Raw genomic sequence first — 70,365 nt, 5'->3', positions numbered from 1 at the left:
CGAACTGAAGTCTTTGTTTGTTTTGTTTTGTAGTTAATGTTTTAGTTCGAAATACAAAATTATTATTTGAGTTTGCTGGTTCGTCTGTTTAGTTTACTATAAAATTTCAAGTAAGGGGTAGTAGTGGGAGAAAAAAAATAGTCACCTAGTAATCTTTTTTTTTTTTCAATTTTTTCAATTTTAAAATGATAATCTGCTTAATTATTGGGGCTTCAAATGCTGGTAAGTACGTTATTTGCTGGGAGTGCTACTTTATTATGGAATTGCCTAACTTGTTAGTAAATGATTGTACTTTCACTTTCGATGACCTTGGGGATTTTTATTTTTTAGCTGAATTGTTGCTGTCTGTTCCTGACATGCATCGACATAGGTCTTCCCAAACCATGCCGTATCCAACGACGTTAGTACAGTATGTTCCAAAAAAATCCGACTACCCCTTTAAAAAAATGCCCCCTATCAGCGTATAGCTAAGTAACTTAATAGTTTAGGGGAGTTATGTTAGGATATGGGAAAACGCGGAAAAAAATGCAGTAGACGTTACCATAGAAACGAGACATGAATGAGCTGGTGTCTCGAATCGCTAAGGGGTGAGACAAATAGCCGGCAGGCAAAGTCAAAAATTTTTACAAATCTACTACAAATTGAATTTGCAATAGGCTACGAGAGACAGACTTTGGGATGGGAAGTCTCGTCTCCATGGTAACTAGTTTAATGAATCAGGGCATACGCGCCTTTTTCAAAATCTTTGTTGTTATGCGTTAAATTAGTATAAAACGGGTTTTGGATTATAAATCTGATACAGTTCATGTTTCGCGAAAATCATGCAAAACAATCAATTTTCATGAAATTTGATTTAATGAGTACCCGGTTAGACCTAACGATACCACGGACGTTCTTTCCGCAACAGTTAATTGTTTTGCGCTATTTGTTGCTGACTCCGTGCCGAGTAGCAACAGAGAGAGGATGATGATGAGTGGTGATGGATGAATTGAAAAATGATGATGAATTAAAACAAAGGAAACGCTGTATTTCTGGAGTCGCTTGATTTGGAGAGAGAACAAAGGGGAGGCGAACAAACTGAGTTGGGACTTAGACTGGTTTTAAGAAAACTGGACGAAAAACTGTCTGGCAAAACGAAACATGGAACTTAGACTACTACCTGGGTGGACAAAAAATACAATACTACCCCTTTCTCATATAAAGGGGTAAAAAGAAAACAGAAAATGGGCACGCAATACTAGGCAGGCCCGTGCCCCCTACAGCCCTGCCCGCGAGGGCAGCACCGTAGGTGACAGCGGGACCCACCGTGACAACAGGTGCACAACACAAATAACAACGATGCAACTTCGAAACGTTACAACACACAGAACAAAAAAAGAGGGGGGAAACAAAGGGAATGTGAATTTCCAGCAGCTGCCTTCTCGAAGACTGGATGAGATGATGGGCTATCCTTACTGTGTGGGTAAGTTGTTGTACGCTTTCTTCGGTGCACACAGGACCTGATGGTGGTCTTGTGCATTGCACAGCGTACAACGTTTGGGATGATTACAATCAGCCGTTTTTGTGTTCCCGGCGACGGCGGTTGGAACAAAGCTACCAAAACACCGTCGCTGGGCAAAGAGAAGTTCGAGTCGATCCTGGTTTGTGAGGAGCATAAACTCCTCACACTCCGTGGTCTTCTTCCTGCAAGGGGTCGGTCCCAACACGTGGGACTTCAAAAAGCAAAGGATCACCGGCGTGTGGAGAGGAACGACGTACGTTGGACGTGCTGGGTTGGCGGCCGGGGTGGGTAACTGAGCACCGGCCGCCCTTTCCCGTTCCTGGCGCAAGAGAGACCCGACGTACCCACTCATCAGGGTCTCTCTTTCGCTCCTGAAGTGTAAGTGTACTTTCACGAGATCTTCTTGATGTTTTTTTTATTTCCTTTTCGAGGTTCAGTATGGCCAGCTGGTATCCGTACACTTGATCGACGGCCTTTTTTTGGCACCTTCGAGTTTTTCAATTGTTTCTAGGAGATTGGCCGCACACTCTTGTTCCATCTCCCGGCTCACCTTTAGTTTTTCTTTTACGGATGCCGGCGATGGAGGCGGATATTCTGCCATTTTCACTTCAGACGTAGGGTTCGCACACGTTGTACTTGAATGAAGTTGGGTCGACTGAATGCCGTCTGCTAACGTAATAGGTTAAACAGTTTCCAATTTTTGAGTGCTGCTAAACAACAAGCGACCCTACTTTTGCCCTTTGCCCTATATTTGAACTTGAATATAGGTGGCGCTGAGTTTCGTGAATCCCCCACCAGGTTTTTAAATTTGCGCTTTCCTACGTTGTTTACATTTGAGTTTTACATTACGATTTTACTTGTTACATTTACAATTTTGATTTTACAAGGGGAGCTACTAATTTTAGCTCCAGTACAATCAGTATTTACACTTTACGATACTGAAATTGAGGTTTTACGCTGTTGAAAGTTCCATTTTTTCTTCTTTTGCGTAAACTTCTTGTTCGTTGGCTGGGACCATGATACATAATTTGGCCACCGGCCGAATACATGGTTTTGGATGATTGGTAAGTTGTACTTTTACCACTCGAACAACATTATCCGTTGCACTGGGAATAACTTCCAACACTTTACCCAACGGCCACTGCCCACGCAAAGTATTGGGTTCGATTACAAGTACTAGATCCCCTACGGTGACGTTAGGCCTATTTTCTTGCCACTTTCTTCTCTCAGTTAAGTGGGGAACGTATTCACATAGCCATCTATTCCAAAAATGTTGGAGTATGGCTTGGCTTTGCAGATACTGTTTGTTTGTTACGTTCATGTCTTCCACGTCGGCCAGTTGTAGAGGTAAATATGGCCGAGCTCCACCGTACAAAAAGTGCTTTGGCGTTAACGGGTCCGGGTCTTCTGGGTCCACGCTCAGATGGGTTAACGGACGGGCGTTCAACAAAGCTGCCACTTCAGCGATTACGGTTCGTAAGACTTGGTCCGTAACTAGGCAGTTCCCGATACTGGTCTTCATTGCCCGCTTGCAGGATTGTACGATCCTTTCCCAAACACCGCCGAAGTGGGGTCCATGGGGTGGAGAGAAGTGCCACTCAATCTGTTGGCAAGCCATCACGGTGTGAAGCTCTTGGTGCTTAGCAACAAGTTCTTCTAAGGCTTGTCTCAACTCTTGCTCGGCGGCAACAAAGTTTGTCCCATTGTCGCTGTAAACGACCTTCGGTTTTCCACGTAGGCTAACAAAACGGGAGAAGCAGAGTAAAAACTCCTCCATACTGAGCCCGTTGGCCACTTCCAGGTGTACTGCTCGTGTAGTGAAGCACGCAAATAGGCTGATCCAACGTTTTTCATGTCTTCGTCCCCGTCCACCAACTCGTACCGTCAAGGGTCCAAAGTAATCAATCCCTGTGTACGTGAACGCGGGCAGGTGAGGCGTTAGACGATGTACTGGAAGGGAAGCCATTAACGGCGGGCTGGGCTTCGCCGACGTGCGCTTGCAAGACCAGCAGTTGTTGAGCACAGATTTTGCCACTTTGCGTCCAGAAAGTACCCAGTAGCGAGAACGTAGGTCTATCAGCCATCTCTCTGTCTTGACGTGCATGTTTCTAACGTGGTGATCCCAAATTATCCTTTTCGTTAACGGCTGAGATGCTGGTAGAATAATGGGGTGTTTGGCTGCATAATCGATTGGCGCTTGAAGTATACGTCCGCCAATTCGCATCTGTCCGACTTCATCCAGGAAGGGCTGGAAGGTGCAAAGTTTTGATCTGAGTGGTAATTCCAGATTCTTGCGAAGGGCGTAGATTTCTTCAGCAAAGGCCAATTCTTGCGCTCGTACGATACATTTTGTAAGCGATGTTACCATTTCTTCTACTTTCAGCTCTCCGACCATCGGTTTTTCATCACGAAGTTTTGCTCTGGCGTTGTTGGCAAATCTTGTACTCCAGGCCAGCACCCGTTGAATTTTCACCAAGCTGGAAAAACGTGCAACGCATCGGTCGATGGCATGGTTCTCATTTTCAGTTTTTACTGCTAGGATGCGGATCACGTTTACATCCCGTTCTTCCGGCTCCGTAATTTCTTCCCAGGTGTACCATTGCGAGGGGTCTAGGTTCAGAAAGGAAGGTCCTCGATGAAAGTAGACAATTCGTTGACGTCCTTTGGGTCGATACCCCTGCTGCAGAGATCCGCTGGGTTTAAGTCTCCCGCAACGTGACGCCATTGTCGACGACCCGTGTTTCGGAGTATTTTTCCGATACGGTTGTTGACGAAGACTTCAAATGGGCATGTCTTCGAGTGGATCCACCGAAGCACTGTTTGCGAGTCTGTGTGGAAGGTTACTTGCCTCAAATCAATTTCTAGTTCACGACAAATCGCGAGAGCAATGTTGAGGCCTTCTACTGCCGCCTGTAACTCCAAATGGGGAATCGTGAGACCTTTTACCGGTGTGACGTGCGTTTTCGACATGACGAATGACACGTTGACGGAATGGTCTTCAAATACAGTGCGGAAGTAGGCTACTGCTCCAAATCCCTTGGAGCTTGCATCCGTGAAGACGTGGAGGCACTGTTGAGTCCATCGTCCTCGTTTGAAACGGAAGCATCTCGGTACTGAGAGCGACTCCAAATTTTCCAGATGATCGTACCAGTAATAGAAACGTTGACTCAATGTTTCCGGTACGACGTCATCCCAACCGATCCGTTCTTCGTTGGTCCAGATGTCTTGGAGTAAAGACTTCATCACGAAGATAACTGGTGCAACCAGCCCCAACGGGTCGTAGACGCTAGAGATGATGCTTAGGAAGGCTCGCTTCGTGAGTGTCACGTTGTTTGGCGGCTTCCGAATCTTGAAAGTCAGCATATCTCGTTCGCTGTCCCACATTACTCCCAGCGTTCTTTTGACGGGAAGTTTCTCCAAGTCCAGATCTAGAGTTGGTGATGCGAGGCCAAACTCTCGTAACGCAGCTATCACCGTTCTTGATGACGACGTCCATTTGGTCAAATTGAAGCCGCCTTACTGGAGAAGGGACTTCATTTCGCGGGACCGTTTGATGACCTCGTCTTCGGACTCGAAGGAGTTTAGATAATTGTTGACGTAGAAATTACGTCGAACGCTATCGGCTACGTCTAGAAACTGGCTGCGGTAGTCATCGGCCGTCTTGTTGAGGACAAAGATGCAGCTCGTCGGGGATGATATAGCTCCAAATACGTGTACCGTCATCTGGTACGTTAACGGAGCTGAATTGCTGCCAGGCGTCCGGTAGAGAAATCGGAAGGCTGCCTGGTCTTCTTCCGGGACTTTCACTTGGTGGAACATTTTTTCAATGTCCGCTCCGACTGGTACAAGGTTACGGCGGAAGCGGATGAGTACACCAAGCAAGCTAACGAGTAGGTTGGGTCCCCGAAGCAAATTTTGGTTTATCGATGTGCCACCAAACTCAGCAGCTCCATCGAATACTACACGAACTTTGGTCGATGAGCTGGAAGGGCTCACGACCCCGTGATGTGGTAGGTACCACGTCTTGTTTGTCTCCGTCTGGGCCTCTTGGGTCGTTAGGAGCCGGGCGTGTTTTAACCCGATGTACTCCTTGACTACTGCATCGTACTTGTGAGCAAACTCCTTGTCCCGATGAAAACGTCGTTCGAGAGCGTAGAGCCTTTTCAATGCAGCTGCCCGACTGTTGGGGAGATTTACTTCGTCGGCTTTCCACATTTGGCCAACTTGATACTGGTTACCAATACGTTTTACTGACGATTCGAGGATGCATTTTCCACTTAGATCATCCTCGGATAGAACGGGTGGTTCTATTTCTACTTCACTGGCCTCAAGTTGCCAGAATTTCTTCACCAGCTCGTTTAGGTCTTCGGAACGTTCCTCGATGGCCAGATGAGCGATGAACGGGCGTCCGTCGTGTGGTGGACCTGTTTGTCCACCCAGACACCAACCAAACGGCGTCTTGAAGGCGATGGGCCCAGTCGTTCCAGCCGGCGGCTTGATGGAAGCTACATGATCGTGGGCCTCTGCGACGTCGATTCCTATCAGCACGGTCACGCCCTCTTGTTGCACGGTCGGGACGTCAATACCACGTAGGTGTTTCCATGACTCCAACTGTCGAGGGTTGATCGGAGAATTCGGCGTCACCTTCAAATTGTCGACGGCGTAAGCGTGCTTGACTTCAAACTGGCTGTTACCATCACGAGACGTTAGGGTGAAGTTTACTACGGAGGCCGTAACGTTAGACATGGCTCCGTCATACGAGACGACGTTGATGCCTTTTGATGGCCCAACGAGTCCCAATTTTCTTACTAATTCGCTCCTAATCAGCGTGGTGTCGCTTCCGGTATCAAGGAAACCGAAAGTGTCGACCCACGTTTTGCCAACTCCAACACGAACCGGTGCGATCTTGAAACGTACACGTCGTTTTACTGTTTCCACATGGGTCAAGGTCCCAAGGAAAGCTGTCGAAAGTGGCGCTGATGGAGCAGTTGAATCCGCTAGCCTCTTCAATGGGACGAATTCGGATCCGTAAAGCAAGGTGTGGTGTCGGTTTCCAGTACAATCAGCGATAGTACAGCTGACGTCCCTGGGACATGCCTTGCCTTCCTTGCGTTCGTGTTTTCCCGTAAGACATAACAGACATCTTCCGGACTTGAATACTTTCTCAGCCCTTTTCGTGGGCATGAGAGACATGAAGACGGTGCAGGTTGAGAGATGATGGCTTCTGCCATTGCATACAAAACATTTCCACCGTTCCGTCTTCTCGGCTGGCATCTTCCCTGATGTTGATCGGCTCCTTGGAGGCTTGCTTGCTGAAGATGTTAACACCGCTACTTTCGAACCTTCCATCGTCGTTACGTGTCCAACGGTCGACGTGTGTGGGAAGCTGGATCTCTTGACGTGCTTCCTTTCGTCGAACTTTACGCCTTTGGACGTCGACGTGGGTAAAGACTCGAATATATTTTTTCCATGTTGCTTGCTAATGGATTTTAACGTCACCCAGTCGTCTAGGTCTAGAATATTCAGTTCTACTCCTGTCATTTTTGTTTTTTCGTTCCACTTATCCTTGAGGTAGGGCGTAAGTTTTGCTTCAAGGGCCATCAACGTTGTACGGCTGTGTAGCTCATGGGCCTACCTCGACTTGGAGAGCGTGGCTACTGCACCATGAAGACGGTTTGCGAAAGTCTTGAGGCTGGCAGCATCTAAGCTCTTCAATGGCGGGACCTGTAGAAGGTCGTCGAGGTACGTCTGATTCAAAATTTCCGTACGACCGTACACCGCGTCCAAACGTTCCCACACCTCGGAGTACATCGTTCCATCGGTGACACATTCGCCGATTTCGTTTCGTACCTTTTCGGCGAGCAGCTCCTCCAACATGAAAAGAAGTACCGGAGAGTCTTCGTACTCTTCATACAAGGCCTGGAATTTTGCTTTGAATCGCGCGTAGTTCTTCGGATTGCCGTCAAATGGCTGGATCTTGAAGTTCGGAGGTTGTAGTCGACTGCAACAGCTGCTGTGAGGACGATTTACTTGACTGTGGGGGTGAGAACGTTCGGAGTGTTCATCTTCGTCATGATCCGTAGGGTTGCAACGGGACGTCATCGTGGCCATCGCACCTCGCCGCGGGTCTCGTGGAGATGCATCGGCGGCGACCAATCTTCTGCGATGACGGACAGCATCCTCCATCGTGCGTATGGGTGACAGGGCTGGAACATCTTGACGTACTTGTAAGACTGGTGATCGCTCAGGAAGTCGTTGATCTTGAATCGTTCGGGGTTGAACTTTCATCTCGTCTACTTCCGTTCGAAGGTCTTCGATTTTAGCTGACAACTCCACCTTAACCGCGTCAATTTTCTGATCCAAACCGTCCAACGAGTGCTTCCCGTACTAACGTGTTGTTGGCCGCGATATCTTTGGACGTGACTCTTGAACTATCAATGAGCTTACTAAGTTGTTCGCTCATGCTCCTTAATGCTTTGTTGAGGGTTTCTGTGATGGAAGTTGTATTTGCCTCCATCTGGGCCCTTGCCGTTTCCAACTTCAATTCCAGCTTTAGTATCTGTGCTTCTTTCTCCAACTCCCCTTGGGTTGATTGTTGGAGAAGGCTGGCTGGTTTAGTGTTGGTACGCCCTTTTTCAGATAGCGTGGTACTACATGTGATGTCCGAAGCTGATGTCCCGATCGAGCTAACGGACTGATTTGAGGAAGTGGCGTAGCGACTTGCGAACTTGATAACTTCAACGTGATCGGTTTCGAAGTCTACTTCCCACTTGTCACATGCTTGACGTTGCTGCTCAGTGAGGTCGGATATACTTTCTGTATATTGGTGGTGAATTGATTTGACTTCGTCGTAAATACGAATCAATTCGTCACGCCATGCTGCTACTTGCAATTTCTTCAATCTGATGGCTCCCATCTTATGGTCTTCCACAGTCTTTCTGAGTTGCGTCGTTAACTTCGTGTGGGCCGCCTTTCTCTTCCCACGTTTCTTCTTGAGATCGTTTTCGGGAAGTAATGGCCGTTCACTCTTCTGCCGTTCAGGTTTCGATGCGTCTACCATTGGGTTCGGACCGTGTTCCCAAATGTGGCAGATTTCCATATTTTCGGTTTGGGGTGCGGCTTCACTAATGACGTAGAAACGTTGTTTTAGGCTGATAGAGTCACACGTTAACGGATGTCGATGATTCACGTAGATACACCGATCTTCTTGTCAGATGGCAAACGCGTGGTGGACAGGTGGGTGCCTTCAGGCTGGCGTGGACGTCTGCCAAAGGTTTACAGGGAGAATTCCCGACAATTTTACAATCAAGCGAGGGTTTTTACGAACGAGGACGGGAAATGCACGTTTTCGTCAAATCCCGGGTTTCGGCACCCTTTGTTGCTGACTCCGTGCCGAGTAGCAACAGAGAGAGGATGATGATGAGTGGTGATGGATGAATTGAAAAATGATGATGAATTAAAACAAAGGAAACGCTGTATTTCTGGAGTCGCTTGATTTGGAGAGAGAACAAAGGGGAGGCGAACAAACTGAGTTGTGACTTAGACTGGTTTTAAGAAAACTGGACGAAAAACTGTCTGGCAAAACGAGACATGGAACTTAGACTACTACCTGGGTGGACAAAAAATACAATACTACCCCTTTCCCATATAAAGGGGTAAAAAGAAAACAGAAAATGGGCACGCAATACTAGGCAGGCCCGTGCCCCCTACAGCCCTGCCCGCGAGGGCATCACCGTAGGTGACACTATTTCGTGAAACATTTTTATAAACTGTGTCAGTTTTATAACCCAACCCCCGTTTTATACTAATTTAACGCATAAAAACAACCATTTTGAAAAAGGCGCGTATGCCACGATTCATTAAATTAGTTACTATGGAGACGAGACTTCTCAGACTTCTCATGTAGCCTGGTGCAAAAACAATTTGTAGTAGATTTCTTAAAATTTTTTGCGGCAATTTGTCTAACGGCTTAGCGATGTAAGGACACGAGCTTATTCATGTCTCGTATCCATGGTAACGTCTACCGCATGTTTTTCCGCATTTTCCCATATTCTAACATAACCCACCACTACTAAGTAACTTAGCTATGCGTTGATAGGGGGCATTTTTTTTAAAGAGGGTAGTCAGATTTTTTTGGAACATACTGTACATGTTGTGTGTTTTCCTGTTCACCTTTTGGGTGTGTTGGCTTCTTCGATAGATAGGTAGATTAATGAATTTGGTGCGCTTGGTCGTGGAGGGCGCACTTGACCTTGTCTTTCCATTGTCAGTTGTGTAGGGGCGGGTGTTCTTATGAACGGTTGTTCTATGGCTATTTCTGAATTATAATTTGTTCCTCGTGCCGGTATCATTGATGCGAGTTCGTGGTCTTCTTCTATGCCATCATCGTATCTGCTTGTAAACTTCCGTTTCCGGCGAATATGTTCCTTAATTTTCGAGATGGGGTTGCAAATGATGAAGATCCTTAAACATACGAGGAATAGCACAAATCCAATCGCCGATAGGCCTATTATTTTCAATTTGTCGAACCAAGAAAACATGTTACCTATTTGATTATCTTGTTGTTCTGACATCACGATATCTCCAACAGAATTGGAATTTCCTTCCTGCATTCTGCCTACCAAGTCATTTAATATATTCAATCGTTCCATCTCCATCGTGTGCTGGATGACTTTTCAGCGCGAAATCGAAATCATTTAGGTGTAGTTCTTCGAATTCCGTAATGAGGTCTAAATTTGGCATGGGAATGCTTGATTTCTGGCGTATCCAATCTCCTGTAGTAGAATTGTGTTCCCAGGTATGTGGATTTCCATTCAGATTCACTAACGGTGTTTTCCAAAACAATCGGAAAATGGATGAACTGACCATCCATCTGTTCCGATCGTACAGTTCTTTCCTTCGTAAGTAAAGAACGGTTGAAATCCACATTTTGTTTCATTGGCTGATATAAAAATTCTTTTGGCTTCGCATTGTTGAAGTGTCATTGCTTGACCAAAGCCTTGTAATCTCGTACAGATAGGTAAACCTATTACGAGCTAACATAACGGCCTGTGTTCTTTTGATTGCCGATAGTTGACAATAAACATCTCGAATTTCTTTTGCGAGTTTGTTCTCGTGTTCTGTTTCAATACTGATTTTGTATTGGTCGTGCATTTTATTAATTTCGTATTTTATTTTGTCGTTGAATTCTTCAATGTTTTTCGGCAGACCGCTTTCTAAGTTTTCATTAACTGATGAATCTTCATTTTGCTGATCCGGTGATATCACTAGGGATTCTACTCACGGTAAATTTATAATTTTGTCTTGCTCAATGGCCTGTATTTGTTCTTCTTCTGTTGTAGGCGTTGATTCTGTTATAGCCAACGGGGTCATTTTGGCTGTCTGTGTTGCTGACTGTGGGGTTGATAAACTTTCTTTTATTGTTGTCGTACTCGGCGTAGTTGAGCTTGGCTGACTCTTTGTTGTTGTTACCGTTGTTGTGGAACTTGTCATCGTGGGCGTTGTTGTTGTTGCTGTTGTTGTGGAACTTATTGTCGTGGGTGTTGTTGTTGTTGTGGACGTAAGCTTTGTAGTAGTACTGGATGTTGAAGTTGAAGTCACTTTAGCAGTTTTCGTCGATCTAATAGTAGTAGTGGTGGGCTTAGTGCTGGTTGACGTGATTATTGGTTTTTTAATTATGGAAGGTTTTGTTGATGTTGATGTCACCATGGGTTTGGTCGTCGCTTTTTGTGTTACTATCGGTTTATTGGCTATTGTATTGGTAGCTGGCTTTATTGTTGTCGTGGTTTTTACCGTTGTTTTAGCCGTCGTTCCCAATGTTGTTTTTATTGTGGGCTTTGTAGTCGTCGTAGCGCTTGTAGTTGTTGTGTATTTTTCTGTTGTGGGTGTGGCAGGGGGAGTGGCCAATGTTTTGCTGTTTTCTGATTGGTTGTTGTCCTCTCTTTTCATTAGTGGTGGTATGGATGGCAGTGTTTTCCCATCCAATGGGTGGTTAGTGTGCAGTGCTATGATGGCTGCCGCTGAGAGAGTCCGTATCTGGTGTGGATTGCGATATTCAAAGCTTAAGTGCTGTTTTTGGCTGGAGCCGTGACAATGCCCTAGGCTAACACGTCCTACTCTCTGTATTAGACATTTTCTGTCTGATGAAGGTGAATGTAACCCAGTTCTATCTGTTGCCATGAGCTGTCCTGTGTGCTCAAATGTGCCCCAGATTGAGCTGGTGTTAGCGCAGTCTTGAAGTATTAGCATTGTTGTATTGGCTTTGATACAGGTGTTTGTGTTGAAAGGTCTGATGGTAAAGTCAGACGTATATTCGAAAGCTTGTCCTCTTTCTGTTGCTTTGCTACAGTTGGCTACCGTTGTTTGTGATTGCACTAATGGATCGTTGCCGCTTACTATTTTTTTTAGTTCTTCTTGACATCGCGGCCATTCTTTGTCACATTCTTCTAATGTCATTGCTTGTTTACTCCGTGGTGTGTTAGACATTTTTCATTTGGTGTTTTTCCATTTTTCAATAGGCCCCAGGCAATCATGTCCCAGATTATATTTCCGCTACCGTGATTAGTTTTTAAAATTCCTCCAAATAGTGGCGAATTAATCGTGGTTGTGATTGCGTTTTGTTGTTCTTGCTGAATTTCTTGCATTTCTGCTAAAGTTGTGTCCGGGAAATTTTCTATGATATCAGGATTTGTGTTTACAGTTTCGAAGATCCACTTTTGTGTTGCGCTGTTTTTGTCATCTCTGCATTCTGTTAGTATTTTAGCCTGGTATGACCCTAGTGTGATACAGAGATACGATTCTTGTGAAATTAATTGATAATTTTCTTGATCTAGGATCCACCGTGTTGAAAATTCTGAACACTTGGCAACAATCAGTCGGCCTGCTTCTCCTTCCGTGATACAGACATCGCTGTTCTGGACTCGTATTGTTTGGTCAACGATGTATTCGAATTTTGATCCTTGTGGAAGTGGATCATTGTTTTTGAGACGAAAGTGGGCAGTTAACTGATTGCTTTCGTCGTGTTTGTATACTATGTGTATCGTGGCGTTGTAATTAACACTTCGGTCCTTTTCTTCGATTTTGATTGACTGTTGATATCCCATTTGTATTGATCCCCAGGCGTACGAAATGCTGTAAAGACGTTTGCCGGAGTCTTCAAGAGGATTGTTGAGCAAGAATGTAACTTCCTGCTGAATGGATCGTTTCCGTTTGGTTAACTGGAGTTCCCTGTAGTCCTTGCACACCGATGTATCTAGGTGAGTATTTTGTAGGCATGTATTGTATTTATAGTTGTTTTAAACATCTCGTACAGTTTTCTCGTTGTTTCCGTGGGGAAAATTAGGTATGTTAGTGGTATACCGACAACTTTGTAACCTTGTGGTGTTATGTCCCGATCTGGTTTGTTGAGGAATCTGTCGGTTCGTGTCGTAGAGGCGACTGGTGTTTTCGTGTTCCGGCATTCTTGGAAGTTCCAGATAACCTTTTCCTTTGATCAAGGTTTGAGAATATGAGTTATTTGTTGTCCTATCTCCCCATACTATTGTGTTTTGATTTTGAATGAAGTGTCCTTACTGCTGGGTAGTGTTTAATGGTCCAAATGGGCTTTCAATTGGGTCGTCCAGTTTTTCCTGCCGTAGGGTGATTTGTTCTGCTACACAGTTGAAGGTGTGATATGTTTTTATGGCATACCATTGCCCTTCTCCTGTCGGAGTGGCTGTGAAACTTAGTCCTGCTGGTCCGGTTTGCATGTTGTTATCGCCACACTTCTTGTCGTTCACCATTCTCCAGCATTCCAGTGGGGAAATTAGTTTAGTTTCTTGTGAATATGTTGTGTCGAAAGATCCGATCCAAAATGATCCAGTTATTTTCTTCGTTCTTATCCATTGCTTGCAGGTCCAGCCTTTCCAAGAAGCTGCTGGTTTCTGTGTCGTTTTTAAAGTGTACAACGTGGGTATTCTAGGTAAGTGAGCTGTATCTGCTTCTTTGTTAGTACAGTAATATGGTGCCTCTATATCTAAAATTCCTCTGGTCTTTACGTTCCTGCAGTCGCATACGGTTGAATAGATGGGGTATGTGGATGGAATGATGGTGAGTAATTGGATGGGTAATAGTATCAGTACCATATGCGAAAAGAAAATTTGGACGTTTAGAATCTCGATACTTCGTGGCGTTGCCGTAAGTTGTATCGTGGATTCGTCTTTCTAGTGCATGCAGGATTATCTGGTATGGGACCGGGGGTATTTTGTGTGATGATAATACAATTCTCCGCCTCTGTTGTTTGGCGTATACGCGTTCTAGGGACGGGTCTTCTTACGTTGTTACTGGAGTTTTTTCTTGGTCTTCCTGGTCCTCGTCGTACTGTTTCATGCCTCGGTTGGTGTGGTGCACAATATGTTATTTCTGATCCTTGGTTTCCTGGGACGTAAAGTTTAAGGCGGTTGACGTGTGCTATCGATTTTAGTTTTACATTGTCTGCGTTCTCAATCTCGTAAGTGAGATCTGAGTAATTTCTGATGATTTTGAATGGTCCATTCCACCTATTGATGAATTTTCCGGCAGTTGGTGGGGCTTTCAGTAGTACTAAGTCACCGATGTTGTATTTGATTGCTTTCGTTCCTTTGTCGTAATATCTCTTCTGTTTTGTCTGCGCCCGAAATAAGTGTTCCTTCGCTAGTTGCTGAGCCTTCTTCCATTGATATGAGTACATTACACTGGTGTCTTCGTATGTTTTTCCATGAGTGAAATCCACAAGGGAACTACTTAGGGTGTATTTGGAACTCTTTGCCTTTTTCTTGTTGCTATCTAGATGTCTTCGTAAGCTCTGTAACTCGAAATTGAGTTCAGACGAATATTTTTTCTCTGTTGTCTGCACAAGTACTACTACTTTTTGTAAAATACGGCTGATACCTAATAAGAATTCTTTTTCTTTACCATGTACAATGCTAATTTGCTGCAACAAACTGTCAAGGTTTTCGGTGTTGCCACCGAGGGATTCTACGGAATCTTTAAGTGTCTTTGTGGTGTCTGTAATAGTTTCTGCTGTTATACCACTTGGTACTTGCAATGTTTGTTCTAACAACGAATATGAATTTGGATTTTTGCCTTTGTCGTGGTGGTCTGATAGGTTTTGTTTTGTTCTAACTCTTGTTCAAATTCTAAGTCCACAAGAATTTTCCAGTGGTCTAAAAATTTTCCACGTTGATAGTTGGGGTTTTGGTTGGTCGTGTCTGATTTGGGAAGTACAGGGTACAATGGTGGAGATAATTTGTCGACAATGTTTGGATACAAGGTATTCTCTTTACGAGTAGTCTCTGGTAAAATAGGATCAAGTGGCATTCGCTTACCTTTGATGGTGTTCCTGGGTCTGGTAGTGTTTCTGTAGACTTGTCGGGGAAGTGTAGAGTACAATCACTGAAATGAGGTACGGGTAAGAAACTTTGTACTGGACAACAAGTGCAAGTCTCGTTGGGACCTCCTATTGTAAAGTTTCGAACCTCGTGTATTACAGTGGATTTGCCGAAACAATTCCGAATTACAAGGTACAAACATGCTGTATTATACTACTAAAGAACATGCATATTGAAGGTAAAATGGGAGGGAACACGTTCACTTTCACTTGTGAAACGCTTGAGGGATGTAGAGGGTGTGGCTGTCTTTGGATAGCCTTTGAGCTCGTTACATAGCCGACGCTTTACCCTTATCAACAGTGGATTCCTATTTTTTTTTTAAAAAGTTGCAAGCCTTAAATTCAGAAACTATTTTGTTCTCGTCCAAAACTCTTTGCTCTTTGATGGCTAAAGATTTCGCAAAATTTCATAGCAATTTAAAGGCTAGATTTAGCAAAGTAGCTGTTGTTTCTTTGACTACCGATATTAGCAGTTCGAGGCGCAGAAGTTGTCTGCTTGACTGCCCATTGGCTAGATGGAATTACATTAAAGCGCCACTCAGCACCAATCGGTTTAAAGAGATTCATAGGTATTACTTTATACCTATGTCATGATTTTTTTCCATAACTTACTTTTACTTATAGGAAGTCATACGTATGACAAAATCGCAAATTTCATTCATTCCATCATTCTCGACTACGAACTTACAGGAAAAGTCCAACATATTGTAACAGACAATGGGTCTAATTTCGTCAAAGCTATGCGGGTTTATTTTGCCACTCCCTCCATGGCTTCTGCTGATGAAAACAGTAGCCAAAAAATCAGTTCTAATGTTTGCGTTGAAACTATAGAAACAGACAATGACATGGAAGAAATTCCAGAAGAAATTCTATGCCAATTAGCTGGAGAGGAAGTCGATGGCGTGTCAGTGAATGACAAAATATTGAAGAAATTGATTCTTACGAGCTTTTAAGTTCTACTGCTTTTGACGACAATGAAGACAGAAACATTTGGCTACCGACTCATATTCGTTGCGCAACTCATACTTTAAACTTATTGGCAACAACCGATATGGAAGCTATCTTAAAATCTTACTCGTCTTTTAAGGTTTTTTTCTATCGAGCTTTGAAAAGAGTAACAGATCTATGGAACAAGTGTGGCAGAAGTACCAAAACTAGTGATCTGGCAAAAAAAATACTAGGTACAACTATTGTGTCACAATCATATAGCAGTATAATTTTCATCTCTTGAAATCGTTCGGTTTGCCACCATATAGGTCGTTATCTCCCAACTCCTTGCCCAACGAAATGGAATTCTTTGTTTGATTCGTTGGCTTTGGTACTAAATCTAGTAAAGTAAAGTCCAGTAGGAACGATGAGCTTCCAATCCGGTAGGCTGTTCTAATGCAACCATGATGCATAATTTGGCCACCGGTCGAATACATGGTCTTGGATGGTTGCTGAGATTCACTTTTACTACTCGAACAACATTATCCGTAGTACTGTGAATAACTTCGAGTACTTTTCCCGTCGGCCACTGCCCACGCAAGTTATTCGGTTCGATTACAAGCACCAGATCTCCCACGGTGACGTTAGGCCTGTTTTCTTGCCATTTTCTTCTTTCTGTCAGGTGTGGAACGTATTCACGTAGCCATCTATTCCAAAAGTGTTGGAGTATGGCTTGGCCTTGCAGAAACTGCTTGTTGGTTACGTTCATATCTTCCACGTCGGCCAACTGCAGGGGCAAGTACGGCCGAGCTCCGCCGTGTAGAAAGTGATTTGGCGTTAAGGGATCCGGGTCTTCTGGATCCATACTCAGATTTGTTAACGGCCGGGCGTTTAACAGAGCTGCCACTTCAACCGTGACCGACAATTACTTATGCTAGTTTTAATGGCCCGCTTGCAAGACTTTACGATCCTTTCCCAAACCCCACCGAAGTAGGGCCCATGGGGTGGAGAGAAGTGCCACTCTATTTGTTGACAAGCCATTAACGTCTGAAGTTCTTCGTGTTTATTGGCGAGTTCTTCCAAGGCTTGCCGTAACTCTTGCTCGGCGTCGACAAAGTTTGTCCCATTGTCGCTGTAAACGACCTTCGGTTTTCCGCGCAGTCTAGCAAAACGAGAAAAGCAGAGTAGGAACTCCTCCATACTGAGCCCGTTGGCCACTTCCAGGTGAACTGCTCGTGTCGTTAAGCACGTGAATAGGCCAACTCAACGTTTTTCATGTCGTCTTCCTCTTCCACCGACTCGTACAGTTAAAGGTCCAAAGTAATCGATCCCTATGTACGTGAACGCGGGCAGATGAGGCGTTAAACGATGTACTGGTAGGGAAGCCATCAAAGGAGAGCTAGGCTTCGCCGACGTGCGCTTGCAAGGCTAGCAGTTGTTCATCACAGATTTTACCACTTAGCGTCCGGAAAGTGTCCAAAAGTGTGAACGTAAGTCTGTCAACAATCTCACGGTCTTCACGTGCATATGTCTAACGTGATGATCGCAGATTATCCTTTTTGTTAAAAGTTGAGACGCTGGTAGGAGCATAGGGTGCTTAGCTGCATTGTCTATTGGCGCGTGAAGGATACGTCCGCCAATTGGCAGCGGTCCGACTTCATCCAAGAAGGGCTTGAAAGTGCGCAGCTTTGGCCTGAGTGGCAATTCCAGATTCTTGCGAAGGGCGTAGAATTCCTCAGCAAAGGCCAGTTCCTGCGCGCGTAGGATGCAATTTGTCATCGACGTCGACCATTTCTTCTAGCGTTAACTCTCCAACCGTGGGTTTTACTTCACGAAGTGTTGCTCTAGCGTTGTTGACAAATCTTACACTCCAGGACGGCTCTCGTTGAAGTTTCAACAGGCTGGAAAAACGTGCGACACATCGATCGACGACATGGGTTTCATCTTCCGTTTTGACTGCCAAGACACGGCTCGCGTTTACGTCCCGTTCTTCAGGCTCTGCAATTTCTTCCCAAATGTACCATTCTGAGAGGCCTAGGTTCATGAACGAAGGCCCTCAATGGAAGTAGACCAATTTGTTGACATCCTTTGGATCGATACCCCTACTGCAGAGGTCCACTGGGTTTAAGTCTCCAGCAACATGACGCCATTGTCGATGACCTGTGTTCCGGAGTATTTTTCCAATGCGGTTGTTGACGAAGACTTCAAATACGCAGGTTTTGGAACGGATCCACCGCAACACCGTTTGTGAGTCCCAGTGGAAGGTTATTTGCCGCAAATCGATTTCCAGCTCATGACAAATCGTTTGGGCGATGTTGAGACCTTCTACTGCCGCTTGGAGCTCTAAAAGTGGAATCGTGAGGCCTTTCACCGGCGTGACGTGTGTTTTCGACATAACGTAAGACACTTTGATGGACTGATCTTCTAATACAGTGCGGAAATAGGCCACTGCTCCGTAACCTTTGAAGCTTGCATCCGTGAAGACGTGGAGGTGCTGTTGAGTCCAACGTCCTCGTTTAAAACGGAAGCATCTCAGAACTGACAGAGACTCCATATTTTCCAGATGGTCATACCAGCAATAGAAACGTTGGCTCAGTGTTTCAGGTAAAACGTCATCCCAACCAATCCGTTCTTCGTTTGTCCAGATGTCTTGGAGTAGGGACTTCATTATGAAGATAACAGGTGCGACTAGTCCCAGCAGGTCATAGACACTAGAAATGATGCTTAGGAAGGCTCGCTTTGTGAGTGTCTCGTGGTTCGACGGCTTCCAAATCTTGAATGTCAGCATATCTCTCTCGCTGTCCCACATTACTCCCAGCGTTCTTTCCACAGGGAGTTTCTCCAAGTCCAGATCTAGGGTTGGCGACGCGGAGCCGAATTCTCGTAAAGCTGTTATCACAGCTCTCGATAATGACGTCCATTTTGTCAAGTTGAAACCACCTAACTGAAGAAGGGACTTCATCTAGCGGTACCGTTTGATGACCTCGTCTTCAGAGTCGAAGAACTCGAGGTAATTGTCGACGTAATAATTCCGTCGAACACTATCAGCTACGTCTGGAAACTGGTTTCGGTGGTCATCGGCTGTTTTGTTGAAGGCGAAAATGCAGCTCGTCAGAGATGATATCGCTCCAAATACGTGGACGGTCAACTGGTACGTTAACGGAGCTGAAATACTGCCAGGCGTCCAGTAGAGAATTCGGAATGCTGCCTGGTCTTCTTCCGGTATTTTCACTTGGTGAAACATTTTCTCAATGTCCGCTCCGACTGGTACGAGGTTATGGCGGAAGCGGATGAGCACGCCGAGCAGGCTAACGAGTAGGTTAGGTCCCCGAAGCAGGTTTTGATTTATCGATGTGCCACCGAACTCAGCCGCTCCATCGAATCTAACACGAACTTTGGTCGATGAGCAGCATGGGTTCACGACCCCGTGGTGCGGCAGATACCACGTCTTGTTAGTTTCCGTCCGGGCTTCTTGAGTTGTGAGGAGTCGTTCATGTTTCAAACCGCTGTACTCCTTGACCACTGCATCGCACCTTTGGGCAAACTCCGCGTCTCGATGAAAACGTCGTTTGAGAGCGTAGAGCCTCTTCAATGCAGACGCCCGATTGTTCGGGAGCTTTACGTCGTCGGCTTTCCAAATTAAGCCGACTTGATACTGGTTACCAATACGTTTTACGGACGATTCGAGGATGCGTTTTCCACGTATATCATCCTCAGATAGAACAGGTGGTTCTATTTCTACTTCGTTTTCCTCAAGTTGCCAAAACTTCTTCACCAGCTCGTTTAGGTCTTAGGGACGTTCCTCGGTGGCCAGATGAGCGATGAACGGGCGTCCGTCTTCCGTTTGTCAAATTGTCGACGACGTCGTAAGCACGTGTTTGACGTTTAAGGGTCGATCGGCGAATTTGGCGTCACCTTCAAATTGTCGACGGCGTAAGCGTGTTTGACTTTAAACTGGCTTTTACCATCACGAGATGTTGAGCCGACGTTTACTACGGAAGCCGTAACGTTAGACGTGGCTCCGTCATACGAGACAACGTTGATGCGTTCAAACGGCCCAACGAGTCACAACTTCTTTATTAAATCGCTCCTAATCAGCGTGGTGTCGCTTCCGGTATCCAGGAAACCGAAAGTATCGACCCATGTTTCACCCGCTCTAACACGAACCGGTACAATCTTTAAATGTACACGTCGTTTTACTGTTTCCAGATGGGTCGAGGTCCCAAGGAAAGCATTTCATGGTGACGCTGATGGGGCAGGTAGATCCGCTAGCCTCCTCAATGGGATGAATTTTGATCCATGACGCAAGGTTTGGTGTCAGGTTCCAGTACAACCAGAAATAGTACAGCTGATATCCCGGGGACACTCCTTGCGCTCGTGTTTTCCCGTAAGACATAGCAAACATCTTTCGGACTTGAATACTTTCTCAGCCCTTTTCGTGGGTGTGAGAGACATAAAAGCGGTACAAATTGAGAGATTTTGCGCTCGTTACATACAAGGCACCTCCACCGTTCCACTTTCTCGGCTTGTATCTTCCCCGATGCTGATCGGCTCTTTGGAGGCATTGTTGCTGAAGATGATGACGCCGATGATCTCGAACCTTCCATCGTCGATACGTGTCCAATGGTTGACGTGTGTGGTAAGCTGGGTCTATTGACGTGGTTCCTTTCGTCGAACTTTACACCTTTGGACGTCGACGTAGGTAAAGACTTGAATACATTTTTTCCATGTTGATTGCTCATGGATTTCAACGTTACCCAGTCGTCTAGGTCTAGATTCAGTTCTACGCCTGTCATTTTCCGTCTTTCGTTCCACTTATCCTTGAGGTACGGCGTCAATTTTGCTTCAATAGTCATCAACGTGGTACGGCTGTACAGCTTATGGGTGTACTTCGATTTTGAGGGCGTGGCTACAGCTCCGTGAAGACGGTTTGCGAAAATCTTGAGGTTGGCAGCATCCAAGCTCTTAGTGGCGGAACCTGTAAAGGGTCGTCGAGGTACGTCTGATCCATAATCTCCGTACGACCGTTGACCGCGTCCAATCGTTCCCACAACACAGAGCACATTGTTCCATCGGTCAGACAATCGCCGATTTCATTTCGTAAATCCCCGGCTAGCAGCTCCTCCAAAATAAAAAGAAGTACCGGAGAATCTTCATACTCTTCATAAAAGGCCTGGAATTTGGCTTTGAATCGCGCGTAATTCTTCGGGTTCCCGTCAAATGGCAGGATCTTGAAGTTCGGAGGTTGTAGACGACTGCAACAGCTGCTGTGAGGTTGATTGGCTTTACTGTGGGTATGTGAACGTCCAGAACGCTCATCTTGGTCGTGATCCGTAGGGTCGTAACTGGACGGCATCGTCGCCATCGCACCACGCCGCGGGGCTCGTGGAGATGCATCGGCGGCGACTAATCTTCTACGATGTCGGACTGCTTCCATCTTCCATCGTTCGGAGGGGTGACAGGATGGAAACGTCTTGACGAGTTGGTAAGACTTGTGATCGCTCGGGAGGTCGTTGATCTTGAATCGTTCGTGGTTGAACTTTCATCATGTCTACTTCCGTTCGAAGGTCTTCGATTTTGGCGTTTAATTCCATCTTGACTGCATCAATTTTCTGATCTAACCCGTCCAACGTTTGGTGTGCTTCTCTGACTAACGTGTTTTTGGCCGCGATATCTTTGGACGTGTATTTTTCCATCCAAATGTCCATGTTGATCCATTTAACCCATATGCATTGCGCAACTATATAACTGCGTCATTTGAATATTGCACCATCAATATGCGCAGCAGCGTGACCTATATGAACACCTGCTTTATGCTATATCATATTTCATCGGCACTAAGCCGCTTATAACAACATGTTTGATTGGCGGAAAGTATTTCTCAACATTGCGCCATCATCAAGACATATCAAATTTCACATATTGGTGACAAGTAATTGCGCAGCAATTAATCATTCCCCAATATGCGAGGTTTCTTGATGAATTAAAGATCTGAAGCAAGTGAATTACCGCTGTGTATCTGAGCCTAACGGTCGAGTTCTAATTCAGCTAAGTGTCTTCTCTTGTTCTAAAATTGTGTTTGAGAATTGATCTGTGTCTCGTGCCAAAGTGAGTGTCAATTCTCGTAACTTGTTTTATCGACGTGCCGACGAGTTGTGTTACACCTCGTCTTCGTCTTTCATTTATTCTCCTATTCTGCTCGTGCTATTGCGGTAAGTCTACACTACACTTGTCCCGTTACACTTTCAGTTTCCCTTCTATTCTAGTTTAACTTTCTTATGTCTTTTCTATACAAACCTTTGTATTTTCATGCTTAACATTAGATAAATATAGTCATCATTGTGGGTACAACGCTTCCGAGTTCAGTTATTCTTTTTCTCTTTCTATTATTCATTTGTCTTAAGCAAGTAAAGTCATTCTTCGCAAGAAGATGCTTTACACTATCCGCACAATGCTTTGCTGCGATGGTTCACGATTTTTGTTAAAGCATTCAAATCTAATAATCTTTGTCTAAGTGTTTCTAGTTCTGTTGTTTGTTTGGATAATTCATGATCTTGTTCTTTCTCGTAGTTTCAAGTTCTTGCTATTACTGCCGTTATTTCCTAATCTTCGTTTCCTTTTATCGTGCAATATTTGTTCTAATATGAACAGTTATTTGCAAAGCGAATCGAAATCGTCAGATTTTTCTGGAATGCTAAGGTATAGTTCCGACTTTGTTATGGATAGGATGCCCTGTAGTAGTATTTTGGTGTTTGTACCATCCCACATCTTCTTCACTTTATTAAATAATTGGTCTATAATAGTTCTGTCGTGGTCGATTTTTTCTTCTTTTCCCTCTATAGTGCCGTATAGGCCTTTCAATCTGGATACGAATGCTCAACATTTTTTGTTCTGGTTTCTGCTTTAGCTTAAATAGTTTTTTTTTGCGCTGCTAAGTCAAACGCACCTTGAAATCTTTCAGTTATGGCTGTCTCCGCTCTCCATATTCCAGCTCATCTCCTGTCTCATCCACGTCGGCTTCATGCCATTTTATTGCTTCACCTTTAAGTCGGCCCGAGAAAAATCGTAGCTTTTGCTCGTCGCCCCAATTGTTGTTTCAGGCTACGTGTTCTGCTGCCTTGAACCATTCGGTAATTAGTTTATCGGTACTTGTACCTTTGAACGGCGGAATAAATATTTGGTCTTCTCTCAAAAATCGCTCTCCCAGTACTCTTACTATGATTTGATTGATGTTCATCATGGCTCTTCTTCAGCGGAATATTTTTTGCTTCCTTGGTCCGATCGGGTGGAATCAACGTAATGTTTTCCCATGATACTTATCTTTTGTTTGAAAAAAATATTTTCTTTTTCCAAGTGAATAATATTTTTACTATAGAATTCATTTTGTGTTCCCAATAGCTAAATAACTTTTGGTAGTTTTTTTGTTTGCTCAGCCAAGCCAAGCCAGGTTGTTTATATTCTGTGATACGATTCTCCGGGCGTGATATTTTGTTTTCTTTTTCTGTTGTTTGTGTTCTAATTTTTGAAGCTCACGTTCAAAGTCCTTATTTACCATATTTAAGAACAGTGCCTGCTAATGTTTTAGCTAGTGTGACTTTTTCTGTCTTTATTCTGTTCAACTGGGCTTTTTATTCGGTTATAGCTATTTCTAGTTCTTTAATTCTTTCAACGTTTACTGCAATGTGCTTTCTGGTATTGTTTAGTTTTTCTTGTAGTTGAGAATTTTCTGCTTCAAATTTATTAATTGTTTCTGGACCCTCTTTTTCTACACTTTTGGTAATTTCTCCTCTCTTCTTCAGCCGATCTTCGAAATATTTTTCAGCTTCTTGTGATTTTTTTAAATCCACTTTCTAATTCTGTGATTCGGGTGTTTGCTTTTTCACTTGCATTTTTTAAGGAATCGTTGTTTTCCTGCAGGGGTTCTAAGGAACTGCTAATCGTGTACTTTGAACTTTTTGCCTTCTTTTTGTTATCCTCGATTTGTTTTCGCAGATTTGTATTTTCAGCAATAAAAAGATTTTAAGTGTTGCTCTTCTACTTGCTGGTGCAGGGTTTCACTTTGAAGGACAGATAACGTTTTGCTGAGGAATTCTATTTCTTCACCATGTATGATGTTTTATTGGTGAATAAGGGTGTTGAGAAAATTATTTCCTTCGCCAAATTTTGCTAACTGATTTTTAAAGCTTCAGTAGTTTTACTGACTGATTCTGTGTTGTGTCGTCGGTTGTTTCATGATTTTCTTTTATTATTGCGTGGGCGTAGAGTTGTAGAGCGTTACTTAGTTCTCTATTGAAAATTTTTCTCTTTTCTTCCAATTGGTTTATATTTGTTGTTGTTGAGGTTGTTTGGTAAAAATTTGTTTTCTCGTTGAGATAGCTATGCTCTAGCTTTACGAGGTCATTCCATTTCATCCAGCCATCTCTTTCATCCAGTAGCTCTGACTTTGTGGGAAAACCACGGGTTCATATACCACTAGGATGGCTACAGTAGCGCACGTTATGGTATAAAAGAAATGCTTAGACGGCGGGAGCGTGATAGAGGTGTGTTGCGATGGTTTTACACCATGTGAACCCTAGCTCCGCGTCATGGAGGCGTAGCGCTAAGCCCACTTAGAGCGGCTCCCGTTCGGTGATGACGTATATGTACACTACGCGTCACACCCACTTCAAGGCTAAGCGTAAGTTGCCGTCAAGTATACTAAAAGCGGTTATTTCGCTTACTACAAACTTTTTCAATTGAACTTCCCATTGAAGTTGTCGCCAACCAAAACGTTCATCTAGTTCAACCATCTATCAGACGGAAAAATACAAATTCACTAGAAATTTGAACTAAACGTTGACGCCAAAATGCGCCGAACTTCAACTAGTCGATTGGTAAATTACCCATGGTTCACGTCCATTTATTGAGGCTAAGCAATTAAAGGCCTTTATAGACTGAAGTGCCAAGTTACCATCCCGCTGCCATCAGGCAATCAGGACCTTTCCACGCCTACCATAAAAGATTATATCTCATGTACCTGCATCATCCCACCAAATCGTTATCAACGCATTACCGCAAGCTACGCTTTTGCATTCAAAGTACCATACATGCATCATTTATAAAAGACGAGTCTCACAAGCGTCTCTTCGGGGGGTTACATTTTAGACTTATGTGTAGTCTTGTGCTTAGACTTGCCGTGCTGACTAATTTTTTATCACCATAGGCGATCCGATCAATCTCCGAGTGATCTGATCGGCGATCGGATCAATCTCCGAGTGATCTGATCGGCGATCGGATTTTGCCGATCATTTTTAGATGACACCTAGCGTTCAAACATTCACATTTTTAAAGTTACAAACAAGAGTGAGTATTAAGCAGTATCTGTCAATTCTTCTTCAATAGCAAAAGAAGTAAAATACCTACAGGCGACACCCAAACCGACCGCTAGATGGCAAAAAGATTGATCTGTAACAATGATCGGATCAGCGATCAATTTTTGATTGCGGCAAGTCTGCGTGTACCTACCATGTGAATAAATTCAAAGCCGAGGTCATTCTGATAACTAGTGTATTTCATTAAATGGCACATTACATCCAAAAAGAAGAAAAAATAGAAAAAGTCTCTTGTATTCCATTCTCGATGTGCTGTACGCGCACCACACGTATCTTAGGTTCTCGTCCCAAGCACGCTGGTCTGTGCTAGCTTACATTGAAAGCATTGCCGCTAACTTATGGTTTATGCCTTCCACAGCTCCGTTTGCCTAAGGATGATAATTGGATGGTTATGTGTAATTTTTGGGGGTTTTGTGTAATTTCTTGGCCCCCACATCAGTTTAAGTTTTCGTCGGTTGGTGATGATCAAGGAAAAAAGTTATTAACCAAGAATTCAACAACACCTCTTGCTTTTTCGGTTGGCGTAGCTTTCAGCTAAACCCATTTAATCGAGTAATCCAATGCAACAATAATCATTTTGTTACCTCTATGCGATAAAAGGGACGGACCTACCTGGTCAACGACTACTTACTCAAAAGGATTTTCAAAAAAGGTAGTTCACACAGCTTTGAACGTAACGAGCTTTGTCAAGGTTTACCTTCGGCACCAAAGAATCGGTTTCCTATTTTGTGTAGCGCGCTTTTGATGCCAAAACAACCGGGAACGATGTCATCGTGATAACTGTAAAGAATTCTTCCACGGAAATCAACAGATACACAATGCCTTCTGTAATTTTTTCCATTTTTTAGTTTCCCTGTACATAACGAAGTTCTTCATTCTATCTCTTCCATCGATCGTCTAATATTTCATCTACCTGCTGAGTTGGATCTCGTGGGAGACAGGTGGTGTTTTCGTGGGTTTTTCCATAATGACATAATGTAGTTATATCGATTGTACTCTTGGAGGGCGAGGCTCCAGCGTATCCAACGTCCTGCGAAGCCTCGCTTGCGCATTAACCAACACAATGTTTCATGATCGGTAACCACTTTTACTTGACATAAAATAATAATTTCACTTTTCCCCATGAAATAGTGAAACATGGTAATGCACCAAACTAATACCTCCATAATTGAATCATTTGTATCCGATTTAGGTAGTAAAGCGGTCTGCGTATGCTGCTGTTTTTTCAATTACATCGATGCCCTGGGCTAAATACACCTGTTGCCGCAACCGCTTTTGTTTGGAAGAAGTTCCATTGGCAAATCGTAGTTTAGATGCTGGCACTAAAGCTGAAGTAAATGCTTCTTTCAGAGCATTGGCAATGTTAATCTATTCCGTTCCCCAACTTAATGGAATTTCGTTCTTTGTTAGTGAAGTGAGAAGACGTGATATGTGACAAAGACGTGATTGCTGCAAAATTGTGGATGTTACGCCGCTAATAGGAGCACAAACCCTAGAAGCTTTACTTCGTTTAACCTTGTTTGTTATTGAGTGGCTTACTGCTGTAGATGGAAAATTTCTTACGCCCCCTCTTTAATTTTTTTGGATTTGGAGCTACGTGTTCGTTGGTAACGACGTGGCCTAAAACATTTAAAGTATTTTCAGAGAATGAACACTTTGACCATTTTTAGTTTCAGGCAAGCTTTTCCTAGGCGATCCAACACTAAGCGAAACTGTACCAAAAGGTGTTCAGACGTCAACCAAGTAGACCATGACGCCGTCCAGACACACTAAAAACGTCGTCCATCGTAGTCCGGTTAAAATAATATCCATTGCCCGCTTAAATAAAGCAAGGGCATTATTTTATCCAAACGTGAAAGCACGAAAATGATTTAACCCATCCGCAATTACAAAGGCTGTCTTAGGGCACATTTTGCGGTTAACATTTTGCTAATCCGTTTTAGTTAAACTTTTAGTAAAAATTTACAAAAAACAGTTGTTCAGCATTAATTGAACCAAAAGTTTAAGAAGGAAGAGGTTGAATTTGAACTGAAGGTGAAAGAAAAAGTTAAAATTTTTCAGTAGAACCTCAGGTTAAGGTTGTCGCTAAAACGATCACCTAGTTCAGACTTGCCGCGCCGATCAATTTTCCGATCTCGATCTCCGCTCCGATCTTTTGAGTTTGATCGGATCGGAGATCGAGATCGGCCGATCATTTTTACCGATAATTTGTGTGCGACATCTAACGCTGAAAATTTACACTGCTTAACGAAAGCAGCATTGGCTCTCATAGCGACAGTCACTGACGGCCATTGAGGGCGAACACTAAACAGTTTCCCTCAATTGGCATTCGCAAAAATAGTAATGAAAGAGAACCATGCGACTGCGAAATCTATGGCGAAAATTTTGATCGCTAAAAACCATCGGACCGCGATCAATTTTGGGCGCATTTTGGCGTCAACCTTTTGTTGAACCTTTTTAGTTCAACTTTTCGTCAAGGTTGACGCCAAAACGGAAGAGTTGAGAAAAAGTTGAGCAAGGGGAGGAGTTGCAGTTCAACTGAAGGTCAACGGTGGTCTAGACCACCTTTGAAAAAGCTCATCAACTGTTTCAGTTGAACCACCCACTGGCGTTGTCGCCAAAACAGTCGCCTAGTTGAACCATCTACCGGGCAATTGAGGCAAAAATACAAGTTCACTAAAAAAGTTGAACTAAAACTAGACGCCAAAATGCGCCCTTTGTGGGATCACCGATCCGATCTCCGATCTTTCTCAAAAGATCGGATCAGCAATCAATTTTTGATCGCTATCGCGGCAAGTCTGACCTAGTTCAACCACAGAAAAATAGGTTCAATGAAAAGTTAAACTAAAAATTGACGCAAAGTGCGTGCGTAGGTCTTTCCTTCATGGCGACTGGAATCTGGTGGTATCCGGATTGGAGATTTATGCTGGAGAACCCTGTGCCTCCCTCTGGGCGGCTAATTGTATCAACTACGCGTCGTAGGGGGTAAGACTTTTTTACGTCATTTCGTAGCTTTTTTTCGTCATTGGAAGCTTACAGCAATCCAAGCAGAAATTTCAAGTTCCGTTTTTCTGCTATACTAGGACTATAGGGAAAGAACAAGTACTCGGAGTATGCAGTTATTCCCTTACGCAACATTCCTTTCACCTGTTTTTTTTGTCATGGTTCGTTCTTTCAAAGCACTATAATAAGGGTGGGTAGTGATCTGGGGGGCTGATTCCCGTATTTATGTCATGTTCCATCAACATTCAGCGCCCCAAATCCTCTTCGCTTAAAGCGAAGCAGCTCTAAGAATTTTCACCACCTAACTGATTCGACCTTCATGCAAGTGTCTTCTAATTCTGTTTTTCAAAGTATTCAATAATTTTTTCCATTTGCTCATCCATTTTCCGATCGTAGTATCCGTTAGAGGGGGATTTACCAGATCCGTCTGTTTTTCAGTATCTCGAAGCTCTTCTAACGTCCCCTATTTTACTTTTTTTTACGCCAACAGGTTTTGGAACCGATTGTTTTCAGGAATATTTCCCAGATCAGTTTGTACGAGGGTTTGGCCCCTCAACAAGCCTAAAGCCCCCATTAGTGAACCCCGCGGCTTCAGAACACAGGGACCTTTTATTTTGTTAGACACTTTTTCTTGGACTAAGTTATCGATGCGTTGGTATTTTTTGAAGATCACTGGGCATTAAAGCGATATCTTTTGATTTTTTTATCGTGAGAAGTGAGATTGCCACATGTGATATATAACCCAGCATAAGGTGTAGTGTCTCCGTCTGATAGTTAATCGTTATAGGTATAAGTTGTTTCAGAAAATCATTTCCCATCGGATGTTCCATTCCTCACAAACCGTGACTATCGCTTTTCCTTTCACAGAGCTATCTTTGTGAGTTATCACGGTTTCTGCTGCTCCTCGAGGCATCACACGTGAACCGTTTGCGGAAATAATCCTGGAGGCATCCTTGGCTGCTCGACGCGCTGAGTTTCTTTCAATAGTTCCAGAGAAATCACTGTTGCTGCTGCACCAGTGCCAATCAGTGCTGCTGCATTCAATTGACTACTAAAGACTGATTAAGCTAGTTTCATCGAAGTTTAAGGAAGCTTTCTTTCTATGTACTAAGAACTTGATTTGCCAGATTTACTGCCACGTTTTCTGTTGGAGATATACTTGGTGCTTTATCTCGTGACGGGCCTTATAGCTAAGAGATTCTGGATTTTTAAATCAGTTTCAGGCGATGTGCCCAGACTCCTTGCAATCGTTTTAGGGACACCCAATGAAAGACGCAAACTTTGTGGTGCAAATAGCATTTTTGACACTAGGGGGCTTCACAGTTTGCATATAGATTTTCTAATATATATGTATATAAATTTTTTGGGGTCAGCGTAAAATGCGGACGCGGACCGCGGACTGTGGACTGGAAAAACTGCGGACTTTTACCTGCGGACTGTCACAGAAATTTTGAAAAAATACTTGCGGATCTCGGGGCAAAATGCGGACCGTTTCGTACGTGTACCGTTGAAAATTGCGGAACGGGTAGGGTAAACAGCGGACTGGTATTTTGCGGACTTTCATTACAATACCCATTGCCTACCCGGTCCCCATTACAATACCCCTGATATCGGTATTTAAATTATTAAATACTTACATAAGAAACTTAATTATAATGAAGTCAACATACTGTTTATTAGACATACGAAAATAAAGAGTAATTTCTATCTCAGGTTAATTTATTAACTGATAAACACATTTGGCACAAATATGGTTGGTCATCGCAAAGTAAAAATTATCTTTCTTTGACATACGGTCATCTTCTAATTAAAACTAAAATTTTACAGCCATCCTTGTATTTAAATAGCGCCTCATCACTTTTTGTTAATTTCCCCCTAAAAACATGTTGCTTAATCAAATCACGCTCATAAATGTGATATCTTAATTGTGAACTGTAAAACTTTAATTAGTTTTCTTCAGTTTTAATTTTGCCAATTACCCTGATAACTAATTTGATCTCTTCGCATTTCTGTTTGCTCAGGCGTATCCCATATGCTATGCTGTATTCCCGTATAATACGCGGACTGCGGACCGTTGTGGTATGGATAAACTGCGGACTACCGTAAAAAATTTTGTGACAGTCCGCAGGTAAAAGTCCGCAGTTTTTCCAGTCCACAGTCCGCGGTCCGCGTCCTCATTTTACGCTGACCCAATTTTTTGTTTCATATTTGAAATTAACAGAGAAGAAATACTTGAAGTTGCAAAGAGCTATATATTCTGTATCATGGCATCGAGAGGAAAGCCTGTAAAGAAGGAAAAACCAACCACTAATGAAGAATTCGAAGTTCTGGATGTAAAAGATGTAGGAAAAGAGGCCGAAAGTTTGTTACGCTATGCAAAAAAATATATTAGTGAAGGATCCCATTCAAAACAACTAGCTGTTGGCGGTGTCTCGGGGTGGTAAGCATTGTAAATTGGTTAAGTATCACTATTTATCTAACCAATCTGGTTTAGGGTCACTGGATATATTGCCATGAAAATAGGGAAGACGATTGCAACTGCAGTAGGAGGGAGCTTGATTCTCCTTCAAATTGCTAACCGTAAGGGTTACATAAATGTAAACTGGTCCAAAATGAATAAGGACCTGGATAGTGCAACACAAAAACTTACACGAGGAGCATCAGATCCATCAATTCCTCAAATGCTTGACAAGGTATTTTCAAATTATCCAAATGGTGCATGGTTTGGTCATTGTTCATCTATGCTGCATGATAAGTCACACTCGTTTCTATCCTTTGCAACTAGGTTCAGCATTTTGTAGTAGAAAATGGATACTTTTCCTGTGGTTTTTCTGGTGGCTTTCTCATAGGCCTAGCATCATAACCATCCATATTGTAGTTTATAAATTCTCCAATGGTAAGCCTTGAGTGAATGAACAAATATAGGTGGTGAACTCCTGGATCTGGTTTTGTAGTGAATTACCAGTAAATATGTGGGATGAAAACAATTCTGGATCAAAAGAACTTCTTCTTTTTTAACCTTCTTGATTCTATCATAAAGATGAGTTCATTAATTTTTTTCATTTTGCATTTTCCTTTAAAAAAAAGTTGTTCAAAGGCGATTGTGGGTATTCATTGAGAATATAACTGAAAATCTTCATGAAATAATCTGCTAAGAGAATTTTTTGGGTTGATCTAGTTTTAGTTGGTGCTAAGAATTCGAAGTCTGCCATGTCGAAATAAAAAAAGTAAAAAACAAATTTAAAAAAAAACCAAAGAAAACGAACATTCCAATGTTTACTTGCCTGCGAGGAGCGCACAACTTCAAGCCCATGTATTTTTCTTATCGGCTGAATTGTACTCTACAATATTCTCGTTTGCCTGTTTTCAGTCCTGCTGTGTTAGCAGCTTTTGAGCTATTGAGGAAGATCGGAAGATCATAACAGCAACATCTCAAGACCCAATCATCAAAGATAATTTGTTCTTGCTACTCGCTTCGTGAAGTCAGGCGTATAATTCGTCATAACCTTGACAATATAGCGTTTTTAAGGGATATGTCTTAGCAAATTCGTCTAGTAATCTTGCGTACTGCGTAAGTCCATAAGATGCCACTAGAGAGAAAGTAAAATTCGACCAAATGCTAGGTTGAACTACATTTATATCATGATATCTGTTACCCTGTATTGTAACCTGGTTTCTTAATTGTCATTTATTTGCATTTTCATAGGCTGCTGATTACCTAGATGAACAAGCAGAAAAAGCTGGTCGAGTTCTCCGGAAAAGAACAGCAGGAAACAGCAGTTGGTACGGAAAGCTCTTCGGTAAAAAAGCTTCTGATGGTCCCGAGGCATTTTACATAGGATTTTTCGGTGGTTCCCTAGTGGGACTGGTTATCGGTGTAATTTTTTAGCTTTGAGCGCTCGAAAACAATAACGTGATCAGAAGTATTCAAGCACTTGTAGAAAGTTGTATTCATGGAGAAAGTCGACAAAGGAGAAATACATGGCATAAGGCATTCGTAGCAACGTCAACAGCTTCTATGATACGATACTAATCTGACCGTTGAAAGGCCATGGAAAACACTAACATGTCAAGTAAATCGAAACATCGCCCGTCACCAGTTACAAATGAAATATATATATAATAATTAATTGGAGTTCCATTCGCTAACGCTTATTTACTCCTTGGGAAAAAAAAAATTTAAAAAAAGAAGACGGAAAAATCCGAGCTACCACATAACGTCACATCATAATAAAGAAGGCACTGAAAGATAAGACATTTTCTTTTTCAAGGCATATGTTACGCTCAATTTGGACCGTTTAACTTACTCAAGGTCCGTGAAAGCCAAGAGCTGTGGTGCAAAGTGTCTACAGCATGTAATTTATAATGATAAAGAAGTACAAGCAACAGGCACAAGAAACAAGTCAGCTATTAGGCTAATCATCATGGCCATACATGGGGACGGGTCACTAAACACTTCTCACGTTATTTCTCCTGTTCATGTTTGTTTCGCATGTAGCTTGTATGTCCAAGCATTCGGACAGGGATATAGAAAATCAATTGACGACAACATTTACAGGTAATAAAAGGCATCGAGAAGGAACACACATTTGAAAAGGGTACACGAGGAAATTCCTAGGCATCTTATTGCTTCACATGTTTTTAGGCACGTCAGTTTCTCTTGGACGATGTTACAAAAGATGGGAGCGCGTGATCGGATCAGGGCCCATCTCTCGTTACACCTAGAACCAACCCTTCCATACCAGGCACGAACAGTTACAGTTTCATATTTGTTTCAAAAAGTGATGGTTTCGGAATCAAACAAAACAAATGTTGAAACCTCTCTCATTCCCTCTCCCGAAATCCAAAATATAAAAACAATATTTAATACGTCGAAGGAAAAAAATAAAGTACGATAATGCATTTAATCGCATTGCAAGAAAACCACATTCTTTTCGCTTCTTTTTCTTCCCTTTTTCTTTCTTTCATTCATTTTTTTTCTTTTGCACTTCTGGAACCTAATCGTTTTTGATTAACTCTACTGATAGTGGTTAGTTCTATCATTTTTGTATGATAGCATTTCGTATTTTTTTCTTTTCCGCTATCAAATCCCATTCTATTGGTTGGCGTAAATTTTTAAGCGAACGTCGATTTGTCATGCGGCGTACCATATGCTAAATGCATGAGCTTCAAACTTGAGTTGAAGAAAAGCATTAACGATACTGGCACGCCACCGAAGAATTTTTAAAAATCTTGCGATCCAACTAAATGCAACACTTCTTTTCTTCAGAGCCAAGTAAGGACGTTGTCGACTTTGTTTGAATTCAAAAGAACATCATTTAAGATGTCTGTCGAAAGTTCTTCTCCAAGCTATTAATAAAAAAAAAATTATATATAGAATTTCGAAAAAATAGTGCCTATAGAAATAAATTTTTTTGAAGGTACAAATCATTTTTACGTCTAAAGTCGGCACTAGATCGTCAGTAGTATCCATATGAGCAGGTAGATCACCGGTTTCCAATCCTCCATTCATGTCGTTCATATCGTTCATGTCAACAGTGCCTACAGAAGCAGGACCTAAAATGTTAAACAAACAATTGTCTTTTTTACATACCTAAACTATGGAACCCAAAAATGCAAATAAAAAAAACGATTGAAACAATAATAAATTTAAAAAATAAGGAAATAACTAAAAAAAATAAATAAATAAAACTAAAATAAAATAATGATAAGAATAGCCAATATTTTCAGGCTGAATTTTGTTTGTCAAGTGTCAATTACAATCAAGTGTAGTGTCCATTGTATCATCCATGGATGCAAGAAAATCTTCTGGTGTGTGAGGTAAGCTATAGCTTCCACCCATACCTAAACCAGAATCAGCCGACTCTTGGCGAGCGTGAAAATCAGTAGCCAATGACGAAGGTGGAGCTGATGAATTCTGCGAGATGTTAGTAGCTGCCCCATTGCCTGCTCCATTGGCGCAAGGATGTGACACGACGGCCGTTGCAGTGGCCGATGCTGCACTGAGGAACGGATCGGCTGTATTCGAGCTCAGTTCATTGACTGCGCTGCTGTTACTATTTGACTGCGAATGTAGAGGATTCCGCCTCATGGCGAATTCGGTTTGCTGCTGGGAGCCGGAATTGTTTTCTTGCTGGCGTACGCGAGTTTCTCGCTCCATCTGTAACGAATTTACCAATGCAAAACAAAGATCACACAACACCTTCACATGAACTAAAATACCATGGCTATAATTTCCTGTTGTCGCTGTCTTAAGCGATCCTGCTCCTGTTGTAATTTTTGAAGCCTCAATTGTTGCTGGGCTGCCTGGGCTGGCGTTAGAGTTGGTTGTGAAGTCCCTACAAAAGCCATTTTATGTATCAACACGTATTTTTTATACAAGCACGCATGCATTGTTGTTCAGGGAAGAAAAACCCTCACCAGAAGCTGCCGGTTGCTGAGTAATCTGTTGTTGTTGCTGCAGAGCGGCCGCGCTCTGTGCTCCTGCCGCGTGTACCATAGGTGGCTTCTGCATATGGATCGCTACAACGGCGGAATCGAACGTCATGGCAAAAGGTGAAAGCAACAAAACAAAAGAGTTAAAAAAACAAAAACAAAAAAAAAACGGAAAGAAATAAAAACATAAAATAAAATGTTTCTTTACGTAGACGTGGATCAAACCATGAAGTCTTTCTAGTGTGATGATCTATGAAATAGAGTTCTCCTTCCGGTGTCACTGCTTGCTCCCATCCGTCCGGTAGGGGACCCAAAGCTTGGGTTAAGGCTTGCTGAGAGGCTGCCAACACAGCCGCTGCATTGCTTCCTATGAATTTAATCGAGACATACAAACCGGAAAGGGAGGAATTTGCGTTTGGTTTACATACCGGCAACTGGTGTCGTAACGGCACTGAGTAAAGGTGGAGCCACCATGTTTGGTGGAGGTGCCGGCGACAAAGGTTGAATTTGCTGTTGGAGTAACTTCTTCCGTGGATCCTCCCATGTTGTTGTCTGAGTAAGGTGACTAGAACATAGAAAAAGAAAACCATGAAAATGGTAACACATTTTAAAAATATCAAATCGATTTTATTTTACGCCGTACATGTAAATGGCACAATAAACTACCATGGCACTGGTTGGACTAGTCTAGGCAACACTCTACATAGCGCCCAAAGAAATCGGTATAAGAAAAATCATACATTAATTTGTTCGATGCCATGTCGGAAGGACCTTGGGTCTGTTTCACGCTTATACTATTATACGTACCAAGGAGTAATAATAGCGTAAGATATAGCACACTAGAGTCGTATGACCTTGAGAAGAAAAACAATCTTTTGAAACGAACAAAAATGGAGACTACGGAAAACGTAGGAAGGTAGATGGAAAACTCCCAAAGTACGTTCCAACTCGTTTCCGCCACTCGTTCTCTCATACGCACCAACATTTGCCCAGCAAGGTCGTTTGTCGAAACCAGTAATCCATTTGCACAAAGCGACATTTTAAAAAATTATTCAACCCGGATATGAAGAACTAAACCACTTCAACGCGAATTTTTAAATCAATAATTATTTACTACAACTCTACCCAATGTGTTATAACCACGACACAAGTACACAAGCCTGCGCCGAATACATCTACACATATATTGTTGCAACCGTTAAACAAGGAGACGTAAGGATTAAGCGAGATAGCGTTTGTGAGAATGAATTGAGAATTCGTGGGAATTTCAGGAAAAAAGGGAATAGAAAGTGGATGGCAAAAGGGAAGAAAACTGGGGGTGTAAGTGAGAGGGGGCAGAAGAAGAAAGATAGAGAGAAAAAGAAAAAAAAAAAGAAAAGAGGAAATATGCTCCGATGTGCCGATTGTTTCCCCAAAATGGCAAATCCAACCGGCTGTGGAAGATAAGTTGTAGGTTAGCTTCAATCGCATCGGTCAAATCATGAAGAAACCGAGCTATACTACGCGTCAGAGAGCGAAGGCATATATACGACAGGGAAAAAACTGTCAGGATGAAAGAAGAATGAACATGATCAAATATGTGGATAGACGAAGGCACGTACGGAGGAGAAAGTACAGAAGATGGAAAGGTCAGCTCATAGCCACAGGTAGAGATGCAACTAGGAAGAAAATACGAAGCAATCGGATAAAAACTTGGAGAATGAGAAAATTGTTCCCTCTTCTACAAGGGGAACTCCTAAGTGGTGGTGGGAGAGGTGGGGAAGAGGTGGGGAAGGGGGGGGGGAGTCGTCTTCCCCAAGGTCACCATCAAAGAGCAAGGCATTTAATAATAAGCAACTTCGTCGAACCGCAGCAGAAGAGAGGGGAAAAAACGAAGAGATCCGAGTCCTTTGCTACGTATTCTTTCCTGAACACCCTAGGCACATACCCCTTTTTTTCGTTTTCCTTCTTCACAGGTAAAGAACAAAAAAGAAAACAAAAAATGGATAGGAATAAAAGGGAGGCATTCCACAGATCGTATTCCTTCATCTCTGTACATTTGACGTCCCCTCACTGTTTCGGGTTATTCATCTGAAAACAATGAGATTTCAACGGTTTGTTCACCGAACCCTTAAAAAAAAGTATGCGATTAGGTCAACCTCCAGCATTCCTCATTGAATGGTACACGAAATGCTTTAAGTCTCGGCTGGGTATTCGTTGGGTCAAATCTGTGTCTCCCCTTCCAAGTTAGTAATGAGGAACCATTTCGCTATGTGGGTCGAATGGCTCGCCGTAAGCTGAGAAGGACGGGTTAAAAAGCAAACCAACTCCACAGACAGCGGTCTCTAGCAACCGGGCAGACGATAAAGGGCCAACCTCGAAAACAGTTGTTGGTTGTCAAGCTGACCCAACAATCATTCATTCATAACAGAACGCACGAAACAACGAATCTCGGAGGCAGCAGACTATTTTTTTTTTGCATTAAAATTTCATAGAAGAAAAAAAAAATTCTATTTGAGCTATTGTTTAACATATACTACAAAAAAAAACATGCAAAATGTGTTTTAAATAGTTTCACGACAGGTATAGAATATCGAAATTTCTAAACGAATACAAAATACAGAAATAATAATAATAATAATGATAAAAATTGCAGCAACGGATTCGCTTATATTAAAAACTTTCCAATCTAAGTGTCGCTTCACCCTACTGGATAGTGATGGGTTTTTCTAAAGCCACACCCCGGTTCTATTTTTGCAGTTGAGAGCTTGCTCCAAACTGCGTCTCGACAGAGCGGCAAACTCCGGTCCCTCACGCTCTCAACTCTCCCGCTCAACCTGCGCATTTTGCTCAAATCGGCCGACCCCTCAAGACTTTATGTGGTGGCTCCAACGTTACTCCATGCTCTCAGAATCCGCCACCGTTTAATAATAGATCTTCATGACTTTCGAGTCCACATATCGCAAGCCGATTGAGCTACCTACTCAGCCGAGAACGCCTCGCCTTCACTTACGCCATCGCGCAATAAGCGTTAGACGATAACGTACTGCAAGGTCGTTTACATCCAGTTATCAGTACGAGCGATAAACATCTACCCAAGCAATGCTATGAGGAACGAGAACATACCTAAAGAACACCTTGTGATTTGATCAAAATTTAAGGCTTCTTTAACATACAGAGGCCTTACTCATCTTTTGGCTATAATCCTAACACTATGCTTAAGCAGACAACAGTAAAAATGTGAATAAAGATACCTTACTTCAGAAAGTAAACTTGTCCTTGAGGTGTCTTGGCTTGCTCCCATCCTTCAGGAAGTGGGAAGTGGTCGAGAGTTAGGTCACAACTCTGCTGTTTCAAGTGCTGGTGTACTGGTCGCTGTTGTCCAGCTGCCAAAGTCTGTTGGAGTGAAGCTGGTGAGCTGTGTGCTCTAGAATGGTGGATAGATGGAGAAGGATTCAAAGCAAAATGCCCAGAATCTGTGCTGTTTTCTCTACTGTGTGAGTTTGATGCCACAGACGGTGATTTGGATCCAGTTGGGGGTGGTTTAAAAAAGGAATCTGGTAAATTTCGTAATCGAAAAGGGAGCTGCAATGGCCTATGAGCATCAGGCTTCAGTACGCTGTCAAACAAGGCTTGCAACTCGGAATCTGAATCGCCACGAATGTGTACGATTTGGTTCCGTTCTTTGTGTTCGACCACTTCGGGATTCTTCGACATTTTAATGATTCCAAAATTTCTAAGCGTCAAGGCAGACAGGATAAGTTGTGGAATCAACACGCAAACAAAGGGGGACAATAACTAAGTCGATAAAAAAAAATGAAAAATTTTAACTCAATAATTAGCCGACACACCCTTCCACACAAAAGACAGTCTGGCGAGTAACTGCTGCACCTCATCAATGCAACTCGATAAAAGTGCGGAAGGTGGCAGGCAGGCATAACTTATTTATTCAATAACAAATGTTGATGACATCTATTGGCAATATATTAAACTATTAACTCCTTTCCAAATCTGTGCAATTTACCTGTAGAATAGTTGATTGACAAAAATATCTTTCACTTAATCCAAACGTGAAATACAAATTAAAGCTAAAACTTGGACATTGATCACTTTATGAGTAATCGAACGCCTAGTAGCTGATCAGGATTTTATGAAATGTCTGACGATTTGGCTTAGGTTGCTCGAAACCCGAGAACGCTTATTGCTAACGGGGCCGCTGTGGGCCAGAATAAACTGTGGACGCAAACTGGGCAAACTGCGGACTTTCAGCCGTTGACCAGCTCATATTTGGCAGCAGTCCGCAGATCGCGTCCGCACTTTATTGTGGTTCAGACCGCTCCGCTTATGGCGCTGTGTGCCAAGTGGACTGTGCTGGTCACATTTACTTCCGAGTTTTAAAGGGAACGTTTGTAAGCCGTTGAGCAGTTATACGACTTTCCCGAAAATAGAAGGCGGCTAAGGTGTGTAATCGTGTATTATGCTTTTGAGTTTATCAAATGGTCAAGGATTGAAAACACGCATGGGGAGGGAAAAACACGAACCTCCTCGTGAAAATGTAAAAGAACATGTGTAAGAAATACAATAAACCTGTCCAATCCATCTCTCCGTTATTCCATAAAATTAAAATGCGACAAGAATGGATCTGCGTTTACATCATGCACCATGATGCATCGCGCAATCACTTTCTTTTCAGATTTTTCAAAGCAAACATTTAAGTTGAGAACCTCGTGTAAAATGAGTACAGCGGTCAATGTCACCATTCAACAACTGGCACTTTGCGGATGGGGTCTACATCGAATGTATACAGTCCAACGAGTAGAGCTGTAATTTAACTCCCACAAACGGGAAGAAAATAATAATAATAAAAAAATAATAAAAATTATAATCATTTTTTTGTCGAATCGATTATCCGCAGCGTGCACGACAGGTTTTGATCCCTTATCTCTTTGAAAGTTATTTCCGCCAATCTAATCGATGAAATGAGCTTTCAGGTACTTCATCATGCCGAAAGTGCGGAATCTTTTAACCCCTAAAGACAAAAATTTAAATTTAAAAAAATTTAAATAAAACAAACGCCAATGCTAACAAGAGCTCCACATTTAACGAATGTTTTTACCGAAAACTTTCTGTAGTTGCTCATCGCAGACGGCAAACTGCTTATTTTTTGGGTCCTACAAGGAAAACCGGGTAAACTGTTAAACAACGGATACTTAAAATAGCGGCGATGCTTACGAACTTACATATAGATTTCGTTCTTTAATGATGGACCACATTTTTTTCACCACTTCTGGGCGAGGCATCGACTCTGTACCCATGATATCTGACAACTCGGGACTCAGCTTGACAGCTTTTACTCCTCCTTTAGCAGGTTTTGCTTTGGTAGCTGGAGAACTTTCGGCTTTCTTTGCTGGTATACTGCGTTTCTTTTTGGAAGATGTTTTCCAGTCTTCGTCCGAGTCTTCAGGGTCCGAACTGTCAGCGCGTTTCTTCTTACCACCACCTCTTCCACCAGTTCGACCTCTTTTTTTCCCAGAAGATTTCTTTCCTGGGCTATATGATTCGTCGCTGCCTTCGTCCTGCATTGTATAAGAGTGAAGGAAATATTGTCAGCGAAACAATTGTACTTCATTCGAACTTACGCTACTGTCGGAGTTTTCTTCATCGAATTCTTCATATTCGCTGCCGGATTCTTGTTGCAGTTTTTTGGGCAACTTTTTTTTGGCAGGTTCATCACTATCTTCACTATCTTCTTCCTGAAATGAAAATTAATGATTCAAAGTTACAGACAAAATAAGCCTTCGTTTCTGAATACTTCTACAGTACCACTGGGGTTGGCTTAGACTGAGGTTTCCTTCCACGCGGTGCAGGTGACTTTTTAGGGACCGGTGCGGGGGCATCGTCTGATTCTTCTTCGGACTCTTCCGATTCCTTAAACATTTTGCAGAAATCAGAATATTTAGTCCTCAAAGTTTCTTGTGTGTGTCGTTATCTGAAACTGCTTTGCTGAATAGGGACTTACTGCCGATTTTCCTTCAGAATCGCTAGATTTCGTGATCAGGGCTTTGCTTTTTTTATCTTCGGCAGCGAATCGAGCTGGTCGTTGCTTAATTTTCGTTTCCTTGAAAATAGGTGTTTGGAAATAGAATCAGCACATTACAATATAGGTTGTGATGTTCGTAGTTGTTTTTCGCAAATAAAATTATCTTTAAAATGCATATAATTTAGATCTAACCGGGTTTTCCGACGTTCCTTTTCGCATCGGCTGGCGTCTTTCTTGTTGCCTGGCTGGTTTTCTTTTAGAAGAATCTTCCTCATTGGGTTTGTATTCTTCTTCATCATCATCTTCGTCTCCTTCGCTTTCCGAGTTTTCTTCATCTTCATCAATTGCTTTAAATTAGAAGGAAAATATAAATTTATAATTCAGATGCATAAACTGTACCAAATCCGTAGATAACTTGAAGCTTAATTTATCTCCTTTTAATTATAAATCATTATCTAACGTTTACATTGGTCCAATTTTGCAGGTTTCTTCTTATTTGCCACTATTTCTTTGATAGGGTCAGCTTTGTCGTCTTCTTTTTTGGTTTTCATTGATGTTTCTTCTTCTATATGAGGTTTTTTTTCAACTGCCTCCATGACCATTTCATCAATTTCTTTTTTTCTGCAATATTTAATTGTATTCATTAGAAAACGAAAAACTGTAGACATTTGAATTATTCAAGTTTGTTGCTTAAATCATGAATTTTTAGCAACAGGGTATGTGGTCTAGACGAAAAATTAATGGGGCTGTTAAACATCTACAAACCTGTCACTTAGGTCAAATTTAAGTTTTTCTTCTAACTGTTGTCGAACTTTCTTCGAAGACAGTGTGTCTAAATCAGCTCCTTCTAGGATCCCTACAACAATTAATGCATACAGTAAATAACAAAGACGCTGACACTAAATCAGGAACATGCCGGTTTCATGAAATTTGCGGCTCCTGAACAAATGGAACAAATACATAAAATGATAGTCACCGTCGATTTCTTTTCTTAAATCTTCTTTACTTATATCAGCCATGCTCATCGTAAGTCTTTAAGTATAGAACTTAAAAAACTATAAAAATTTGAGGGAGAAAAGTATTCGCAACAAGAAACTTTTGTTCGTACTTCTGATGTGGTGCCCCCAACCTCCAAGCGTTACAACAACTAACTGAGACACACGCGCCCTAGCGTCTCGGAATTTCAACTTTCAAATGGTTTCCGTATGAAGCAGACAAGACCAGGGATCTCCCCCAATCTGCCATGATCGGGCCGCCCCTCGTAACCTGCCCTGAAAACGGGCGATCGGGTCATGTTAATTCGGTATTTTTTCCGGGAAAAGGTAAGCGCCTTTGCACTCATTTGCGCGAATTGTCAAATACTAAAGTAAAGAAAGCGATTCAGTGGCCATGTTTTCGTTAAGTACAGTGCACAACTTCAAAACCCAATTTTGTTGAGCTGAGGAAAAACTGCTGTTTAGCCCCACCTAAAAATACAAATTTCCGGACAGGTTTTTGGGTGTTCAGCTGTCATTTTTGCTGAAAACAAACAAATCCAGGCTGGTCGCGAGGCAATATGTACTACTTAGTACATAATCGCGCCTACAGTTTTCTTTATGGGGAAAGTGTGTGTTGTCGCCCCTAGGGCTTTGATTTGGTTGCTTTAATGGTTAAACCGTTAAAGTTAAACCAGTTAAACAAAAATGCGTGTAGCGCATGTCTTAATTTTTTCGAAGCGAATAATATGAATTCGTTTTATATAAATTTATATTTACAATACTATGATAATGTATATAAATACTACAATGTAATAAATACACATATATATACAGTATATTACAATTATATATATATATTTATACATACATACAATTATAATATATATATTACTATTATATATATGTACAATAGTTATAGTAATTGAAATAAACGAATATAAGAGATACAAATTTTTAATTATTTGTCAGCAAAATTAATTACGATATTCGCTGATTTAATATATAAATAATATAAACATAATATAAATCGATAGCCCTTGGTAAGGGCTATCCATTTTTAGGTAATTATAATCAACATTTTCAAATAGAAAAATCTTAAAGGCAAAATGTGTTTTTGTTGTTTTTCCATCTAAGGTTGTAATGGACACAACTGATAAAAACAAAAAAATAGATATTACGCTTAAACTTTTTCCTTTTCTGAAAATTTAACATAAATTTCATAGAAGTAGATAGCTGTTGAAAAGAGCTATCGATTGATGCAAAATTTGTCAATTTTGACTGTTTATTTTCCTCGTAAATAATTATTCAAGGCTTTTATGATTTTAGAAAGGGGAGGGGGTGTGTGAAAAAGACGAAACTTTGCATTGGTCGTTTGATGCGTAATCTTCGTCAAAATATGAAATCATTATAATATTTTTGTTGCTGGTGATTCCAGGAACAAGTTGTTATAAACGATTGATTTTAAGATGTGACATTTAACCCCAAAAATTACGCTTGAAAAAGTGCTTTTTGACAAATCAGTATGTCGGCCATTTTCTTACCGCGCCAAGTTCAAATTGTAAGTAGGTGTAAAAAATTGGAATTATAAGTAAGTATTTAAATTTTGTTTGCAGCTAGGGAATTTTAATATCCGTCTTAGATAGAAAATCGCAGAAATTAACTAAGATAAGTTAAACAAATTTATTTCGACGGTTCTCATTTAATTTAAAATTTTAAGGATCTTTTTCCACATTCCGCGTGGAAAATTACGTTTTATCGAGCCTTCCGCGTGGAAAACTACGTTTTATCGCGCCCTCCACGCGGAAAAATTACAAGCAGACAGCATACCAAAAAACAATTGAATAACGCCTTGCGCGTTTAGCCCATAAGAAAAAGTGCATCTGCAACTATGTACTACTTAGTACATATGTACTGAGACCATGTTGAAGAAATCGGATTTAGCCTCGGCCCAACCGATGAGCCTCAACCCGGTACACTTCACATCCCAACCGGAAAAAAAGCTGATCGGGCCGTAACGTTGCGGGTTTGTTCTCTAGCGAAAAATTCTATTCTGTGGTTGCATCGTCACTCAAATATGCTGCAGACGAATTTACAATAAATAAACATGCAAAGTAGTAGAGATAGTGAATCACCATTCGGTGATGATACGGACGAGTTCGAAGAATTGATGACAGATTTGGGAAATATTGACGATATTGGTGGCTTACTCAGTTCTTCTGACAATAGTGAAACAAATGAAGTGATAACCGAAGACAAAAAATTCGTATAAATCGCAACCGACTATGTCCATTCTATGCGAATCGGAAAGATATTCTTACTCTATTTGATGATGAAAGACTGCGAAAAACTTTTCGATTTGATCGTCAATCCATTAACTTTATTACAGGAAATTTTTTTTTATTGCGTTGTATACCTTATTGCAATTGTTAAATTGTTTGACGTACTGTTAGTAACCGAGCTTTGCAGAAAAGGAAAACAAGGGCTAGACGTATTTTGATTTCTATTGATCAAGTTTTAATAGCTTTACAATTGTATGCGGCTGGCTCATTTCGAACAGTTGTTGGAAATGTTTTAAGATTGAGTCAACCATCCGTTTCACTAGTAGTGAGAAGCGTTTCATTAGCACTACAGCAGTGGTTCGCAAAGTGGGACATGTCGTGGAAGGGGACAAACTTCCCACTTGCAGGTTTGTCCCACTTTGTGGGTCCCCATATGAATATATAGATGAGATTAAGCAACCCGACGACGGGTAGCTTAAACGAAGTAACTTCTCCCAATATGTGAGTTGCTGAACCACTTTAATAGATAAGATTGGCTACAGCTTCATTTTCAATCTGCTCAATGACTTTTAGTTGATCACCTAACGAAATACGTTGATAAGATTTTCAGTATTTAAAAGCATCACATTCCCTATTTTTTGCACGCTTTTTGATATTTTTTCACAACACTAGGAATGAGCAAAAAAGTGGCTAGGTGCACTAACTAAAGCAAACTGACTTAGTTTGTGATATATGGCGATTTTCGCCAAAATATTTCATCTATTCTTAGAAACATATTTTACCGAATAATTGTTATATTTGCTAAGCTACGTAAAAGAGCTACGGCAGCGTGAAACATCAGAAATTGTTTCCAATATTGCGGAGTTTTAAACGTACCGCGCACTAGTTGCATTACTCAAACCCCGAGGGTTCATTTCTGCGCAAGCACCGCCCCGTCCCACTTTGCAAGAATTCCCACTTTCCGGGCCTCCCACTTTGTGGACCGCTACTGTATGTGCTATTTCACAACACCACATTAATTTCCCAGAAAATCTCGTTAAGGAAATACATTCCCCGAGTTACTCAATTACATCGCGATACATAACGATTCCTTATTTCCAGGTGAAACAGGATTTTTATGATATCGCCCGAATGCCCGGTGTAATAGGGTCTGTTGATGTTTCGCACTACGAAAACACGTACATTAACAGAAAGAACTACCATTCAATCAACGTTCAAGTCGCATGGAATCTTAATTCTCATTTCCGTAAACGGTAACTGAAATAAGTTTTTGTCGCAAGGTATTTGTGATGCACGTATTGCGAATAGACTTCGTATTACGCAAAATTTATTTTGAAATATTGAATTTCGATTTTAAATGTCATACAATGACTCGGATTTGTGCACATTATAGTTCATCTTTTGAGTTGAAGAGAAGGTCATGAAGATCGCTAGGAAGCTCAGATTTATCAAATGGGTCGCCTAGCTCACGTCTTGCTTGCATAATCAATATTAGCACCTTGAGGCGCTGTTCTTTCACACGATATTATGCAGACATTTCCGATGACGTGTAAATATTCAATTTTGCATTTTTCAATTGTTGTCTTAGGCTTGATGGTGTGATAGATGAACGTTCCCTGCTATTTTCAACTCGACTGGCAAAAGCGGGCACAGAAGATAATCTTGAATGAGTTACTGATGGAGTCGTTGAACCTGACGAAGTGCCTGACTTTGACGGAATCACTAGCATGGTTACAATATCCAATCCCGGTAAATTAGAATTGCATGTTGCCAAAGAAAACGGTTTTGTTGGGTTTGGAGATGAATTATGTGCCCTTCTAGATAACTAAATAAACCACAGTTAGTGTAATTCAAATTATTATAAAAATCAATTAAATTTAAATCCCGTCTGCTTTTTCGATTTCAATATCTTATTACCTTACGTCACCCGCGTTGAACTTGTTCGTACAGAGATTTTAAGACTTCCTCGTCAAGAGTTTCCGTATCACAGCATCCCTAAAATCATAAAAATGATTAATTAATGTATATAATAAGACCTTATGAACGATTCTTCAATTTACAAAAATAGTTTCTCCAGGCATACATGGATTATTTTACTTAAAAACATTGGCAGGAAGTTTCTCGTACAGTGGCTTTAGCTTAAATGATGGGCCACCACCTACAAAGATTTGACAAAATTAAAAAAGAGCTGTAAATTTAAATAGTTTAGATATTAACCTGTCCTCTTCAGTGAGTTTACATCTAAACTGATATCTTTCGTTGCTGTAGTTTTCAAATTATTGCACTTCTTTTTTAGTTCTTCGACACTTCTTGGTTTAGGCTCATCAAATGTCAGAACGTGTAAAATACTTTCCCATGCAACAATTTTAAGCTTCTCTTGTAACGCCATTATCAGAAACACCTTCCATAACATCCAATTTAAAATATCAATAATTAAATTATGTAATCATGCTACAAACCAATTTTGAATAAACCCTTACCTTGTTCAAAATGTATTGATCGACAAATGCTTCTGTTTCTATCTACGACCAAAGTTCCATTGCTTGCACTTCTTCGAGCCATATTACTAGCAATTACAACGGAATTTTGCAAATTTATTGTAAAATACATGAACTTTTCGATTTTTTGTGGTTGACACACATGAGTTTGTTTTCTGACAGGCAGAATATTTATCTGCTACATTCACAGAAACGAAATCAGCTATTAGTTGATGCAGGGCCCGCGCATGGTACAAGTCAAGCCAGTATCTAAACAAAACAAAAAGTAAAGTGTTCGAAAGTCACGTGCAATTTTAAATTGAGAATACAACTTGAAAATAATCTAATTTTTAATTCGACTTCTACTTTCACTGGCTTGACTTAAGCCAATTTAAGTCAAGTTTCTTACTTGACTTACGTCTGAGTTCGGAATACGACCCCTGCCTACCATTATTGGGCTAGCAGGTCTAGTCGACGGCAACGATTATGTGTTTTGGCTAATTACAAAAGATTTCCTCTTTACTTCGGTCACGAGTGTACATAGGGACAAAGCCTTTAGCCGAGAAAAATGCTTTTGGTATAGCAAGAATAAGTCTAAAACCTGAAACAACTGAAGATCTTATCTGCTTACGCCTTGGTATACAGCAAAATTAGGAAAGAACTTTGATGTTTAAGAATTATTTGGGAACCAAGATGAAAGTGAAAGAAGCTTATAATTATATTTTCATGGGATTCGTAACGTAAGCACAAAATAAACAGGTCTGACTACAATTCCACCACCAGTAGTTTTTCGACTCTTTCTACTGCCTAAAAGAATAAAACAAGCAATATGCCTAACTTCCATTAATTGGCAAAAGTAGAGCCAACCTACAACGTCAATGAAATAAGAATTTGAAAATTCTTTATTTATTGGTTATTTCAAGCAAATATGATAACTGAACAGCAGGGTTTTCTATCTTTTAAAAAGTTAAGATAAGATACCGATAGAGTAAGATAAATTTGGTATGTTTTGCTGTCTCTTTATCTTTCACCGTATCCATATACCGATGGAATAAGATAAATTTGGTATGTTTTGCTGTCTCTTTATCTTTCACCGTATCCATATACAATTACTATCAGTTATGTTAAAAGACACGGATAATATTGCACTAATTAAGTCCCAGTCACGTCTGATGCGACTGGTTCTATTCCTATTACAAAATAGCGACTGATGGTTAGCACAGATACGATAAAGGAGAGAATATTCTTGTCAGCTATTTTCGTGTGGTATACAAATGGGTCTTAGGATCCATCAGCCAGTCACGTCGGCTGCCCTAATATAAGGAGAACAATCATTTGAAAAAAGAGCAAGGAAAATATTGAATTTACGTACTTCGGAGACATGTTGCTCATGGTGGCCGGTTCGGCGGAAGAGGATAATTGACTGACGATGGTCAACTCTCGAAGGATAGTCTCCTGCTGAGGACGTTCGACGGTGGATAGATAGGGGGGAGTCAAATTCACGATGCAAGGTTTTACACAGTTTATTTAACCACTGGTGCAGGGTTACACAATGATTCGGGTAAGGAGCAAACGTTCGGAATACGCAGAATCACGAAGACGTATCTTCCACTATGTTTACTGGGTGTCTAGTGTACACGATAACTATCGGGGAACTAACTCGAGGAACAGCTCAGGTGTTGGTTTTATACCACGCCTTGGCTTGGAGACGCTAAGGTCAGCATGGGTTGATAAGAGATGCAAACAAATGTTAAAAGAATGACAGGTCAAGCGGCGAGATCAGTGTTACTGACACTTCGGTCAGGCGGAACAAGGTAATAAAAGATAAATCAGAGAAAGGGGGTCAAGTGAGATGGAGGGAGGAACACGAAACAATATAAATGGATCTTCTGAACCAACTTATTTAACTTAAATGTTACATAGAGTCCTTACATGACTCCCTTCCTTGGAAGATGGCGTCCTGTAATTAGCTCAACTCAGGAAAGCCGCCAGCCAAATATGGTTAGCTTCCTTGTTCTTCGTCATTTCTCGGGCCTAATGACCGTGGGTCATATTCCTCCTCGTCCGTCCACGAATTGGTTCCTTACCTTTTCCCATTGGGTTTCGACCAGCTGTCCTCGTACTTCCTTTGCGATGAATTCGATACTGATGCTCGACATAGCGCGTCGATGCGAGTTCTTCTTCGTTGGAGTCCAGGGAGTAAGGGCTGCTGATGATGCTGAGGTCACATTTGTTGCCACCTATCCTGGCGATCCTTTCGTTTAGCGTTGCGACGTCTAGGACTCTCTCCTGGAAGTCACTGGCTGGAGACAAACAGAAAGGTGAACCCAGGTGTTCGACGATCACGTCCCTCTGCCAGGTACAAAACTATGGCTAACGTGCTCGAGGAAAAGGAGTTTTCTTCCTAGGAGATGTCTTCGAAGAGTAGGGAGGCCTTGCCGGAGTCATCCAAAACGTCGGCGTTGTACATGGCCTCGTCGTCGTAGAGATAGTGTGCGCAGTACAGGATATCCTCGTCGTCGTGGTAGGTTGCGACATACGAAATGTCGCAATTGTCGGGGGAGTAATCCGCACAATAAAGGATGTCCCTGTCATCTATGTCGGTTATCCACCAGGTGGCTTGACCATCCTTGCTGAGTTCTCGGTAATCTGAGGATGTAGCCGATGGAGTTTGGATCCTACGGTCACAGTTAGGTGGGGATTAGGGTATGTTGGTGATGGAAATGTCGTGGAACATGGTACCATTTGAGGTGTGTGTGGGGAAACAGTGGATACATAGAGTTTAGAGGTTGGAACTAGCCTATCCGCAGTTACTATTAGGTCTACAGTGCTTAAACGGTATAGTCTAGATTACGGGTTTTCTGCCTCCCACCGCTGTGCAAATCAAAGGGGATAGGCGGTCGTTTGTCCAAAGTATTGTTGAACAATCGTGGGTCTGGCCGCGAGGTGTCCCGCCAACGCTGAAAGTGGTGGAAGGCTGCCAACGGTAATCAGAGCACTTGGTGCAGGTCCCGGAGCTACTTGCGGTATACATCTCGATTTCCCGAGGAACGGATTGTGGTGAAGCTAGCTAACTACAGGGTTTGAAGTGTCTGCAACATAGGATGAAAGCCCCAAGAGCGAGCCCAGCCCGCAACACCGAAAGGCCAGCGCGATGGACACCCCAACTCCTGATAGTATGCGGAAATTCCGGTGCCAGGATCTGAGTTTTGCCATGACGGAGACGTCTCGTACTTGTCCTGGGTGGACGAGATGTCTATGTGCCCTTCGCCCGACATTTCGGTAACGTAGCCTATTTGGGTGTCGCTCATGACCTTAGAGGCGCCCATTGGATGCGAAGTTATAATAAAATGCAATTGCATTATCATTCCTAGGAGTCGTCGATTTTAGTGGTGTTGCGTCGATTAGGCTGCGCCCGTACGTGACTAAGTTAAGGTTAACGGGTGTCCAAGTACTATTCTTCATGGTATGAGCTCTACCGTTAAAGTAAAGGAAGTTCGCATGCACGCGGAGTATTTCGTGACTTTCTACCGATCCACACTGATCGTGCCGTTTGCAGCTGGAGGTTGGGCTCTCCAAGGCGTGAAAACAGTTTCGAAAGTAAGGTTTTGAGGAAGAGCATTGAAGCAGGGATACGGAACCCCTATCGCTAGCAGCTTTGTGCACAGTGGTAGGTCCAGACACGTAGCTACCAACCAGCTATCGTATTGTGCCGTTGTCGTGACGGCGTGGTAGGCTACTTTTACGGCTTTCACATTGAAGATCGCGTATGTAAATGGCAGGTATTTGGGCCTAGGTATTTGGGCCGATGATGTCCATGGCCTTTCCCCGACATTGTCGCAAACTCTTTATCCTTCGACACGTTGCCGTTTCTACTTCGATTGGCTTACAGTTGCGTTACACTTGATTCCACGGGCTTTATAGACCGTGATTCTGACTTCCCACATACTGCAAGTGTGTCCCGCGCAACGTTGATTCTGGGAGTGTGGAGTAAAAAGCGTACGTGACCGGTGTCGGTGTTGGGGATGCAGGCGCGGTTTTACATAAGCACTCCCTCTCTTCCGTTTGGAGAAACCCTAGGTTAGCCGCGTTGACGCAGTTGCATACGTTGACATGGAAAGCAGAGGCGGGAACCAGAAGAAATGAGTAGGGGGAGGAGATAAATGAGGTAATACCATTGGTCTTTCGAAAGGAAAAAGGATATAATATGGGATCTTTCGGCCGAAGTTATCACAGTACAGATTTCTTTGTTTGTGTCTGAGTCGACAACATTTGCAAATTTATCGGCTGGGTTACGAGACAATCCATCCGCGACTTGATTTTTCACCCCTTTACCATGTAGAATTGTGAAAGTAAATTCCTGCAGCTCTAAAACCTAAACTGCACATTTTCCCTTTAGTTTTTTCTTTCCCACCACACATTTTGTTGCTACACTGCCTGTTTTAGTACGAAATATCTCCCGTGTACATACGTACGTAGTTTTTTCAGCGCACAGACAACTGCTGAGCACTCAATTCGTTGGCATGGTATCGCGTTTCTGCAATTCCCAGCTGTGTCTGGATAGTGACGTCCAGGGCGTCGTCGAAGTGTGCCGAAACAGGAGCAGAGGTGAGACGCCCAATGATCCTGCTCTTTGCTTTCTCTTGCCGCTTTGTTCTTCTCAATTCTGCATTTTTTGGAAAAAAAGAACATAAAGAAGTTGAGCAAAATGCGCAAAATCACCGATTAAACGACGGTGATAAGAAGCGATATCAAGGAAACCTCACAAACATCTTAAATTTGTCACCGCCAGCAGTCAACGCATGGCCCTTTTCTGTCTCTGAGTGAATATCCTCAGCGCCAATCACGTGACCCAAATGAGACACCACTGTTGCTTCAAAAACACATTTCTCCGCATTCAGTGTCAAATTAGCACACTCCAAAGATGTCAAAACCAACTTACTAAATGTTCTTCGAACGTCTTACCAAACACCAAGACGTCATCCAAATACACTTAACACATGTGCCACTTTAAAACTGCAAACAATAAATCCGCGAGGCACTGGAACGCTACTGGAGCACAATTTAAGCCAAACGGTAAACTGGAAAATTGGTACACACCATCGGGCGTAACGAAAGCCGTCTTCTCCTGATACTATTTCGTAACTGGAACTTGCCAGTAACCACTCTTTAAATCTAGACTGAAAAAAATGTGAACCCGCTAGTCGATCAAACACATTGTCGATTCTTGGCAAAGGGTAGACGTTGCGTTTCGTAACTGCGTTTAGACGTCGAAAATCCGCACTAAAACGGTAGTCTCCAGTCTTGGCCTTGCGTAGAAGAACTACAGCCGAGCTCGAAGGACTAAAATATTCTTCTATAATGCCGCCTTCACGCATTTCTTCTACCTTATCTGCAATGATTTGATGTTCAAAGGCCGATACTCTATTCGGCGCAGATCTAATTGGACGATACTCACCAGTATCTATGTGGTGTACCACCTCACTGGTATGACCAATAGTCTGTATGATGGGAAGTATTGAACATGACGCTTTAGCAAGTCAAGTAATTTTTCTCGTTCTGACTACCCAAGATTTTTCCCGAACTTAATCTGATCTTCGAAATTTGACATCCGACCCTCCGAGAACAAAGTTGCACACACCTCTGAACCTTCCAGGTTGTCTTGGACAACGGACATCTCATCTTCATTGCGTCGTTCGAGTAAACACAAACATAATGTCGATTAAGTTTTAGTTCTCTTGGCGCATATTTTACGATCACAATGTTAACTTCCTCTTTTTCCATCTTTACGACACTCAAGGGAATAACCCACTCTTTCCCTGGTTCGGAACAAGAATTAAATTTTACGACTCCAGTACCCGAAATTTCTTCTGATATCATTCCTTTCAAAAATACAAGTGAATTGTGCGGAATAATTTGAAGTCCATGTATTTTCACCGGAACTCAACTACGTCGCTTGGAAGGTGGTAGTTCCTCCAGGTATTCTAAAAGATTTTTGCTGATTTCTAGCATATCTTAAATTTTCTCCACCTGTCCAAAGTATTTCCGTCTACCTCTTCTTCTTCCATACTAACATTACCTTCTTCAACCTCTTCTTCTTCCATACCAACATTACTTTTCTCGACCTCCTCCTCTTCCATACTAACATTACTTCCTTTCCTTTCTTCTTCCTTACTAGCTATGTCTTTGCTTCATCAATTCGACGAACGTTTTCCGCTTATTCTTTTCCTTCCTCTTCCTTACTTCCTCGTCTTCTTTTAAGACTTTCTTCCGACCTTCCCGAAATTATTTCCATTCCCTTCCCTTATTATTATACTACTTTACTTTTCACTATCCGGTTTACTCCTAATATCACTGAGAATGGTGGATTGGGAAGAGCCGTTATTTTCTCTAGCTTTACAAATTGACCCCCCTTCCTTTGAATATTTAATCCTAAAGTTCCCTCTACCTGAACCATCCTATTATCGACCCCTTTTGGTTTCAAACGCGACCGATTGACTTAAATTTAAAACCATACGAACAACACTTAGACGAATGGCACTAACGCTGGCACCCGAATCGACAAGTGTTGTAACTTCAACAACTTTTTCAATCCATACCTTGATTCGGGGTAGCACGGGGCGATGTTCCGAACAAAAATATCCTTTCATGGTCGCCACTGTCACTGGCTCGTCCTTGCGTCGTTTTTTGTTGGAGAATCTCGTGCGATATGCCCCAGTTGGCTGCACGCATAATAAATAATAACAACTTTGTGGTGGACCTCTTGGAATCGATATTCCACTGCTCCTAGGATACGTCGATCCAGCGTACCGAGGATCATTGGCAGATCTCATTGCAAGTTGCGACGAAGAAGAAGATACTTGATTTACCAATCGGTTCCCTAGATTTTGGAAAAGCGCCGCGAAATTTGGAGTTGCTAGACTAGTTGTTAAAGGTGTTGGATTCGTTCTCACGAAATCTATTTCAGTCAGTCGCTGCAATCGTAATGTGTTTCGATCGTAAAGGTAATCCCAGTTGATCCAAATCTCTGATACGTGTCAAAAAGTTTGCAAAAGTGGCGGGTAAATTGGCAATCAAGGTGGCTATGTGGATAGGGTTTGCGAGCACTTTAATAAGGCCCTGATTACATCGGCTTCTGGCAATTGGACTAGGCAACAAAGATGAAGTCAGCATTTACGAAGAGCATATTCAATGCAGGATTTCCCAGGCTTCTGGACACGTGGTTATACCTGCAAACTCCATTCTAGAAACGAATGAGGACAGGCAAGGTTTCCGACTAGAGCTGCTGACCAAATGGGCCAAGTTTCATGGTTGTGTCCTTGTTCAATGTACCCCTGGGAGGCTGTGTCATCAAAACGTGTTACGGCTACTAGTAGAGATTGTTATCTTTCCGATTCTCCAGGACTGCTACTCAGTTGATGTTTGCAATAAACCCTTGAACGTCTTCTTCTGCTCCCCTCAAAAGCGTGTAATCGAATTCACTGCAATTTTCTTCTTCCGTATCGGACATTCAAAGAAAAAAAACTTCTCCAAAACCAAAGTCAATCAAAATTCCTTTCGCGAGAGAACGAGAAAGCAAGAGAGAGAAAAATAAATAAATAAATAAATAAACACGTACACACCAAAACGCTAGTCCGAGAAAGAAGAAATTTTTTTTGAGGGAGCCAAACAAAGGCTGGGAGTGAGAAACAAAATATTTTAGCACGAGTGGTGAAAATGGGAAGAGAAAGAAATTAAAAACAAAATGATATATAGGGCGTAGACCAAAGAAAACAGAGGAATTAAAAAAAATAAACAACACATAAAACAATTAAGTAATCCTCATAGACCATTCAACTACGCAACACAGATCTCTCTGTAATCTCCAAAAAACAAAAGAAAAAAACTGCACTGGATCATAGAAGGAGAGAAAAAGACGTGAGGGAAAACAAAATAAACCGCGCGAACACACAAAAATGAATTACACTCCTCCACACTACAACAACAAAAAAAGAGAAAAAATATGCCTACTTACCCTTATTTACCTGATTACTTGGTGCGACGGTGTATAGGAATCTGGTCACTAGGGAGGAACATGACATGACATTGTTATAGGGTATGAAGCTCGTAACACCTATGTGGCCATCCATTGATATATAAAAAAGTTAATCTTTCAACTAGGGTTCACCCTTTCAAATAAAACAGAGAACGACTGGTCAATTGGTACCCATGAGAAACATCCGGGTTAGATTCGATTATCATCTAGTAAAAACTTTGCTTCTTTTATTCTACTATGAACTGTAGAACGGTTTCACCAAGAATATAAATGAATTCTTCACACATGTTGGGAGATAGATAAGAAATGTTGCCTTTTCCTTTGTTTCCATAGTTGCTAAGGTGTTCAGTTAACAACGAGGCGTACTAAGCTATAATCTGTAATAAAACCAAATAATTTTCGTTACTATTTCATCCAAGATGTTGATGTGGAACCCCTGCGAAAAGCAAGTGCTCTACTGGAGAGAAACTTTATGACAGATTAAATTTGTGTCATAATGGATATCCAGTACAACAGTTCACTTAAACAATTAGCAAGAGATTACGGATCGATTTTTTCTTGATTAGTTGGTCTCTGTAGTTCTTCACTTCGAAAAAAATTTTTTATGGAAACATTATCCTCCTTTTCGTCGTGACCCCTTGGCCAGGGCCCTGTAGGCTCATCGGTTAATGTGGCACTGATCACCAGAGTTGTCCTACAAACTCCAACCTGTTTTTAGTGATTTTTTATGTATGTTTACTCTTCCAACCGAAACTTTTATTTTTGTAGTCAGTGAAACAAAACGCAAAATGTTAAATCTTGCTTTTATGCATACAACTAATTAGTCTATCTGAATCTTAAGAACTCAACTTCGATTCAAACGAGCATGTTCGAGGTACCTTTACAGGATACGGGGATTTATTCTTGCTAATACAAAAAAAGCATCCTGTTTTTGTTGATTAAAATTTTTGTTTACCTTACTTTTCGAGGATCCCAGTGGCTTTCTGCCACTATGGTGCAAACGAACGCCGATGAGCCAGAATTATGTCGCGCGTTGGTCGATTGAAAACGATCTGAGAAGGGGATGCACGCCTGGCTTTAGGTGCAATGCGGAAAAGGAGAAGGTCCTTTCCGAACTTGCCCAGGCCAAGGTGCCCGAGACCCAGAAGCCTGCGAGGAGCTTCATAGATTTAACAGCTGCTTCCGCGTGACCCGTTTGATTTCGGGTGATGAGGTGAACAACGACCGTGTGAGACGTCCCATTCCCTCGAATAGACGTGAGGCTGGTTCGTGGGGAAGAAAAGGTTCCGGTGGGAGTGATGGGAGGCGTTCGGAGCACGACGGAGATGGCTTAACAGCCATGACAATATCATTTTCCATGGAGGGGCAATACACATAAATGCATCTGGAGAAGCCTACGAAGATTCTCCTAACGTAAGGATGCGGGGATGACCACCAGAAGGCCAACCAGATTGAGGTCTCCATCGATATAGAGAGTTGACTGCGGACCTGCCAAAAAAGCCCAATTTCCAACGGAAGGCTGCACTTTTCATTTGGGAAACCCTGTAGAATAGTGCGACGGAATGAAATTATTACAGGATCGACGGTAAACGCCGCAGAAACAGGTGACAGCAAAATATCAAGATTGGCGGCGCTGGACCCTCCCATAGCATCCATCAGAAAAATGTCTCGGAAGCTGAATAAGGGATTTCCGCGATTTCGTCGGTTGAGGATGGCTGATCCGCTTGAGACCGGGATAATGCTTCGGCCATCACGTTGTTGTTTCTTTGTGACCACAATGCGACAACGGAATAGCCTTGCATTAACAGTCGGAGGTGCAAAATCCGGGGACTGTGATGATGATAGTCGCTGATGATGGGGATAAGGGGACGGTGATCTGTGACCAATTGAAAGGATGGTAGCCCTTCAAGAAATAGGCGGCATTTCCACATCGCCCACGCAGCTGCTAAACACTACAGCTCAATCATGGCGTAGCGGTATTCGGCAGCCTATAGAAACGGGAACCTGCCTGCACCTGAACCTGCAGTCCCTCTGCCCCCTGTTTGCTGCTGACGAGGGATGAAACTTAACCCGCGGAGACTCGCGAATAACTTTGAGCAGGTCTGTTTGGGTTGAATAACGTTTTCCCCGACGACGTTGCCGCAAAACAACATCGGAGATTGTGCAAATACGATTTTCCTTACGTTGATAGCGATTTGATGATCAGCCGCAGGTTTAAATAAGCGCCTTACCAGGCCAACGCATTCTTCCCTAGTAGCCGAAAAATGAGGGCCTCCTTGACGACACAGCGGCAGATGGGAATATCATCAAAAACGTCAGCAAGACACCGGCCGTGGCCATCCCCAGTGAGAGAAACACCAAAGGGGAGGCGGAGATACCTGTAGTCGCCAAAGGGTAGAAACGGGCCGGCATGAGACTGGGTTCGTCGTCTAGTAGTACCTGGTGGTATCTTTTAAGTGCGTCGATCATAGTGAAAAATTTCATCCCAGCTGGGACTGTGCAGACCGCTTGAAATAGTGTAAGTGTAAAGGAGGACACGACGTTGTCATGTTGCCTCCAATACTGAAAATACAACTAAACGCGGCGCTGCTACTCACAATGTCGTGTACAAATAAGCGTAAGACAATACGTGTACGATAGAATAACGTGTATTAAGAGACCACAAGTAGTCAATAGATTGAACAGATCGAAGGCAAGGGCCTACAGTGGCATATCAAGTTACTTGGCTTACACGACCAATGGATAGCTAAGACAAGTAGCAAATAGTATTAAGAGAAGACTTACGCTTCAGCTGGAGAGGAGGAGGTAGCGGCTCGGAAGGGCGCTGAAGGTCTACACGAGATAGTTCTTCCAGGATCGACTAACTACTGTGGGTTGTCGATGGCTTCTTATATGTTAGCCATCGACCGTGAGAGTCCTACGGGACAGTGTTAACGGATAGGCGGCGATATCGGGCGATTTTGGGCGCAATGAAGAGGTATAGGCGGGCAAATTCGGGCGGTATCGAACGAATTTGGACGATAGCTAGAAATCGGTCGGGCGGTTTTAGGCCATTTCGGGCAATCTCGGACCAACCGAGATAAATCTATTTTTAGCCAGCGTGCCCAGACATGTCTTCATTATTTTTATATTCTTAAGTTTACAACTAGGTTAGTAAATGAAGGCTCTGAGTAACAAGGGGCTACAGGTATGAGGTTCTAGTCTATTGAGAAAGAAGGTAAGAAGGGGCTTCGCTAGACGATTCGTTACATCGCTCCCCGTCATACCAGATTGCGTCCCGCAATCCAAAAGAAGTTTAGGGCTCTCTCGGGCGGTTGTTCTGCGGTCGGTAAACTGCTGTAGGGGGGGGGCGTGGGGGTTTACAACAACATCTCCATATTAACCCACAAAATCCGAGGGCATAGCAGCCGCGAGCGAGTAGAAGGAAGGCGGCGATAAGTAGAATGATAAACGAGTAGACTTTAAAATTCTCGAACCAATTGGTAAAGGTGCCGAGACCGGCTTTTTCGGCTGCTGAGATGACGATTGCGGAAGCTCCTGTGTTTAGATTTGGTCCAGTCGCCGAATGTTCGTTCATGGCTGCTGTAATGTCGGCCATCACATCCATTGGGCTAACCAGAGTGTCTGTATATGCGGGGTTGGTTTGATGCTGGTACTCGAAGAAATCGACGTCTTGGTAACGGAAAGCGTCGGCTAGATCACGCTGCGGTACGACGACGGAGGATTCGGCCAGTTGCCACGTGTTATTGCGGTAGGCATATGGTTTATCGTTAAAGTTAACGATTCCACCAGCCCAGTAGCATGACGTGAACTCTGTGAGTTCCCACCCGGATCGGACGATGGTAGAATTCCCGAACCGTGGTTGTGGTCCACAAATGGTGGTGTCTGTTGTGAAATTGACCGTCGTAGGAGTACACTGGATGGCTGAGACGATGTTTCCGGTAGCGATCAGTTTCACGCACTGACGGAGGCCCAGTTGTGTGGCTGCCAACCATCCATTATATTGAGCAGTTGATACAGTTTGTGCGTGTTTGGTGCGTCGCTGGTCACATTGTATGCTCTGGACGATTCGGACGAGTTCGTTTTCGTGGCGGATGGCAGCATCTTCTAGATATTGGATTCTAGCGTTTTGCCGGATGTTGATGTCTAGGGAGTCGCTCATGTTAGTTGTAGTGTTTTTGATGATTGAAGGCATGGTGACTGCGGTTGGGCCCAACGGGTATGTGATGACGAATAAATGGTTGTCTCCAACTACGGTCCAACTTTCTATCTTTTTGTCGCACTTCACAGTCTGACAACGTGACATCAGTCGTACATGGAAGTCTAGTTGTTTGGAGTCATCTTGGAGGATCCAAGTTCCGTTTGTTGAAGATTCGTACCAGTATCCCACACCCTTTTCTAATTGTCTGAGGGAGATGTCGGTTGCTTTTCCGTATGTGTCGATCCAGAATAAGGTGAGGTGATTGTGAGATAAGGAACCATGCGTCACGTTGGCTTTTCCTAAGGGCGTATTGATTATGTCCCCTTCATCGATGCGGGAGAGGACAACTTCCTCCAACATGCAGTTGATGGTGACCACGGTAGTAGTCCTTAGCCAATATCCTACGTCGTCTGGCTCTTGGTTGAATACCCATTTGTTTTCTGATATGGTCATTGGGCTCTCGTTGCATCTTTTTGACTGCCTCATGATATCGCACTCTACGGCTGTTGTTTCCATGGCGATGCGTTCCGGGACGATTATGACTTGTCCCACGAAATTGATCGTGATGTGTTTGATTGATTTCCATCTGCCGCAGATATATCCTGGGAAGTTAAAGGCTGCTTTTTTGTCGGTCATTACTCGGTAGTCCACTTTAGTGTGTGAGACGCGTGTGGCAGGCTCGCAAAGACCGTCGGAGAACTGAAGAAGTCCAACTCCAGTCGGGTTATTACAGTTGCATGTTGTGGTTTGAAATGCTCTTGATGATGAGAGCAGGAGGGTCAACGCGATAGGGATCAGCATGATCTGGGAAATCATAAAAACATTTTTGTTTAACTACGATATTTCTGGCAGTACTTTTTTTTCCATTTTTTTTTTTTGTTTGTTTGGAATATAATTATCAAGGGGTTAACATATTCGTATGGGAATGATAAGGAGGAACGTACGGGGACAAAATATTATTAATAGTATGTAGAATAAATTGTAGTTGTGGGATTTTGCGAATACTAAACATAATCTTATCATAGTCGTAGTTTGCCGCATTGGTATCGCAGTGGCCTGCCATGCCAATGCTGCAGGCTGGACGTGGGGTCAAACCTCACAAACCCGTATCCGACGACTGGGCCTTAAACAAGAAACCCTGTTTGTTCAGGGTTTTTTTTTGTTGCTGTTGTATTTTGGTAATATTTGCTTGAATTAAAATTTATTTCTATGTATTTTGCACTTAAAATAAAAAAAAAAGAAAAAAAAATATTTTTTTTTGTTGAAAATCGCTAATAAAGTTAGCTAAGTAATGGCCAATAATGGCGTAAACTAGGATTGGAAAACAAGGGAACCGCAACGTTGTAAATCAGAAGGAAAGGAGGATCACAATAGGCTTGAAGAGACATGGCAATGTTGCTGAGGGAATATATTGGCCGAGGAACCGTTTGTTGAGACATGGCAATGCTGTTTGTGAAAAATAGGGTGGGTGCGCGGAAATGGTCAGGGAGACATGGCAATGCTGCCCGCTTTTTTTTTTCTTTTTTTTTGTAAGTAAAGGGATGCGAGAAAATGGTTGGGAAGACATGGCAATGCTGTTTTTGGAAGATGGCGTGTGGCGAGGAAATTATAGGTGGCGCGTCATACGTCATGCGGCGTATGTTCGGCACATGAAAAAAAGGAATACATATGAAGTAGGAGGAGTTCGTATATGCACTGTTTTATGTTATTTTGTTTTGTTTATTATATATTTTTTTTTTGTTATTGTTAAGTTATTTTTTTTTGTTGTACATTTTTTTTTTTTTTTTTACTTTGTTTGTTTTTTTTTTTTTTTTTTTTCATTTCTTTCTTTTATTGTTACTACTTTTTTTTCTATATATGATAAATCCAAGGGTAGAAAAGAAGTTTAAGGGTTTTTTTTTTTTTTTTTTTTTTTATTTGTTATTACTTAAAGAAAAACAATACAAAAATAAAGAGGATTGCACAAAACATCAGTAAAATTGTCTCCCTTTTGGTGGGGAGCCAACCTTGGCCGGTTGACCGTAGTTTGTTGTCGTCGGTCGCTTTTTTCGCTTTCGTGATGAAGCCGTAGGGTGGCCATTCCATGGTAGGGAGGCCGGACGGCGTCCATTTCCTTGTGCTAGTGCCGTTCTTCAGACGGGCCACATAGCGGTCTAGGACGAGAAATTTCCCCCAGTCAGTGTTCCCTGCCTCGTCCTCGACCAGATGGTTCAGGCTGCCGGGGTTCGAGAAGTAGGCGTCTAAATCTTCATCCGAGAGGCCCTGGCCTATCTTCTCGGACGAAGATGGGTCGTCTGGAAGACTAGCCGTTTCGTCCGTGTCGTAGGAAGCGTCCAAGTCAATGGTGCTGTTCCAGGGGCTCCCGTTTGCCCAGACATTCTCAATGAGGCTCCTATCCTCGTCGGAGAGCGGTTCCCATTTGTCAGACATGTTCTTGCTGGTGATGTTGAAGGTGAAGTGGATGTTTGGTTGTCGTTTTGCAGTTGCTTAAATACTCCTTGTCGTCCCTTGTAACGTAGCAGGGAGTTTATGAACTTGCTAGGGCGTGTTGACCTGATTGTAAACAGTCGCGACGGTCCTTCCTTGCGCACTTCCCCTTTTTTTTTTATTAGTTTATTGATTTGTTTTGTTTTAAGGGTAAATGTTTTTATATTACCTGCCCTATTCTACGCTATTTTTTTTTTTTTTTTTTTTTTTTTTTTTTTTTTTTTTTTTTTTTTTTTTTAGATTTCCGAGATAAGACGCGTCCTTGGTTTGATTGTTGACCTGGCACGCAACCGTGGGAAATTGTCATTCGGGGTTGCGATGTGTTGCGCGTGTTGCACATGTGTTCGAGAATCACATCATCTAGGTTTGGCGCAGTTGAATTCGGCGGTACTAATGTAGCTTCACTTTGCGACGCATTATTTTCTAGTTCGATAGTGTCTGTAACATCACTTCGTTCCACTATAGCCTGGTCGGAGTCGTTTTCACTATCCGATTGTTCCTCTACACAAGTTTGAGTAGCGATGTGTTTCCGAAATCGGTCGTTGGGTTCGACCGTAGGCTCGATATCTGGCATGGGTTCGTCTGTCCATAACATTGTCTCGTACAGTGGTTTAAGTCGATTACTGTGCACTAGTTGGCAGTTATATGAATTGTCTGCTATGTCCACTGTGCGATTTGAGTACACTTTGACGACGTGATAAGGGCCTCGAAATTTCGATGTAAACTTCCTGTTGTCTCCTTTTTGCACCACCCGGACATCTAATAAGACTCGATCTCCCGGTCTGTAATTAAATATTTTGGCCCTTTTGTTGTATTGTTCCTTTTGGCGTTCCCTGGCTTTCTCATTTTCTTCCCGTGCCCGGTGAAAGCTATATCGTAGTCTTTCGAGTAGTGTGTCGACGTAACCACCTGATGAGGGTATGGCTTCAGGAATTGCTCCCAGAATTGTGTTTATAGGCATGTTACAGTCACGGCCGTGCATCATATAGTAAGGTGACTCGTTGGTGGAGGAGTGAACGGAGGCGCGGTATGCGAAACAGATTTCTCCCAATACATCTTCCCAATTATGATGTTGCCCATCTACGAGTTCTTTTCTTAGCATCGTGGTGAGGGTTCGGTTAATTCTTTCCGTTTCCCCATTGCTTGCTGGGTTATATGCCGTAGTGAATCTTTGTTCGATGTTAAGTTTTTTACAAAAGTATTTAAATAGACCGGAGGTAAAATTCGGTCCTCTATCAGAGACGATAGCTAGTGGGGCCCCGTGGGTCAATACAACATTTTTATACACGCATTCGGCCGTGGTGCGGGCAGTTTGGTCGGGTAGGGCAACGGCGATGACGTACTTCGTGAAGTTATCGGTGATTACGCAAATACAGTTATTTCCATTAGGGGATATTGGTTGGATCGGACCCAAAAAGTCTATTCCTATAATCTGGAATGGAAATTTAGCTAATTCGTGGGGGAAAAGGAAGGCTCTCAGTGTAGAGTTAGTGTTTGCAATACAGATTTCGCAAGCAGAGCAATATTCTTTTATGTCTTTTCTCATTGTGGGCCAGTAGTAATTATTTTTGACTTTTAGATAGGTTCTAAGGAAAGCGAGGTGGCCTGAAATAGGTTCGTCGTGCATTTGTTTTAATACTGCCCGTCGTAACGTAAGGGGCAGGATAACCTGGGGGTTCAGAATATTTCTCCGGCTTTTTGCCGTTGATGTTTCTATTCTGTAAAGTACACTATTTGTAACTTTGTAGAAACTAATTTCTTTTGCCCAGATTGGCATATTCTTTTCGTCCTCGTCGGAGAGGACTCCGTCATCTAGATATTTCCTTATTGCTTGACATAATGGGTCTGTAGTTTGGCTAGCTACTATATCTATTTCTGCGTTATCCATATGAATATGAGCGACACAAAGGCGTGACAGGCAATCGGCGTTTTGGTGTACGCGTCCTGGCCGATACTTAATTTTGTAGTTGGTACCGGCTAATAAAATAGCCCAACGGCCTAATCTGCCGTTGTTGTAGCTTTCTGTTCTTCCAACCATTGAAGAGGGCGGTGATCGCAATCACCGTAAATGGTTTATCTAGCAAGTAGTGTCGGAAATGCTTAATAGAGAATACAACTGCTAATGCCTCTTTTTCTACTGTAGCGTATTTTTGTTCAGCCGGTTTTAGTTGTCGACTCGCGTATGCTATGGGTTTTTCTACACCGTGTTGTATCTGTGAAAGAACAGAGCCGATTCCGTAATCGCAGGCATCAGTGAACAATAAAAATTCGAGGTCGAAGTTAGGGTATGCTAATAGTGGGGGAGTGATTAAAAATGTACGCAGTTTTTCGAAAGCCTTTTGATCGTCATCCGACCAGACGAAGGATCTGTTTAATGCATTTTTATGGGTTTTTGCGGTTAATGGTTGGACAATAGCTCCGAAATTTTCGATAAAGCGTCGATAATACCCAGCTAATCCTAAAAAGGATCGTACTTCTTCGGCTGACGTTGGAACTTTATAATTAGCTATTTTGTCTATTTTGTCTGGGTCCGGGCCGATACCGTCGGTGGAAATGATATGCCCCAGATAATTTACTGCTTGTTTCATGAATTGACATTTCTTTAGTTTTAATTTTAATCCTGCGTTTTTAATTAAAGAGAAGACTTCCCGAATGTCGCTCAGATGGCTTTCGAAGGAGTCGGAAAAAATAATTACGTCATCTAAATAAACTAGGGCTTTCTGACCTGCAACATCTCTTAATATATGGTTCATTAATCGCTGGAAGGTAGCCGGCGCATTACATAATCCAAAAGGCATTCTAACAAATTCGTATAGGTTATTTTCTACGATAAAGGCAGTTTTTTCTTTAGATGATTCTTCTAGTTCGATCTGCCAATAGCCTGAGGCCAGATCCAAGGTTGTAAGGAATTTTTTTCCGTACAGTCTATCGAGAGTGCTATCAATTCTTGGAAGTGGGTAAGTCTTTTTTTGTTAAGGTATTTAGTTTCCTATAGTGGATACAAAAACGCATTTCCCCTGTTTTCTTGACTACTAAGATTACTGGTGCTGCCCATGGGGATGTTGAATGCCTTATTACGTTCGCTTGCAACATTTCTTTTATTTGTTTCTCTAATTCTTCTTTTTGGCCCTGGCCTGTACGGTAAGGTCGAAGTCGAATAGGTCCTTTCCCTTCTGTATCAATGAAGTGTTTAATCAACCCTGTACTCCCTAATCCGGAGTCTTTTGTCGCAAATAGTTCAGTAAATTCACTAAGAAGTGCCGCTAACGGTTTTTTATATTGGGGGTTGATATCCGGTTCTGGTACGTGTTCCTCGTCGGGGGGATTCGCCTGAGAAGCAGACTCTTGACCTGATGATACTTTGCCTATCAGTTGACAAGAAAGTTCTACCTCTCCTAGGGGACTATCCCTCGGCAGAGTATGTGCCCTATTAGATTTATTTTCCACAACGATCTGATATCTTCCGTTTCTGTTCCTAGCATTTACAAAATCGCCTATAAATATTCCTTCAGGTAAATCCATACTCTGGGAAAATAAAAAGAGAGGACTGGTGTCCATAATATTACGAGTCTCCTGAAATGTGGCTTCCACGACTTGAGAAGATCTGGGGGCAATTAAGACCCTTTTAACTAAAGTCATGGTTGTTTTAACTATTGGCCCTTGGCCCTTCGGTGATAAACCCTCTTGTTTTACTTCTAGTTTAATTTCTGGTCTGTCACGGGCGAGGAATATTGTTTTAGAGCGGCCATCAAAAATAAACTCGTGTTTGTCTGCGGCGTTCAAACCCAATATACATGCTTCAGAAATACCATTCGTGACAATAAATTCTTGGTCTAGTATATTGGCGCCGTAAACAACAGGTAGGGAGACTATCCCTAATGTGAACAGTTTCCTATTGTGCACATCGTATAATTCTACGTCAGACTCAGAGCAACTTAGTTGATGTTCCGACGTTATTTGATTAAAAATATCTATATGTAATAGGCTCCTGGCCGCGCCAGTATCGAATAATGCTTTAAACGGAGTATTGTGAATCTTTACGGAAAGTCGTGGGGCTGCTGATTTACTGAATGCTGTAATTTTTGCGACTGATGATAATGGTTCGGGGCTTACTGACCTATTCTCTGGCGACCCTATTCTAAGGCCGGCCCTTATTCGTTTCCCTGATTCGTAGCATCCTTAATTTCATTGGACCTTATTAAGTTTTTCTTATTGGGGCAAAATTTCGCTATATGCCCTAACTGTTGGCAAACATAACAGGTACGTGGCGTTCCCGGTGTTGTCTGTTGCCTTAGGAATCGGAAGCAAGATTCAATGCTACGGTTTGTGAGTCCGCAGTTGGAACACCCTGCGGCGTTTTGCGCCGACCTGCTTCGCTGGAAGGGTTGTTGACCTGGGGTGTTTTCGTTGTGTTTACCGAAAGTATTTGTGAAAGGCTGACGGAACCCATTCATTTGGCCTTGGCGAGTGAAAGTGTTACTTGGGGCGGGGTCTGAGAAGTTGACCTGTTTAGGGGGATAATTGGGGTTGTTTCTTATTGGGTAATGGTTTCCATTCCCTTGTCGGAAGTTCGTGCGTATGAGGTTGCCTAGATTCGTAATGACATCCGTTAGGCGGTCGATTTTGTTGTCCAATTCAGGCGATATGTTTGTTTCTTGTCGAGTAGGTTCCGTGGTGGCTATTTTCAGGCAAGAGGCGATTGAGTTGATATGGTCACTTTGTTTTTCGATTGCGTTTAGTATTGCTGTATCATTTGGGGTATTTGTCACTGCATTAACAAATATCCGTTTGTCTTTTTCTATTATATCCGACTGGACGCGCTTTGCGTATTTCTGTGTGATGGACACCAGCTCTTCAAAACTGGACACCATTTTGTGTCTTACGATGTTTTGTAGTTCCGCTTCAAGTCCTTGCAGGAATTTTTGCCTAAGTAATCTTAGTTGCGTTGTTTGTTCTTCTGGCGTTTCTTGGTAATTGGAGGGATAAGCGCGTTTATAGAGTTTTTAGTCTATAGGCGTAATTTAAAATATTTTCTTTCGGTTTTCGTTGTATTTCGTCGAACTGGATTTGGTAGAAATCGATGTCTTCGGAACCGTGGTAATTTTCTTGGAAGAGTTTTTTTATGTCTTCGTACTCGTAAGTATCGCTGGATTCCAAGATATTTTGTAATAAGTCATAAGCTTCGCCTGACATTTTAGTTGACAGCATGCTAATTATTTCGGAATTGTCCCAGTTGGACATGTCGATGACGTTGTCGAAGAGTTTAATCCAACGATCGAAGCGGACGGCGGGACTCCCAGAAAAATTTTGGAGTTGATTCAGCATGGTAATAGCTTCCCTGCCTTTTCGTTGTTCTGTTTTTCGGTAGGTATTGGGCGGCGATGCCATTTCTTGATTGTTCTTGGTATTGAAATTATAGGTCTCTTTTCCCTTGAATGAATGCTCTTTGTGTTCGATCGATTGGGGGGGGGTGAGCGATCGCCGTGGAGCCCCCAGGTTTTTGTATTTTCTTCGGTTGTCTTGAAGTCCGTTCCTGTCGGATACGACGTATGTGTGTCGATTTGGACTAGAGGCTGAGCTCGATTAGTATCAATCCCGAGAGTGTAAGGGTTTTGTATTTCTTGTGGAGGGTAATAAACTTGTTGGTTTGTATTTGGGTTCCGAGAAGCTGAACTTTGGCCTTCAATGACGGCGAGAGAACTGTAACGCGGCTGAGGTCTAGCAGTGGTTTGATCAGTTGGCTGATTCTGGTACAGAATAGCGTGATTGCTATCTGCTTCTTTGTGTTCAGAATCGTTGCAAGGTTTTTGAGTGGCTGTATAAGAGAGTGAATTCCCTGGTGTGTCGCGCGCTTGGGCTGTGCTTGCTTCTGGAGCACTTCTGTGAATGCTTGTGCTGTTTGCACGAAATGATTCGTTGTTTTGATGAAGTGCAGGATAGACTTGGTTTCGGTTAAGGCAGCGGTCACAAATGCACACAAACGGACTGTCAGATCGTTCACTGCCTGTTTTGCGGTTTGTTGGACTTCCGTAAGTTTCGTCTTCCCTACGAGTTCGACTAGTTTGCGTAATAGGTCGAAAAAGTGAGGTGGAAGTGGAAAGTGGGAGTGTTGGTCGCAAATCTCTAGATGTGCACGCCGAATGGCCTGTCGCAGGGAGTGAATTTGTTGTTCGGATGGTTTTTCCTCTAGTGTCGTTGTTATATAGGTGATTAATACACTGGCTTGCGGGTATGCCGGCCGTATACGTAGTAATTCCTGCCGAAGTGTATGGGCGTATTGGTTGTGTAATGTCACGATTCTTGTGGTGATTATCCACTTTTCCATGCGTTGGTTCGGTTTTTAGGGGGAATTCTATGATATCGTTGCTCTCTTCGTCTCCGTCAATAGCGTTGCTGTGTTGGCTTAGAGCCGCAAGGATGTCGTCGATACCGACGTAAGGTACAAAAGGTATGGGGTTGTTAATGACTTCTATGGTTGAGTTGAGCGTGTGTGATGGAATATTTGTCGGTGGGGTGTTGGTGTCGGTATTTGGTGGTGCAATGTGGAGGTGACCTGAGAGGCGATCGACTAACTCGAAGAATGAATCGGAAGCTGTAGGGGAAGGGTGTGGAGTGTCGGATATTGTGTTTTTTGTTAGGTTTTCACTAGTAGTTTCGTTCGTTTTTTCTGTGGTGTGATTGTCTACCAAATCGTGATGGGATATGATGGTTTCGTTATTTTCTATGCTGATCTTATTGACCGGTTCGGTTTCTTCTAAAACCGAATTATTTGTCGGGACGTTGAGTTGTGTTTGGTCTTCTTCGCCAATTACTAGACAGATTTTGGGGGGTTCGCTTATGCTAAGTGATTCAGGAATAAAGGCGGTCTGTGTTGCCGGGAGAATAGGGCTTAATTCGGTAGCTATGGTCTCTATCTCCATGTACTCTCCGTGTAGAATTTCACGACTTATTGATAAATCAGAATGTTTCGTCGGCGATTTTTTTGGTGAAAAGAAGTTAGCAATCTTTTCTACGAGAGACAGGTTTGTGCTATCGGTGTCTTGAACGCGTATCCGCTTGGAACGTAAAATAGCCTCTGGGTTATCTACTTGGTTCAAGGATGCGTAATTGAGTGTAGAACGGGTAGATCTTTTCCGAAAGGGTAAGGGGTCGAAGGTCGTATAAGTGACAGACTGAGTTAATTCGTTTGTGGAATTGGGGTTATCAAAAATTTCTGTAGAAGTGTCATCAGATTTGCTAGTTTTTTTGAAAAAGGTACGTTTTGTCTTAGGCTTAGCACCTGTATACAACGACATTGTCAGTGAGTTCAAAAACCGCTGCCACCAGATGTAAAGGAGGACACGACGTTGTCATGTTGCCTCCAATACTGAAAATACAACTAAACGCGGCGCTGCTACTCACAATGTCGTGTACAAATAAGCGTAAGACAATACGTGTACGATAGAATAACGTGTATTAAGAGACCACAAGTAGTCAATAGATTGAACAGATCGAAGGCAACGGCCTACAGTGGCATATCAAGTTACTTGGCTTACACGACCAATGGATAGCTAAGACAAGTAGCAAATAGTATTAAGAGAAGACTTACGCTTCAGCTGGAGAGGAGGAGGTAGCGGCTCGGAAGGGCGCTGAAGGTCTACACGAGATAGTTCTTCCAGAATCGACTAACTACTGTGGGTTGTCGATGGCTTCTTATATGTTAGCCATCGACCGTGAGAGTCCTACGGGACAGTGTTAACGGATAGGCGGCGATATCGGGCGATATCGGGCGATTTTGGGCGCAATGAAGAGGTATAGGCGGGCAAATTCGGGCGGTATCGAACGAATTTGGACGATAGCTAGAAATCGGTCGGGCGGTTTTAGGCCGTTTCGGGCAATCTCGGACCAACCGAGATAAATCTATTTTTAGCCAGCGTGCCCAGACATGTCTTCATTATTTTTATATTCTTAAGGGAGTTTACAACTAGGTTAGTAAATGAAGGCTCTGAATAACAAGGGGCTACAGGTATGAGGTTCTAGTCTATTGAGAAAGAAGGTAAGAAGGGGCTTCGCTAGACGATTCGTTACATAAGTGCTTCAAAGACCGGTCTGATGATGCACCGGTTGAGGGATGTGAAATCACCGTAGATCCTTACTTGGCCGTCCACCTTTGGAATAATTACTACTGGATGGATCCACGCTGCTGGTTCAGAAACCTTGGCAATGCTGTTTTACTCCTCCAACGTATTTAATCATGCTTGGCTTTTGGCACAAAGGGACAGCAATAGGCCGCGAACCGAGGGGACCGCATCCTCCTTGAGCCGGAAATGGCATGGAGCGCCCCCATTGGCCTGCAAACACCGTCAAAGACAGCAGGGACCTCAGCCATCAGATCGTTCAACGTCGACTGAACATCTGGAAACGGTGGATGCTCTGCCTGGGGGAGTGCGAGGGCTGCTAGCATACACGCATGAGGGAATTGGGCGAGCAGCATTCCGATTCTCTTCTGTGTCGCCTTTATGATAACCGGTTGTTGAAGATCTTGAAGGAAGTGAATTAATGTGGCAACTGGGTCACTCGAACTGTTGGCCCAAACCAACAATGCTTCAAACTAGCCCAGTGACGTTATAGGGACACATGTGGCAGTGACGACTTAGGCCCCATGAAAAGATAACAGGATGTCCTTGAATTGGCTCCGATATAAACGGGCTGGGATGGCATCGATGGATGCTCCAAAGTCCGGAAACGTATGTATAAGGTACTCCGCGCCACCGTGGACAGGGGTAATACTGAGCCGGACCATGTCATCTTCAGTATGAACTGAATAATGATGCTGCGGCTGTCTCAAGCTTAGACGTCGAGTTACCTTGGGTGCACACGAATTGAAAGTGACTCGATTTGTGACACGAACGCAGGGCATTCCTCTTTAGCGTGACGTGAAGCTGCTGCGCAGAAAAAATTGCAAATTGCTGGTGCAGAACATGAAAATTTCGGCCGGCGTTGCACCGCTCTTACAGTTTCGTGAATATAACGTCAATATTCCAAATCAGCGGTTGACAGACCCATTGTTAACACAGCCTTTAGTGTAGCATTAAAGAGGCAGGATAGGAGAATCTTCGCGATGTACTGCGTGCGTTCAGCCTGAGGCAGCGCTGTGTTGAAAGTTGAAAGGGATAGAAATATATTACATGGCTGTTGCCATATTTCGAAGGAATCCTTGAACTCGTTCACGTCGGGGGTAGGGGGTTGGTGTACCATATAGTTTAAGT

At 42.6% G+C, this 70,365-nt stretch overlaps 5 protein-coding genes across 5 annotated transcripts; 1 reads left to right on the top strand and 4 right to left on the bottom strand.

Annotated features, from left to right (window-relative positions):
- Positions 1-2,453: 2,453 nt before the first annotated feature.
- LOC130699201 (uncharacterized) lies at positions 2,454-4,864 on the bottom strand. The gene is made up of 3 exons (XM_057521494.1): positions 4,177-4,864; positions 3,867-4,111; positions 2,454-3,749 (listed from the first exon to the last, which is right to left on the bottom strand). Exons 1-3 carry the CDS (start codon positions 4,862-4,864, stop codon positions 2,454-2,456), a joined length of 2,229 nt encoding a protein of 742 aa, XP_057377477.1.
- Positions 4,865-17,889: 13,025 nt separating this feature from the next.
- On the bottom strand, positions 17,890-18,795 carry LOC130699202 (uncharacterized). The gene has a single exon (XM_057521495.1). It carries the CDS (start codon positions 18,793-18,795, stop codon positions 17,890-17,892), a length of 906 nt encoding a protein of 301 aa, XP_057377478.1.
- Positions 18,796-30,389: 11,594 nt separating this feature from the next.
- Positions 30,390-32,205, top strand: LOC130699205 (FUN14 domain-containing protein 1A-like). The gene is made up of 3 exons (XM_057521498.2): positions 30,390-30,647; positions 30,702-30,900; positions 31,914-32,205. The coding sequence occupies exons 1-3, from the start codon at positions 30,472-30,474 to the stop codon at positions 32,094-32,096; spliced, it is 558 nt and encodes a 185-aa protein (XP_057377481.1). The 5' UTR covers positions 30,390-30,471; the 3' UTR covers positions 32,097-32,205.
- LOC130699204 (transcriptional coactivator YAP1-like) lies at positions 32,134-38,508 on the bottom strand. The gene is made up of 8 exons (XM_057521497.2): positions 37,881-38,508; positions 35,071-35,207; positions 34,851-35,009; positions 34,628-34,729; positions 34,430-34,545; positions 33,968-34,367; positions 33,645-33,763; positions 32,134-33,556 (listed from the first exon to the last, which is right to left on the bottom strand). Exons 1-8 carry the CDS (start codon positions 38,336-38,338, stop codon positions 33,473-33,475), a joined length of 1,575 nt encoding a protein of 524 aa, XP_057377480.1. The 5' UTR covers positions 38,339-38,508; the 3' UTR covers positions 32,134-33,472.
- Positions 38,509-39,077: 569 nt separating this feature from the next.
- Positions 39,078-41,810, bottom strand: LOC130699200 (uncharacterized). The gene is made up of 10 exons (XM_057521493.2): positions 41,638-41,810; positions 41,427-41,517; positions 41,128-41,282; positions 40,854-41,008; positions 40,641-40,739; positions 40,445-40,549; positions 40,261-40,374; positions 39,862-40,197; positions 39,738-39,792; positions 39,078-39,650 (listed from the first exon to the last, which is right to left on the bottom strand). The coding sequence occupies exons 1-10, from the start codon at positions 41,684-41,686 to the stop codon at positions 39,589-39,591; spliced, it is 1,221 nt and encodes a 406-aa protein (XP_057377476.1). The 5' UTR covers positions 41,687-41,810; the 3' UTR covers positions 39,078-39,588.
- Between the last annotated feature and the right edge of the window lie 28,555 nt (positions 41,811-70,365).

This window comes from Daphnia carinata, chromosome 8 (assembly GCF_022539665.2).
Source record: "Daphnia carinata strain CSIRO-1 chromosome 8, CSIRO_AGI_Dcar_HiC_V3, whole genome shotgun sequence".
Classification (NCBI taxonomy): domain Eukaryota; kingdom Metazoa; phylum Arthropoda; class Branchiopoda; order Diplostraca; family Daphniidae; genus Daphnia; species Daphnia carinata.
This window is presented reverse-complemented; position numbering and strand designations above follow the sequence as displayed.

What these genes read in the sequence shown, in the direction of transcription:
- LOC130699202 (XM_057521495.1), bottom strand. Translation starts at nt 18,795, where the DNA reads ATGAAGTCCCTTCTTCAGTTAGGTGGTTTCAACTTGACAAAATGGACG.
- LOC130699201 (XM_057521494.1), bottom strand. Translation starts at nt 4,864, where the DNA reads ATGCTGACTTTCAAGATTCGGAAGCCGCCAAACAACGTGACACTCACG. An exon ending in AGCGGATCTCTGCAGCAGGG is followed by an intron (nt 4,112 to 4,176) that starts GTATCGACCCAA and finishes TTCTGAACCTAG; the next exon opens with ACCCCTCGCAATGGTACACC. An exon ending in AGCTGAAAGTAGAAGAAATG is followed by an intron (nt 3,750 to 3,866) that starts GTAACATCGCTT and finishes TGCACCTTCCAG; the next exon opens with CCCTTCCTGGATGAAGTCGG.
- LOC130699200 (XM_057521493.2), bottom strand. Translation starts at nt 41,686, where the DNA reads ATGAGCATGGCTGATATAAGTAAAGAAGATTTAAGAAAAGAAATCGAC. An exon ending in AAATTTGACCTAAGTGACAG is followed by an intron (nt 41,283 to 41,426) that starts GTTTGTAGATGT and finishes TAAATATTGCAG; the next exon opens with AAAAAAAGAAATTGATGAAA. An exon ending in GCAACTACAGAAAGTTTTCG is followed by an intron (nt 39,651 to 39,737) that starts GTAAAAACATTC and finishes TTTTGTCTTTAG; the next exon opens with GGGTTAAAAGATTCCGCACT.
- LOC130699204 (XM_057521497.2), bottom strand. Translation starts at nt 38,338, where the DNA reads ATGTCGAAGAATCCCGAAGTGGTCGAACACAAAGAACGGAACCAAATC. An exon ending in TCAGCAACCGGCAGCTTCTG is followed by an intron (nt 34,546 to 34,627) that starts GTGAGGGTTTTT and finishes TGGCTTTTGTAG; the next exon opens with GGACTTCACAACCAACTCTA. An exon ending in AATGGACACTACACTTGATT is followed by an intron (nt 33,764 to 33,967) that starts GTAATTGACACT and finishes TTAACATTTTAG; the next exon opens with GTCCTGCTTCTGTAGGCACT.
- LOC130699205 (XM_057521498.2), top strand. Translation starts at nt 30,472, where the DNA reads ATGGCATCGAGAGGAAAGCCTGTAAAGAAGGAAAAACCAACCACTAAT. An exon ending in GTTGGCGGTGTCTCGGGGTG is followed by an intron (nt 30,648 to 30,701) that starts GTAAGCATTGTA and finishes AATCTGGTTTAG; the next exon opens with GGTCACTGGATATATTGCCA. An exon ending in TTCCTCAAATGCTTGACAAG is followed by an intron (nt 30,901 to 31,913) that starts GTATTTTCAAAT and finishes GCATTTTCATAG; the next exon opens with GCTGCTGATTACCTAGATGA.